At 37.6% G+C, this 72089-nt stretch overlaps 3 protein-coding genes across 7 annotated transcripts; 2 read left to right on the top strand and 1 right to left on the bottom strand.

Moving 5' to 3' along the window:
- Positions 1-26455: 26455 nt before the first annotated feature.
- Positions 26456-29214, bottom strand: LOC138910815 (uncharacterized). Its single transcript, XM_070202065.1, has 5 exons — positions 29070-29214; positions 27540-28255; positions 27280-27471; positions 26685-26961; positions 26456-26505 (listed from the first exon to the last, which is right to left on the bottom strand). Exons 1-5 carry the CDS (start codon positions 29212-29214, stop codon positions 26456-26458), a joined length of 1380 nt encoding a protein of 459 aa, XP_070058166.1.
- A 2224-nt stretch (positions 29215-31438) lies between these two features.
- Positions 31439-34174, top strand: LOC104100185 (polyubiquitin). Its single transcript, XM_070192043.1, has 2 exons — positions 31439-31689; positions 32166-34174. The coding sequence occupies exon 2, from the start codon at positions 32166-32168 to the stop codon at positions 33993-33995; it is 1830 nt and encodes a 609-aa protein (XP_070048144.1). The 5' UTR covers positions 31439-31689; the 3' UTR covers positions 33996-34174.
- Positions 34175-43830: 9656 nt separating this feature from the next.
- LOC104106879 (pentatricopeptide repeat-containing protein At2g36730-like) lies at positions 43831-55923 on the top strand. Of its 5 annotated transcripts, XR_011412953.1 has the most exons (5): positions 43831-44374; positions 45706-47056; positions 54866-55025; positions 55428-55464; positions 55637-55923. XR_011412953.1 is itself a non-coding variant. In XM_009615531.4 (2 exons), the coding sequence occupies exons 1-2, from the start codon at positions 43836-43838 to the stop codon at positions 46535-46537; spliced, it is 1371 nt and encodes a 456-aa protein (XP_009613826.1). In that variant the 5' UTR covers positions 43831-43835; the 3' UTR covers positions 46538-47457. The 5 variants fall into 5 exon arrangements, 1 of the variants encoding a protein (XP_009613826.1); XR_011412955.1 differs by lacking the exon at positions 55428-55464 and having other exon boundaries at positions 54939-55025; XR_011412952.1 differs by lacking the exon at positions 55428-55464.
- Positions 55924-72089: the final 16166 nt, after the last annotated feature.

The following is a 72089-nucleotide window of genomic DNA, read 5'->3' as shown; positions in this document are numbered from 1 at the left end:
AATTTAAGCAAATAACTCAACAATAGAGATGACCTCAGTGAGTCCCAACAGAATAAGCATATAGCCTACACATTATTTCTAACATGATTCACAGCTCAATTTCTCTAACACGTAGAAATTTCATGGATAGAAACAAGATTAGGTAACTACACAGTATCACAGAATCAACCGAGTCATAGTTCACACGGTGCATGCCCACACGCCCGTCACCTAGCATGTGTGTCACCTCAATACCAAACACATAACATGCATTTCAGGGATTCATGCACTCAACACCAAGTTTAGAAGTGTTACGTAACTCGAACAAGCCAAGTCCAATACTAAGCAAGCCAAACAATACTCTAGAAATGCCGTCCCACGCGTATCGACCTCCGAACGGCTCGAAACTAGCCAAAAAACAACTCAAGAATATCAAATAATTCCAAAGGAAACAATCCAATCAATAAAGGTCGAATCTTTAATCAAAAGCCCAAAAGTCAACTAAAAGGTTAAACCCGAGCCCGCACCTCGGAACCCGACAAAACTCATAAAATCCGATAACCCATTATTTTACGAGTCCAACCATACTAGTTTTACTCAAATTTGACTCCGAATCAATGCTCAAAACTCAAAAATTCACTTTATAAAATTTTAGACAAAAACCCCCATTTTCTTTTGAAATCATCAACCAATTGCCAAAAATGAAGATAGATTCATGAAATATAATAAAAACCGAGTATAGAACACTTACCCAAATCCATGTAGTGAAGATCGCCTCAAACATTGCTTCAATATGAGCTCCATAGCTCCAAATATGATAAAATGGCCAAAACCCCCGAAAATAGAGTACTTATAATCACTAAATAAAAATATCCTTCGCGATCGCGGGACATCCTTCGCGATCATGAAGAACAAACTCGACAGCCTCCAAAATACCCTACGCGTTCGTGAAACTTCCCATGCGAACGCGATTACTACATGCACCTGCACTACGCGATCGTGACAAGACAAATGCGAATGCGAAGAAGAAATCTCTAGCTCCTAGTTTCTCAACTCTACGCAAACGCGAGCTGACCAATGCAAATACTATGCTCAAGCCTCCAAAGGTACGCAAACATGGTAGAACAATCGCGAACGCGAAGAAGGAAAAAGTCCAGCTCCCATAATACACTACGCGATCGTGACCCAATCTTCGCGATTGCAAATAAGGCCTGAAACACCAGAAATCAACAGTGACAAAGAACATGGAAATCATCCGAAACTCACTCGAAAACCGAAACTGACGATACAAATACATCATACAGAGCTACTCGTGCCTTCAAACCACCGAGCGAGGTGCAAATGCTCAAAATGACCGATCGAGTCGTTAGAAGTATAACTACACAATGATTGGTACCCAATAAATATCAAGACTAACCTCGATGGAGTAGCGACGAGGTACAAGTCAAGACACCTACTAGTCATAATAACATGTGTAGTATAGAAGTATAAAGCTAATAATGAAAGCAGGAATCAGTAAATAGCAACAAGAATCAACATATGATATAAACAATAAGGTAATACGAACACCGTGAAAGTACCATTGAAACCAAATAAGGAAAACAAATAACAACCAATTAAGTCAAGCCGCTGTAGCATAAGTTTCGCAACAAAATTACTCTGAGATACCCCATCTCATAGTCACAAGTCACGAGTCTCAATCCACAATCATATGCTCACGACACCTTGTGCCCACATTTCAAATCACAACCGCACAGACAACTCATGTGCCAATATCTCAACCTGCCCAGCATGATCACATGCTCACATTCACAATTGGCCCGACATGGGCATATGCTCAATATCACAATCTACCCAGCATGGCCACAGGCTCAATATCACAACCCGCCCGACATGGTCATAGATGCACAATCACAATCCGCCAGGCATGGTCGCAAACTCAATATCAACATGAAAGCTTATAAGACAAGAATACATGGGCATGATCAATTAATGTCAAGTTTCATACTCCTAAACTAGGATAAGTGGCATGCTACGGCTATGACAACTCAAGTCAACAAGTAATATCAAAGACATCGAATAGCCCATCGAAGAAACACAACAAGTCACGTAAGGTGTATGACATACACAAGGAAAAACACACCATCACACGAATATCACCAACAAAATGCCCCCAGGCTATTACACATCATCCCTACATTTGCCACCCTTTTCTCTCTGATGGCCACTTGTATCACTCCATCCTCACAATATCATTAGCCACCCGAATCACTCAGATAGCCACCCATATCACTCCGCATAATAGCCACTGCTCCACCCGGACAATAACACAATAGCCACTCGTATCACTGCGTATAATCAACAACAGTGAGATGCCACCCTTATGTCCCGCATAACAATAGTGAGATGCCACCCTTATGTCCCGCATAACAACAGTGAGATGCCACCCTTACGCTCCACATAACAAAAACCAATCCACACAACAATTCACATGTGCTAACATCACAACAACACGACATATCAACTTGTACTACAAGTGCCCATAGGCCACAACCTTTCCAAAAGAACGAACAATATAAATATTTCCACAACAAATAGCCCATGGCTCAAACATAATGTGTATAGAATCCCAATAACAACAAAATGAACGGGAAAGTAACTTAACAATGAACAACACCCCCTTTAAATACAACTTCAATTAAAATAGATTAATGGCTTTCATTAACTTCAACTTCAATTAATTGCTTAAGGATAAACTCAATAATGAAGGTATTTTCATGAAATGGCAAACTTCAGATTCTAGTTTATGAAATAGGCTAACAATTAAAGAGATGGCACGAACTAGCAACTACGTCTAAATGCATGAGAATAACCCGAAAACAAAAGGACATCATATAACAACAATTTCAATTAAGAGTAACTCAACAATAAAAGAAGTCACATAATGATAAAAGAGGTAACAACTCCAAATAAAGCTTATAAGAGTAATCTTGACAAGTAAAGGATGTGACATATAACGACAACTTCAAATAAAGCATGTGATAGTAAACATGACGAATGAGAGATATAACATGTGCTAACAATTCCAAATAAATACATGAAAGAAGCCTAGGAGTCTAAACCGGTCAATTTCCACATATAAGTCCGAATACGTACTCGTCACCTCGCGTACACGGCTTTCATATAACACAAATAGCGCAAACCACTCAAATCCTAATGGGTAGTTCTCCTACATAAAGTTAGGCAAGATATTTACCTCAAAGAAGCCAAATCAATACTCTAAATGACCTTCTCATGTTAAACAAATCTCAGAACGGCTCAAATCTAGCCAAAATAACTCAATATCATAAACAAAAATCATAGAAAATAATTCTAAATAATAAAGCATCGATCTTTAATGAAAACTAAAACGTAAACCCTAGGCCCGTACCTTGGAACTTGACAAAATTCACAAAATTCGAACACCCATTAAATTACGAGTCTAACAATACTAATTTCATCCAATTCCGACTCTGAATCGATGTTCAAAACCCAATTATTCTCTTTAAAAATATTTTTGATAAAAACCCCAATTCTCCAATCAAAATATGGATTAATTCATAAATGAACTACTGGAATCATGTTAAAATACAAAAATTGAGATTAAATACTGACTCCCGTGTAAATATGAGAAGAACGTCGTGAAAATTACCTCAATCGGAGCTCTAGAACTCAAATATGCTCAAAATACCAAAAGAACGCAATCTGATTTTTTTATACACAGGCATTTCCGCTTTTGCACCTAAAAAGCCGCACCTCCACATTTACAGCTGTCATTTCCACTTTTGCGGACCATTTTTCGCACATGTGGGGTCGCAGATACGGACTCAACTTCGCATCTGCGAAGCACTAGCACCAGCTCTTTTCTAAAATGAGCATAACTCTCTCATACGATGTTCAAATTCGATGATTATTTTGCTATGGCTCCGTAATTATGATACAGATCTAATGCCCCAATCAAAATAGAAATTAGAGCTCATTATTTTAATGTGTTACCATTTATGCTTGAAGAAACGACGTCGAAACATGAAAAACGAGCGCAATATAACTCAAACCTATACGAAACTCACTCGAGCCCCTCGGGACCCTGTTCGAACATACCAATAAGTCCCAAAACTTAATAAGGACCTAATCAAGGCCTTAAATCCCACATAACCACATCAAAACCACAAATTATCGAAAAAGATCATTCTCTAAAGTTCATAAATATCAAACTGAACCAAGCATCCAATTCAAGCCTAACCAATCCGGAATGAACCCAATTTTTGCATACAAGTTTCAAATGATATATCAAACCAATCCCTACTCTCAGAACAATAATCCAAACCCAATAACATCGAATTCAACTCTCGATCAAACCTATTAACTTTCCAAACCTTCAAATTTCCAACTTTCGCTAGAGAGTGACAAAACCCTTTAGAAACATCCAAAGGCAAATCCGGGCATATGTTCAAGTCCAAAATTACTATATGAAGCTATTGAAATCATTAAAATATCTTTCCAGAGTCGCCTACATAAAAGTCAAACTACAGTCAACTCTTTTTATTTAAGCTTCTAAAATAAGAATTGTTCTTCCAAATCAATCCCGAATCATCCGAAAATCAAACTCAACCACACACGCAAGCCATAATACATAATACGAAGCTACTCGAGATCATAAGCCACCAAACAAAATGCTAATTATCAAAACGACCGATCGGATCATTACAATTTGGTCCGAATCTCGCATTTTGACCAAGCGGGCCTATTGTTGACTTTTGTTGACATTTTCAATTTAGCTAAAGATTGAATCTTTTTCATCCGTGGGTAGTTTCTAAAGATTATTTTGAATTTTTTGAATGGTAATTGGCTAGATTCGGTTGATTTGGAGACTTCTTCAAACGGAAAAGCCGTGGTTGATTATTAATTTAGTTGCGAAAAGAGGTAAATATCATGTTTAACCTTAACTTGAGGAATTAAGACTTGTTTGGTCAATTTACTACATGAACTATGTGTGGGGATGACGTATATGCGTGACGAGAAATGTATATATACTGCCATGGGTTGAAGCATGCGGGTTGGGCTATTTACCTTTATATCGTCATTTATTCCATATTATATCTCGCTACATGCTCTGATTGCTACATGTCCTTACTTGTTATTTATGCCTTACTTGTTATCTGTCATTTAGTTGTTAACTGTTTCGATTCATTCATTTCTCGTTCAATATCTGCTTACCTATTATATGTTCCCACTTGTATTAATTGTATATCTTCATTGTCTCATGTCTTTACTTGCCTTTGTTGTCCTTACATTACTTGTTGCACTTTATTATGTTATATATGATTGTGTGAGTCCTTTAGATATTCTTGTATTAATGAACTATCGAAATTTGTGAATATGAGGTGTTGGTTATTCTCTGTTTGTAGTGGTAGTTCCTTGATATTCTATACCATGTAGTTCATTTTTGAGCTGAGATTACGGTACTTGGTTGTGTTTAGTTGTTAATGTTAATGAGTTGATATTGGGAATGGGTTGCACGCCACAACAGTATTGAAATGAATTGTTAATGGGAACGGATTGCACACCGCAACAGATATTGATATGATATTGGGATCGGGTTGCACGCCTCAACAAATATTATGATAATATTGGGATCGGGCTGCACGACACAACGGAGTATGATGTGTTGTAATGTTTGTAGTTGTGGTATTCTTTGTTTGTATTGTGATATGAGGATGTTGAGATGATATTAATCTGCGGCCCTCTATTAGTTGACCTTCAGGTCCCGTTCTTTAGAGTTTAGTTATTTTCTCTATGTTTCTATTGTATTTCATTTATTATTCATATAGGTTTATAGCGAGTGTCTTATCATAGCCTCGTCACTACTTTGTCGAGGTTGTATTTGACACTTACAGAGTACATAGGGTCGGTTGTACTCATACTAATTTCTGCACTTCTTGTGCAGATCCCGGTATTGGTCCCAGCAGCATGTAGAGGAATTTGCTTGGATCCGACTTGCTCAGGAGACTTGAGGTAGATCTTCACGAAATTCGCAACCCCTGAAGTCCCCTTCTATTCTGTTTTTACTGTTTATTTTTGTTTCAAACATATGTGTTTCATTCAGACCATACTTGTAGTATTCTAGTTGCTCATATACTTGTGACTCCGGATTTATGGGATTAGTATAGACTGCATTTTTTATGTATCTATTTCATGTATTTCATAGTTTATCCGTTCAATTTAGATGAGCTAGTTTGACTCGACATGGAGTTTAAGAAAAAAGAAGAAGACATTAGAAACTTGAGGTCTTAAAAGCTTAAGGGATAAAAGCTTTGTGGGGCCATGATATTTGTGTGGTTATAAAAGCTTCTCATTAAGGGTAAAATGGGTAAAATTAAGAGATTAAAGTTGAATTATTTTCAAATTTAGAAATATGTCATTTATTTTGGAACAGACTAAAAAGGAAAGTATCTCATCTAATTTGAAACAAATGGAGTATTACCTATTATGCTTTTAACCTGTTCAAATTTTAGTTAACTCTTTAGCTAACATTGACTTGCCTAGCAGGTAGATGTTACGCACCATCACGGTTTCGTGGTTGAAATTTTGGATCGTGACAGGTGCACATAATAATTTTAAACCCAAAATCGAAAAATAGTCGTCTATATCCCTCTACTTTCTAATATTGTTCACATCTACCATGCCTTTGAGTTTTTGAATACAGAACTCACTAACGTTATTTGAAAACTTTATAATGTTATACATTTGTTTGAGTTTTTGAATACAGAACTCACTAACGTTATTTGAAAACTTTATAATGTTATACATTTGTCCAAATCAGCACTCATCAGATAAGAGACCCGGTCTGAATATAATGTATTTGCATATGCCTTTATATTTTGTTGAGATTTGGGACTTGTACATGTCCATATGACACGCTTAAATATTTACTTTTGAATGATTATTGGATCATGATGTTAATATTTTTTTAAGTTAATTTTTGTGAAACAATTCGAATATTTTGGGGGAGTCCATGCCCAAGTATTGTACTCTCTCCGTTTCAATTTAGATGATATAGTTTGACTTGGAAAAAAGTTTAAGATAAAAAAAAAAAGACTTTTGAAATATGTGATCTTAAAAGCTTAAGGGGCAAAAGTTTTGTAGGACCATGCTATTTGTGTGGTTATAAAAACTTTTCATTAAGGGTAAAGTAGGTAAAATAAAAAGTTTAAAGTTAAATTATTTCTAAATATATAAATGTGTCATTCTTTTAGGAATAAAATAATAAGGATTGTGTCATTTAAATTGAAATGGAGGGAGTAAATTTTAAACTTGACTTGAACCTGAGGATGATTGGAGACTTAACTGTTGTGTATTTGAGAATAGGAATTGAAATTTATGCTCAATATGAGTCTTGAATTGCATTATGTGAAATATTTTTAGGTATTTGATATCATCAATATTGTGATTATTTTAATAGGTGTTGCCTATTTTTTTGTTGTGTACTTGTATGTTTAAGGGATTTTATGATAGTTTATTATGGTAAAATATCGTTTTTTGAACCTTGTTGCGGGTTTTCTTCTCCACCAACAACCAAGACGCATGAAAGCGGTTTCCAGCGCTGCTGGGCAGAAAGACATGATGGCATGAAACTCGATTACGTACGCTGATTGTTCGTCCACGGGCCTATTTCTACTAATAAATTATAATAATTTGCTAAATTGGCTTCATAAATTATTGTTAGAATACTTGAAATGTTAAAAAAGAAAAGTTAGTTTAAAATAATTGCTTGACTTTCTAAGTATTATATTAGTTTTCTCGAGTGGCATCCTCTCTTAGATAGGATGTATAGATAAGTCATGTATTTTAAATGTAAATGTTAGTTCATATATATTAGTTGAGGTATGATAGCTCTTCATCTAGAGTCCTAGTGTAACGACCCGATTGGTCGTTTTGAGCTAGCGTGTCGTTCGACGGTTTGAGGCCTTGAGTAGCTTCACTTCATATTTTATCACTTGTACGCGTGGTCGGAATTGAGTTTTAAGAAGTTCAAAGTTGATTTGGAAGGGAAATTATCAATTCGGAAGCTTTAAGTTGGAAGAGTTAACCAAGGTTTAACTTTTTAGTAAACGGCCCCGAAATCGGGATTTGAAAGTTCCAATAGATTCATATGATGATTTCGGACTTAGACGTATGTTCGAGTTGAGTATCGGGTGCTCCGGCAGCATTTCGTCACTTATTGTGGAAAGTTGGCATTTTGAAGGTTTTAGAATTTTTTAAGTTTTGATTTGAAGTGGACTTTGGCGTTATAAATGTCCGTTTAGGATTCTGAGCCTTGGAATAGGTTTGTATCATGATTTGTGACTTGTACATAAATTTTGGCGTAATTCCGGAATGTTAAAGTTTGATTCGGACGCGTTCGTCGAAGTTTGAATGTTTGAAAGTTGAAAGAAGGATTTTGATCGTCGATTCGTAATTTTGATGTTGTTTATGGTGTTTCGAGCCTTTGGATAAGTTTGGATAAGGCATAGGGACTTGTTGGCATGCTTGTACAGAGTCCCGGGGACCTCGGGTGTGATTCGGGGTGGTTTCAGACCATTTCATCTTTTCTTGAAGTTGTTGGTTTCTGGTGTCAGATTTGTTCATCGCGATCGCGATGATAGGCTCGCGATCGTGTAATGTTGATTGGGATCTGAGTGAAGTTGTTCTTCGTCATCGCGTATGGTCAGTTGGTTCATCGCGTTCGCGTGGAAGGGGCCGCGAACGCAAAGTGTTAGCGAGGTGGCCTGTGTTTCGAAGGCTGTTCTTCGCGATCGTAGGGATTGATTCGATCGCGTAAGGTGTTGGTCTGAGGAGGAAGGTTTGGCCTTCGTGTTCGCAGAGCAAGGCTTGCGTTCGCGTAGGCTATTCGGGCAAAGGTTCGCAATCGCGTGTCATTCGTCGCGTTCACGTAGGAGAAATCTGGGGCAAGGTTGGCTTGGTCTTCGCGATCCCGAGGGTACTTCCGCGATCGCGAAGAGGAAGGACCTGGCCAGACTTGATTTTTATGCGGGATTTGGCTCATTTTTCTCTCATTTTCACTTGGTTGGGAGAATTTTGGAGCTCTTGGAGGGGAGCTTTTCATTATCTATTATGAGGTAAGTTATTCTTACTTGTTGTAAGATAAATGCATGGATTATATATGGATTTAAACATGGAATTTTATAAAAATGTGGGATTTTGGAAAAATACCTATAATTTGGTATTTTTGGATTTTGACCACGAAATTGGACATGGAATTAAGAATAAATGATATATTTGGGTTCGTGGTATTATGGGTAATGTTTATCTTTGAAAATTTTCGGAATCCGGGCATGTGGGCCCGGGGTTGACTTTGTTGAATTTTCAAGCGGAGTTGCAAATTGTTATAAATTGATTAGTTATGAGTGCTGGAGTATATTTTTATTAGTTTGCATGTTGTTTGCCTAGTTTCAGATTGATGGGAATCGGTTTGAGGTGTTAGAGAGGCGTTGGAGCCGGTTATGAAACTTTAGAGCGATGTAAGTCTCATGTCTAACCTTGTGAGGGGAAAACTATCTTTAGATGATATATTTTATATATGCTACTTGTTGTGGAGGCTACGTACGCGGGATAACGAGAGTCTGTACGTAGCTAGATTCATGTTTATGTCCGGATAGACCTAGGACTTTACCATGCAATAAATTGTATAACTTGAATTTAGTTGTCAGCTTAATATTTGAAGACTATAAGTAAATGCTGATAAAGATCATGTTAGATCGAATCTCAATTATGTGAGCTATGTGACAGGATAATCGATTGATGGTAAATATCATGTTTATGTTACGTCTCTGGCCCTGTATAGTAAATATGTGATTCATAAGTTGATAAGTCTCTTCTCTTCATGAGGATCGGGCCGAACGCCTCGGAAATATATGTATATATGAGACGCATCAATTGATCGAGTTGTACGACCTCGATAGTGTATGTACACAACTATGGACCGGGCCGAACGACCTTGGCACAATTCGTGCGTAAAATCGCTAGGAGTCCGAATACCCACGAGATTACCCTCTTGATTGAACTTGAAAATTACGTGATATTCTCTTTATGACCTGAGACCAGATATTTAATTGATAGTTCTTATTTGTCGAGATAGCGTGTGGCACTTGGGGATTTTTAAACTGATGATATTGTATTAATGCATTTCGTTATCTATTGTTCCTTATTCTATTTATCCTGTTGTATTTCATTCTTGCTTATGATTCCTATATTTTATTTATTTGACCACTAGTAAGTGTCGATGTTAACCCCCTCGCTATTACGTCTTGGAGGTTAGGATAGATACTTACTGGGTACGAGTTGATTTATGTATTGACGATACTTCTGCACTGAACGTGCATGATCTGACATGTTTATTTGGTGGTCATTCTGGCGCGTACGCACAACCGCTGAGGGGACTTTATGGTGAGCTGCTTCCTATTCTACGCACCACAGCTCTCAGAGTCTCCATCTTATTTATTTACCTTATCCTGTCTATTTCATTTTCCAGCCATTTATTATATTATTATTGCACTCCTTAACAGACGCTCATGCACTTGTAACACTGGGTTTTGGGATGTTCCATAATTTGTTTATGGTTTGCTTTACATTGACACACTTTTACTTTATATTTTATTTAAATTGTATGTATCTATGATTTTAATGCATTGATTTCATTATCTAATAAGATTCATGACTTCAAAATTTATAGAATGAATAATTAAGTTAGTAGTTCACTGTTGGATTGCCTAACGGTGACGTTGGGTGCCATCACAGCCTATAGCAGGTTTTGGGTCGTGACAACTTGGTATTCGAGATCTAGGTTCACTTGGGTCCCACGAGTCATGAGCAAGTCTAATAAACTCATGTGGATCGGTACAGAGACGTCTGTACGTTTCTTCGAGAGGCTATAGGGTTGTTAGGAGAACTTCCCTTCTTGATCCCTCGTTGTGCGGTTTGATTCCGTTGAATCTTATGCTTTCATTTTCTTCCTACTCATTCTTATACGATGTTGAGCGCTTGTTATCAATTCGACATCGAGGAGTTGTAGTGGTACTGCAGATGTGGTGCAGGATGTTTCTCCATGCGTATTCGAGTGGGCTATTATCGTCGTCTTGTCGAAGGGTTCTCTGTCGTTTTATCCCAGTGCTAGTGTTGCCTATGGTTTTGAGGCTATGCACAGTGTATTATGATGTTCATGTGTTGTTCTCGCGTAGTGTTGGTGTAAATGGTAGGGTGCTTATTTATGTGTCGCGGTAGTGAATGACTCAAAAAGAGGATTTTTCGGTTTATGGTTTAGAGGTTCGGCATTTAGTTCCAGTGAAGGAAAGGCAATTGGACTATGGATAATCAGGCCTGGGTTGATGGGGTAGCGAGACTTGATATTTTCGAACGTGGTGGAATTCTTTTTGTGGTGTGGTGTCGTTGTCCTTGTTGGAACGCATTACATTTCATCGGTGTTATGATCTCCTTTGATTTGTCTTCGAGGCAGGATGTTGTGGAATGGTGCCTAAGCAGCAGTTATCAGAGATAGCAGTGTATGGCAGCTTCAGTGTCGAATTAGTGTTTCAAATATTGATGGCTCGAGGGAGATGATCTTTATGGATGCTCAGAGTTGGTGGCAATTTATCCATTCGGGTGCTACAAAGATGGATTATGGTTTGAGGCAGTATTTTGGCAGCAATGGAGGAGGAAGCACATGGTGGGAGGTGTCTCGCAGTGGTTGAATTGCTAGCAGGTCAAGTTTGAACAATAGAGGTTGAGAAGTTGCTTAAGGAGATGGTTTAACCAAAGTGGGAGTGGCAGAGTAGCGTAGAGATTATGTGGTAGGATATCAACATGCTTTGAGAAAGTTTAGAGCGATTTGGGGACCGTGGTGGAAAATGACTAAGTCTATGAATTTCATTTGGGATGGTGGCTATTGTACCGAGGAAGTTTGAATATGGCGGAAAGGAGTTGCTTAGAATGAAGAAGGGTGTGAAACTTGATTATCGTTTTGGGATGCAACATGACTTCAAGTTGGAACATATTGTTGGACCTTCGGATGATGCTAATAGGGAATGAACGGACTCTTACAACTGGTGGACGAGCATGGGCTCAGGAGGGTTTACTGATTTTATGGTAGTTGTAACCAGGGCAATGTAGTTGGAAGATGTCAATATGGAATTACACAGGCGGGATATCTCCTGTGAGCAAGTTAGCGGTTGTGTGACTTTTATGAAGTTCCTACAAAAAGTTCTACTTTCTACCCAGTGGGAGGCACGTACTACGATGCGAGATTGGATTGCTTGAAGAAGATGGTACGACTGTTAGGAAGTCGAATATGAAATGGTAGATAATAATTCTAAATGTTCATGAAAAGATTAACAAGAGATTGCGAGAAATTTGGCGGGTTAACAGTGTGAGATCATGGTAATTGAGTAGGAGGAGTTATTATGGATTCTGGATTTATGTGATTATAGCTTAAGGCTAAATGAGGGATCCCACCACCAATGATTGGGTCATATGGTTGTGTGTCTTAGCAGTATCAGGTTATCGACACATTTGTATATTAGTAACCAAGGGGAGGAAACATCGAGGGTATTTCGGGCAAGGAATTTGATGTATATGTGCTACATTTCACCTTATCGATCCGTGTGTGGATTTTGGGATGACTCAGAGTGTATGTTTCTTATGGATATGACGTACAAGGAATGGAATTCATCCGGTTGCTTCTTTGGGAGTGTACATATGATAATAGAGCACTAGAGTTTGATTATATATCCGGGACCATGTCAGAGTGGGTGACTCTCAATAATGGTTCTAGTGGGTTCAAGAATTAAAGTGCGGTGTTTAAGAATTTTGGGTTTGTTATATGGTGGAGGATTGGGTTTTATAGCAGAGCGTGACGAATACTTGGAGAATTTCTATGTTATCATTGATTCGGATTCGCAGGAAGTCTTCTAGAACGGGTGTATCAGTTGAAGATACTATTGAGTGCATGAGGAGGGTATGAGATGGCTGATGGGTATTGAGACAATGTGGTCTTGTGATTTAGGGTCACTCGGGGTAAGTGTAGTTTGGGGTCCATTATGTGTTTGAATAGAACTATTATTTCAAAGGCAAGTCAAGAGTAAATTGGAAGAAGTTGAGTCAGTTAGTAATGGTTTGAATCAGCATGGTCGTGAAAATGATCAGTTCCTTCGGCGTGTTAAGTTATACAGGTGATTCGTGGTTGTACACGTGGGCTTGACAACCACCGTACTTTGATTAATTTGGAGGTGTTTGATTCTAATGGCCTTGTTATGTGTAAATTGATCCCAGAAGAGTTATGGAGGTTTAGACTATGACTTGAAGGTTTGCATTTTTGCAGTTATGGGAATTCGGTTGCGTGTTGCAATTGTTCTTCTGAAATGTGTTGAGTGAAATGGATTCTAGATGATGAAGTGTTTATTCTATTAGTGGTTCAAAGTTTACGATGAAATTCTTGTACTCTCACGTAGCGATAGGTGCAGTGAGCGGTATGGAAATTGGAAGTTGAGGATCAAGGTTATAGTTCTGTGTTGATAAGAATATAAAGAGCTTGGAGGAGCGGGGGAGGATTTCAGATGTTCAGAGTATGCTGACACTATTTTCAGGCAGCCTGGTGGTGGTTTGTTTTGTGGTTGAAGTGTTGGGTATTGAATGCGGATGCTTGACTAGTACTATAGAAATAGCATGGTCGATGGCAATTGATGTTCAAATTTTGCTACCTGGTGCGGGAGGTTGTGGGAATATATCCCACGGGAATATTGTATAAGTGTGATGTGTTAGTCATTTGATTGTTGGAGAATGCAATCAGGTATGGAGATGCTGGTACTGTCTCTAATGGGAGAGTTTATGTCGGAGACGATCTCTATTCCTTTAGTTGTGGACTGTGGGAGTTAGTTCCGGATTGGGCGGATGCTCGTGTGTGTCATTAATAGGGTCATTATGGATCCTTGAAAGGTTATTGGCCTAGTATGTGATGAGCGCAATCGACTTGAGGTCCGTTGGTAGGTCTAATATGAATGTGTGCTCTACATCAGGTCGGATGTATTCATTCAGCATAGCATTGCTTATGGAGGAGTCTTATGGCGTTGGATGTTATTCCTGTCATCAACTATTCTATGTAATACTCTATTATGCCTTGTGGATTGTGAGACGGCTGAATTATTCGCACATGTGTTGTGATACCGTGTAGTTTGTGGTGTTATATGAGCTAGATAGCTCTCGAGATGCGGGTCATTTATTGCACCTTAGTCGTGCTTGGCATTTTGTAGTGCATGGCACTATCTGTCTCCCCAGGGTTGTGTTTAGTCGTGCTTGTGGTCGATATTGGGGCATTTTATGAGAATGAGCATTTTGGCGTGCTGGGTATTTCCCTATTGATTGTTATGTGTGGATCGGGTAGCACGCCGCCACATGTATGGTGTTTGGATCGGGTTGCGCGCTGCAACGGTATCATATGTGGATCGGATTGCACGTCGCAATGGTGAGATGTTGAGTACAGTTCTTTATACTTATTTTGTGTGCCTTGTCTCTCATCTCTGAGATAGGTTCATAGCATCTGTTTAGCCATTTTATTCTTGCGCGGGCTGGATAGTTCTTTGCCAGTTCGTTCTTCCTTATGGGTCATATCCGAGTTGTAGCTTCTCGGCATATTGATGGCGTCATATGAGATTTTAGACGGTGTTTGAGGTGGCTTATTGCCTGAGTAACTTGTACTGGGTGAGACAAGGTTATTTGATCTGAGATCAGTGTGATATGATTTATGCAAGGTATATTCAAGAGAAAATGCCACTATTCATTTCAGAATAAGGTAATGGTTCTTGTCAAGCGGAGGTAATCCATGATTTATTGATTTGGCAGGTGATTATGAGCTTCTACGGGTCGCTTTCATCGATTGTAGTATCGCGGCGGTTGGATCAGGGCTTATGCGCGTTATGAGGTATACTACAGGCATCAGGTTAGTAAATTTGCAGCTTCTACGATTGGAGGATATTATTATGGGCATCCGAATTATGTGGTACATTGTGTGATTTTAGCATGGGTGCATGATCATATTTGGTATGGCGAGTTGAGATTGTTACAAAATTTTGTATGTTAGAATCAGGTGACACAGAAAATTCTGGATATTGGAATTCGGTTCTAAGGCTTGTGGGCTAAGGTAGCGTGAAGGATCTTCAGTCTAGCTCGAGCTAATGTTCTCACATGGGTTGTGGTGGCACGGGTAGGTGCACGAGGTGTTGAATAGTGGTTTTGGGAAACTCTTTAGCAGTTCTTTGAACGTTTGAGAACGAACGTATGTTTAAGTGGGGGAGAATGTAACGACCCGATCGGTCATTTTGAGCTCTAGCGCGTCGTTCGGAGATTTGAGTCCTTGAGTAGCTTCACTTCATTTTTTATGACTTGTACGCGTGGTCGGAATTGAATTTCGAGAAGTTCAGAGTTGATTTGGAAGAAAACTTCTCAATTCGGAACCTTATAGTTGGAAGAGTTGATCAAGGTTTGACTTTTGAGTAAACGGCCTCGGAATCAAGATTTGAAGGTTTCAATATATTCGTATGATGATTTTGGACTTTGGCGTATGTTCAGGTTGAGTATTGGGTGGTCCGGCAGTATTTTAGCGCTTATTGTGGAAAGTTGGTATTTTGAAGGTTTTAGAATTTTTTAAATTTGATTTGAAGTGTACTTCAGCATTATAGATGTCCGTTTGGGGTTTCGAGCCTTAGAATAGGTTCGTATCATGATTTGTGACTTATACGTAAAGTTTGGCATCATTCCGAAATGTTTAAGTATGATTCGGATACGTTCGTCGAAGTTTGAATGTTTGAAAGTTGAAAGAAGGATTTTGATCATCGGTTTGTGATTTTGATGTTATTTATGGAATTTCGAGCTTTGTATAAGTTTGGATAAGGTATTGAGACTTGTTGTCGTGACTGGACGGGGTCCCGGGGTCCTCGGGTGTGATTCGGGGTGGTTTCGGACCATTTCATCTTTTCTTGAAGTTGCTGGTTTTTGGTGTCAGATTTGTTCACCGCGATCACGTAGTGTTCATTAGGAGCTGGGTGAAGTTGTTTTCCGCAATCGCGTATGGAGGCTCGCGATTGCGGATTTTGGTCAGTTGGTTCATCGTGTTCGCATGGAAGGGGCCGCAAACGCGAAGTGTTAGTGAGGTGGCCTGGGTTTAAAAGGTTGTTCTTTGCGATCGCAGGGATTGGTTCGCGATCGCGTAAGGTGTTGGTCTAAGGAGGAAGGTTTTGCCTTCACGTTCGCGGAGCTAGGCTCGCGTTCGCGTAGGCTATTCAGGCAAAGGTTCGCGATCACATGTCATTGGTCGCGTTCGCGTAGGAGAAATCCGGGGCAAGGCTGGCATGGTCTTCGCAATCGCGAGGGTACTTCCAAGATCGCGAAGAGGAAGGACCTGGCCAAGCTTGATTTTTTTGCGGGATTTGGCTCATTTTTCTCTCATTTTAACTTGGTTGGGCGATTTTTGGAGCCCTTGGAGGGGAGCTTTTCATCATCTATTATGAGATAAGTTATTCCCACATGTTGTGAGATAAATGCATGGATTATATATGGATTTAAACATGAAATTTTATAGAAATGTGAGATTTTGGAAGAAAACCTAGAATTTGATATTTTTGGATTTTGACCACGAAATTGGACATGGAATTAAGAATAAATGATATATTTGGTTCATGATGTTATGGGTAATGTCTTTGAAAATTTTCGGAATTCGGGCACGTGGGCCCGAGGTTGACTTTGTTGACTTTTCTAGCGAAGTTGGAAATTATTATAAATTGATTAATTCTGAGTGTTGGAGTATATTTGTATTGGTTTGCACATTGTTTGACTAGTTGCGGATTGATGGGCATCGGTTCGAGGTGTTAGAGAGGCATTGGAGCTGGTTATGGAATTTCGGAGTGAGGTAAGTCTCATATCTAACCTTGTGATGGGGAAACTACCCCTAGGTGATAAATTTAATATGTGCTACTTATTGTGGGGGCTATGTACGCACGAGGTGACGAAAGTCCGTACGTAGCTAGATTCATGTTTATGTCCGGATAGACCTAGGACTTTACCATGCAATAATTGTATTACTTGAATTTAGTTGTTAGCTTAATTATTTGAAGACTATAAATAAAAGCTGATAAAGATCATGTTAGATTGAATCTCAATTCCGTGAGCTATTTGGCAGGACAATCGATTGATGGTAAATGTCATGTTTACGTTACGTCTCTGACCCTGTATAGTAAATACGTGATTCGTATGTCGATAAGTTTCTTCTCTTCCTGGGGATCGGGACGAACGCCTCGGCAGTATATATATATATATATGAAATGCATCCATAGATCGGGCCGTACGACCTTAGCAGTGTATCTACACGACTATGGATCAGGCCGAACGACCTCGGCATAATTCGTGCGTAAAATCGCAAGGAGTTCAAATACCCACGAGATTACCCTCTTGATTGAACTTGGAAATTACGTGATATTCTCTTTATGATCTGAGATCGGATATTTAATTGATAGTTCTTATTTGTCGAGATAACGTGTGGCACTTGGGGATTTTTAAACTGATGATATTCTGTTAACGGATTTCGTTATCTACTGTTCCTTATTTTATTCATTCGGTTGTATTTCATTCATGCTTATGATTCCTGCATTTTATTTATTTGACCATTAGTAGGTGTCGATGTCGACCCCTCGTCACAACTTCTCCGAGGTTAGCCTAGATACTTATTGGGTACGCGTTAATTTACGTACTCACGCTACACTTCTGCACTGAACGTGCAGGATCTGACGAGTTCATTTGGTGGTCATCCTAGCGTGTAGGTGAAACTGCTGAGGGGACTTTATGGTGAGCTACTTCCTATGCTACGCACCACAGCCCTCAGATTCTTCATCTTATTTATTTACCTTATCCTGTCTATTTTATTTTTCAGACAGTTATTGTATTATTATTGCACCCCTTAACACACGCTCATGCACTTTTGACATCGGATTTTGGGATATTCCAGAATTTATTTATCGTTTGCTTTACATTGACACACTTTTACTTTATATTTTATTTAAATTGTATGTCTCTACGATTTTAATGCATTAATTTATTTATATAATAAGATTCACGACTTCAAAATTTATAGAATGAATAATTAAGTTGGTAGTTGACCGTTGGTTTGCCTAACGGCGACGTTGGACGCCATCACGACCCATATCAGGTTTTGGGTCGTGACACCTAGTCTAGTAGAACTCCTTCATATTCGATAACCACAATGCCTATTAGAACATGCATTTCTAATGCAAGAGTAGCTGATTTTATCATTTAATACAAATTTTATTACCAAAATAAAATAAAAAAGAAAGCACAAAAAAGAAGATTAAGTAAATAAAATAACCGGTCTCGCATAATTCAAGGAAAATAAATAAATAGAGATAAACTATAGCAAAACAATGATTTCAAAGTAAGTGAAACTATTAATAGTTCATTTGGCTAAGCTGCAAAAAACTGCTTATTTCAAAAAGCACTTTTATCAAAACAGCTTTCATAAAGGTATTTTTGGAGAATAACAGTTTGTATCTAGCTAATTCATTTAAAAAGTATTTTAAAGAGGAAAAAAACTTCCGTTAACCAAAAAAAAAAGAGAAAAGAGAAACCCTCAGTCAAAACAAGGGGCTTCATCTGGAGTTCTAAAAGTTTAAGGAAAGCAATGGGAAAGATAAGAGAACTGATTAGTTTTGTTCGAATTTATTTGAAATAAAATGTCATGTGAGATGCTCGTGACATTCTTCAGGAACTAATAGCTTGTTTGGCCAAAAGTATTTTTTTTTGTCAAAAGTGCTTTTGTCCAAGTCAAGTTGTTTAGTCCAAGCTTTTATAAGGGGAAAAAAAATATTTTTGAGTGAAAGCCGAAGCAATATTTTGAGAAACAAAAAAAATAGCTTCTTCCCAAATGTACTTTTTTTAAAAATACTTTTGAGCAAAATACACTTAGAACCACTTTTTAAAAGTTTGGCAGAACATTCATTGTTGTTCAAAAGTGCTTTTCAAATTAATTAGTCAAACACAAATTTCTTCTTATCAAAAGTAATTTTTTGAAAAGCACTCTTGAGAAAAATACTTTTCAAAATAAGTTAGTTTTAAAAGCCGACCAAATATGCTATAAATGGGTGAATTTTCAATTAGTTTTTTCACTATAAGAGAAATGAGAATAAGAAAAATAAAAAAATAGTGTAAAAAAATAGTATTGTAATGACCCGACCGGTCGTTTTGAGTTCTAGCATCTCGTTCTTTGATTTGAGACTTCGAGCAGCTTCATATGATTCATTTTAAGTACGTGCAGAGTTGATTTTGGTTTTGGAGTGGTTCGGGATTGATTTGATAGACCGATTCTCAATTTGAAAGCTTTAGGTTGGAAGGGTTGATCAATGATTGACTTTTTAGTAAACAACCTCGGATACGTATTTTGATGGCTCCAATAGATTCGCAGGATAATTTTGGACTTAGGTGTATGTTCGAATTTGAATTTGGAGGTTCTTAGGATGATTTGGCTCTTTTTGCCGAAAGTTGACACTTTGAAAGTTTAGAGATTTCATAAGTTTGATCATGAGTTGACATTGAGGTTATCGGGTGCGGATTATTATTTCGGAACTTGGAATAGATCCTTTTTGTCATTGGAACTTGTGTGTAAAGTTTGATTTCATTCCGAGTTGATTTGGTAGGATTCATATGCGTTCGACGAAGTTTAAAGGTTCAAAAGTTAAGAGAATGATCTTCATTTTCGATTCTTGATTTTGATGTCTTTTATGATATTTTGAGCTTTTGGATAAGTTTGAATAATATCTTTCAAATTGTTTGCAAGGTTGGACGGGGTCTTGGGAGCCTTGGGTGTAATTCAGGGTGGTTTAGGACCATTTTATGATGTTTGGAGGAGCTGGTTTTTGATGCCTCATATGTTCTTCGCGATCGCGAAGATGTGACCGCGATAGCATAGTGTATGTTGGGAATTGGGGCTTTTTGAATCACATTTACGACGAAGGATCACGTTCGCGAAGGGCCTGTGCATGAAGTTCTTCGCGTTCGCATATTTTGGGACCGCATTCGCGTAGAGCGATTGGGAGTTGGGAGCTGTGTGTGTCTTGCTCGCTGGGAACATTTGCGTTTGCACTGTGTTGGGCGTGATGTTCATCGCGTTCGTAAGATGGGCTTCACGTCGGCGAAGCAGGATTTTGGTCAGAGGCAGCTTTGTACTTTGCGAGCGCGAGACTTTTTTCGCGTTCACGAAGAGTACTGCTAGGCAATGTATTTAAGAGTTTATTTCAGGATTTTGAGCTCACTTCTCATATTTTGAGCCTTAGACTTCGAGAATAAGAGAATCGGAAGAGCATTTTCATTACTACCTTGGATGTAAATGTTTTCTACTTGATTTTTAACAATATATCTTGTTTTCCCATAGATTTACACATAGATTTTGTGATTAGAAAGAGAAATTTGGGGGTTTTGGCTATGATTTTGGAGAATGAAAATTGGAGATTTGGGAGCCGATTTGAAGTCGGATTTGGATGTAACTTGTATATTTGGACTCGTATTGGAATGGGTATTCGGAATTTTTGGGTTTGTCGAGTTCTGGGATGGGGGACCAGATTGATATTTTGGTTGACTTTGTGTATTTGCATAAAGATCGAAGCGTTCTTCTTTGGGGTTATTTTCTTTGGCTTTGTTTGATGTTATTGATTTATTTTTGGCTAGATTCGAGTCGATTTGGAGGCCGATCCGCCTGTGAAGGCATTTTTAGAGTATTGATTTGGCTTGTTTTAGGTAAGAATCTTGCCTAACTTTGGTTGAGGGAACGTTTCCTAATATTTGATATTATTTGCTACATGTGGGAGGTGATGTATATATATGAGGTGATGAGCGTATATACATGTGCCATGAGTATTTATGCTCAGAATAGATTCTAGCTTATTCTATGACTTGGTTGGTTGTGTGTTCTGCTTGATTCTATGTGTTATTCTATTAAATGACTACGTGATCATAATAAACTAAGATAGAGCTAATGTTAAGACTATTGGTGCCTTAGATTGAATATGATAAACTAATCTTGAGATATTATATTATACTTGCCCCGGACGTAGTCACATGTATGTTATGAACACACACTCGTACTTGTTGCCCTTGTGTTGTGCGTTGAATTGAATGTGTGCTCCTTGTGATATTTGTGTGATCCTTTGTATGAGTACAAAGGTTCATCATTTTCATGCTAGAGATCTTGATTTAGAATTATAATTTTCTAAATTGGCCAAGTTGGGCATTTGTGAATCATTGCTAAATTGATTAAGCCGTAGTCATGCTTTATATGTTGAATCCTCATCCGCATTTATTTATTTTCATATTCTTGTTCACTTTGTTGATAAATTATGCATGTATGATTTTGATGATAATTTGGCTTATTGTATTGTGGGGATAATGGCACATGTGGACATATTGAGCAGATCGTTTGGGTGTTGCCACTAGGTTTTTGTCGTGCGATTGTGATTGATAATATGGATTGTTTTGCTTCGTCCCATTTAGATATAACAACACATCAGCTGAGCTTGGACCCTAGGTTCAGACCGGTAAAGCAAAAGAGAAGACCCTAGTCCGAGGTAAAGTACGCATTCATAAAGGACGAGGTAACCAAACTTCTCAAAATAGGATCTATTCGGGAGGTGAAATATCCTGAATGGTTAGCCAATATAGTTGTAGTGCCTAAAAAAGGGAACAAACTTAGAATGTGTGTAGATTATAAGGATTTGAACAAAGCATGTCCCAAAGATTCTTTTCCGCTTCGCAATATCGATCGCATGATCGATGCCATAGCCGACCACGGGATCCTTACTTTTCTCGATGCCTATTCCGGGTATAATCAAATCCAAATGAACCGGGAAGACCAGGAAAAGACTTCATTCGTTACCAAGTATGGAACATATTGTTATAATACCACGCCCTTCAGGCTAAAAAATGTAGGAGCTACTTACCAACGCCTAGTAAATAAAATGTTCGAGTAACAAATAGGTAAATCAATGGAAGTTTATATTGATGACATGCTAGTTAAGTCCCTGTGCGCAGAGGACCATTTGACCCATTTGCAGGAAACGTTCGAGATTTTAAGAAAATACAACATGAAGCTCAACCCCGAGAAATGTGCTTTCGGGGTCGGTTCGGGCATGTTCCTTGGCTTCATGGTGTCAAATCGGGGGATCGAGATTAACCCTGATAAAATCAAGGCATTCGAAGACATCACCATCATGGATAGCGTGAAAGCCGTGCAGAGGCTAACAGGACGGATTGCAGCCTTAGGCTAATTCATTTCGAGGTCGTTAGATCGAAGTCACAAATTTTTCTCTCTACTCAAAAGGAAGAACGATTTCGCTTGGACCCTGGAATGCCAACAGGCATTAGAGGAATTAAAACGATATCTATCAAGCCCGCTACTGCTTCATACTCCAAAAATAGACGAAAAATTTTACTTGTACTTGGCAGTATCGGAAATCGCGATAAGCGGCATACTAGATCGAGAAGAGCAAGGAATACAATTTTCCGTTTATTATATAAGTCGAACCTTAGGAGAAGCGCAAACTAGATATCCACACCTAAAAAGATTGGCACTTGCACTGATAAGCGCCTCTAGAAAGTTAAGACCGTACTTTCAATGTCACCCCATATGCGTATTAACCACGTACCCGCTTCGTAATATTTTGCACAAGCCCGAACTATCAGGCCGATTAGCCAAATGGTCCGTCGAACTCAGTGGGTATGATATCGAATATCAACCCCGTACGACCATGAAGTCTCAAATATTAGAGGACTTCGTGGTCGATTTCACACCGACCCTCGTACCCAAAGTCGAAAAAGAACTCTTATTGAAATCAGGTACATCATCGGGGGTATGGACCCTTTTTACAGACGGGGCTTCGAACGTGAAGGGGTCCAGGATAGGCATCATTTTAAAGCCACCCACGGGTAACACTATTAGTTAATCTATCAAAACTACCAGGTTGACTAACAATGAGGCTGAGTATGAGGCAATGATTGCAGGTCTCGAGCTAGATAAAATCTTAGAAGAAGAAGTCATCGAAGCCAAGTGTGACTCTTTGCTGGTGGTAAATGAAGTAAACAAAACCTTAGAAGTTCGAGAAGATAGAATACAAAGGTATCTGGACAAACTGCAGGTCACTTTGCACCATTTCAAAGAATGGACTTTACATCATGTTCCACGAGAGCAAAACAGTAAGGCAGATGCACTTGCAAATTTGAGATCATCGGTCGAGGAAGGCGAGATAAGCTTGGGGACTGTCGTTCAACTCTCGAGATCCGTGATCGAAGAAGGTCATGCCGAGATAAATTCTACGAGCTTAACCTGGGATTGGAGGAATAAATATATTGAATACTTAAAGAATGGAAAGCTTCCATTGGACCCTAAATATTCGAGGGCCCTACGAACCAAAGATGCTCAATTCACATTAACTGCAGATGGAACGCTGTACCGAAGGACATTCGATGGACCATTGGCAGTATGCTTAGGTCCAGGAGACACCGATTACATCCTACTAGAGGTGCACGAGGGCACTTGTGGGAATCACTCTGGTGCCGATTCATTAGTCCGAAAAATAATCAGGGCAGGGTATTATTGGATCGATATGGGCAAAGATGCAAAGGCGTTTGTTCGAAAATGTGACAAATGTCAAAGGTTTTCACCAATGATCCATCATCCCGGAGAGCAACTTCACTCAGTCCTATCCCCATGGCCATTCATGAAATGGGGAATGGATATCATCGACCCTCTGCCATCGGCACCAGGTAAAGCTAAGTTCATTTTATTTATGACTGACTATTTCTCTAAATGGGTTGAAGCACAGGCGTTCGCGAAAGTTAGAGAGAAAGAGGTTATAGACTTTATCTGAGATCATATCGTATGTCGATTCGGGATACCCACGAAAATAGTGTGTGACAATGGGAAATAGTTTGTAGCAGCAAAGTGACAAAATTCTTCGAAGATCACAAAATAAAAAGGATATTATCAACACCGTATCACCCCAGCGGGAATGGACAGGCCGAATCGACGAACAAAACCATCATTCAAAACCTAAAGAAGAGGTTGAATGACGCTAAAGGAAAATTGAGAGAAATCCTACCCAAAGTCCTTTGGGCATATCGAACAACATCAAAATCTAGTACGGGGGCAACCCCGTTCTCCTTAGTATATGGCTCCGAAGCCTTGATTCCAGTTGAAATCGGGGAACCCAGTGCCAGGTTTTGATATACAATAGAAGAGTCAAATAACGAGGCTATGAACACTAGCCTCGAGTTATCGGATGAAAAATAAGAAACTGCTCACGTCCAATTGGCCGCCCAAAAGAAGCAAATCAAAAGATACTATAATCGAAGAACCAAGCTTCGCCATTTTAAACTCGGGGACATAGTGCTAAGAAAAGTCACCCTCAGTACCCTAAATCCAAACGAAGGAAAACTAGTACCGAATTAGGAAGGACCGTATCAGGTTCTCAAGAACGTCAGAAAAGGATCATACAAGCTCGGTATTATAAACGGCAAACAACTATCAATCAATTGGAATGTATCGCACCTAAAACGATACTACTGCTAAGGTACGACCGTTTCATATTCGTTTACATTTCGAAACTAACCCCTGCAGGAGTCCGATCAGGAGCTAGGATGGATACTTCAATACAAAGCCCTAGGTCTGAAAGCATGCGTTGCACTCTTTTTTCCTTAGACCGATTTTATCCCAAATGGGTTTTTTGGCAAGGTTTTTAATGAGGCAACCAATGATCGTGCAATACTTAGAAACTAGTCGACAGTATCCGAGGCCTCTTTAGAATCGAGCTCGAATACTGGGGGGCATTAGCCCTCAAATATATCAAGATTCTAATGCAAGAAAGTTATTTCGTAACAACAGGGTTCCAATAGGAAACGTTGAAAGAGCCAAATGGTCAAAACGAACCATGCTCATGTAGTTGGCCCGAGCCCTGATGCAAAACATGAACACATGTATAATGACTTGCAAAGAAAGTTCACTTCTTTACCGATATCTTATATCCAAGAAAACTTCCTTTATTTTGAGATTTATTATGAAAACAGGAACGAGTTCGAGCAAGCACTCACTCGACTATTACGCCTACGGGCCACATTACTTCGAGTTTGAATCATTCACTCGGCTACTAAGCCTACGGGCTACTTTTATTTCGAGTTCGAGCAAGCAGTCACTTGACAATTACGCCTACGGGCTACATTACTTCGAATTCAAATCATTCACTCGACTACTAAGCCTACTGGCTACTTTTATTTCTAGTTCGAGCAAGTACTCACTCGACTATTACGCTTACGGTACATTACTTCGAGTTCGAATCATTCACTCGACTACTAAGCCTATGGGCTACTTTTATTTCGAGTTTGAGCAAGCACTCACTCGACCATTATGCCTACGGGCTACATTACTTCGAGTTCGAATCATTCACTCGACTATTAAGCCTATGAGCTACTTTTATTTCGAGTTCGAGCAAGCACTCACTAGACCATTATGCCTACGGGCTACATTATTTCGAGTTTTAATCATTCACTCGACTACTAATCCTACGGGCTACTTTTATTTCGAGTTTGAGCAGGCACTCACTCGACCATTACGCCTATGGGCTACATTACTTCGAGTTCGAATCATTCACTCGACTGCTAAGCCTATGGGCTACTTTTATTTCGAGTTCGAGCAAGCACTCACTCGACCATTACGCCTACGGGCTACATTACTTCGAGTTCGAATCATTCACTCGACTACTAAGCCTACGGGCTACTTTTATTTTTATTTTGAGCAAGCACTCACTCGACTATTACGCCTACGGGCTACATTACTTCGAGTTCGAATCATTCACTCGACTACTAAGCCTACGGGCTACTTTTATTTCGAGTTCGAGCAAACACTCACTCGACCATTATGCCTACGGGCTACATTACTTCGAGTTCGAATCATTCACTCGACTACTAAGCCTACGGGCTAATTTTATTTCGAGTTCGAGCAAGCACTCACTCGACCATTATGCCTACGGGCTACTTTTATTTCGAGTTCGAGCAAGCACTCACTCGACCATTACGCCTATGGGCTACATTACTTCGAGTTTGAATCATTCACTCGACTACTAAGCCTACGAGCTATTTTTATTTCGAGTTCAAGCAAGCACTCACTCGATCATTATGCCTACGGGCTATATTACTTTGAGTTCGAATCACTCACTCAACTAATAATCCTAAGGGCTACATCACTTCAAATTTAAACAATCACTCGACTAGTAAGCCTATGAGCTACCTTATTTTAAGTTTGAGTAAACGCTCACTCGGTTATAAAGGCTACGAAGTCCAAAATCGATCAAAATTGCCTAAATCCTTGTGAAATTGCTCCAAAGGCATGAATAAAATCTTAACAAGACAGGAAACAAAACAGAAGTAAGTCGGCAAAAGAAAAGGATATTTTTATATATACAAGATTTCTTACATGATTGATTACAACATAGAAACTAAGGGCTAAGCTTCTTGGTTATCCCCGGGAGCGGTCTCTTCTCTATCGGGCTCCCCCTATTTCTCGGACCCGCTCTTACTCCCATCATCATCATCATCATCATCATCATTATCATCATCGTCATCATCGGAAACCAAGGCTTCAGCATTGGTTTCGAGTTCTTTAGCTCTTTTTATCTCTTCAGCAAGATCGAAACCTCGAGCAAGGATCTCCTCGAGGGTCTCCCTCCAAGATCGGCACTTAGCAAGTTCAGCGACCCAATGTGCTCGAGTATCGGCGGTCTCTCTTGCTTGGACCTGGGCAGCTTCAGCGTCGGCCCGATTAACGGCAACGAGTGCATCCATATCAGCCTTTGCCTTTTTGGCATTAGATTCGGCCTTGGCAAGTTATGAGGCCAACCGAGCCTCGAGCTACTCTATTCTTCTTGCTTAAACCAAGCTTTTCTCCTTCATACTATGAAGTTGGTTTTCGGACGATGATAATTGGGCTCGATCTGCTTCTTTCTCTGCAGCAAAGCGATCCATACCTTTTTTCCACTTAAAAGACTCTGCTTTTATCTCATCGACCTCCTCACGGAGTTTCCCGATCATCTCAATTTTTTGCTGCAGCTGTGAGACCGAAAACTTAGCCACCGTTCCGGTATCAAGCCCATAGGATTTTAAAAGTATCATTACCTTCTCGGACAGATCGATATGATCTTGGTAAGCCTTGTCCAACTCAGTTCGGAGGTCCTTTATTTCCTCCCCCCTTTGCCCTAAGAGGAGCTTAAGGGAGTTCTTCTCCTCCGTAACCCGTTGAAGGTAGGCCTCATATCGACGCAGCTTGGTTTGGGACCGAGAAAATGATTCTCGATAAAATGCCGCGGCCTACAAAGAAAGAATAAATGAAGTTAGAAAACAAACTTAAAGGTAATGCTATATAATTTAAGGCTTACCTGATTCAAAGCTTGCTGCACTCCGTGAAAAAGATCTGATGCGTCACTTGTACCGGTAGCATCCTCGACACCGATAAACAGGTCACAAAAAGGATCCTCTCCATCATGAGGCCTATCTAATTCGAGGACCCACAAAGCTTGGGCTTCCCAAATCGCCCCTGCAGAAAAAGCAGGGAAGGTGGGCGAGTCTTCGATTGCTACTGCCCCAAGTGAATCACTTGGGGCATTCTCTTCGATTCGAAAAGATTCTGGAAGATCCCCTTCAGACATATCCCTCATTTGTTGGCTTCGATGGGAAGCATCTTCGATCTCTAACAACTCGGATACTCTGCCCGAATCTTTCTCTGATATATCCTCAGTTCGAGGCGGAGCCTTATGAACCACCATCGATCTAGCTGCCTGTGGAGCGTCGGTGGTCTTCTTCGTTCGGCCTGCCAGTGCAGACCCATCGTTCTCTTCTTCTTTTTCTTCTTCTTCTTCTTCTTCTTCTTCTTCTTCTTCTTCTTCTTCTTCTTCTTCATCCCTTAGATGCATAACTGATTCTACGGTCAAAGGAATGATATTCTTGTTCGACTTACGATCCGTCCTCTTCTTCGATTTTTGATCTTCGAGGACGGGGGCTCTTTTCCTCTTATTATCTTTCACCGGCTTTAGGACAAAGGCCGAAACCTCTTCCTCGACGGATGAGGGCCTCAAAACCGCATCTTTGCCCACACCTACATACGGAAAATTTTATTAAAGTGTGTGAAAAGCATCTTATTCGAACTACCAAAAGATACGAGAAAGGTGTTTACCATGATTTTTGGCCTCCCATCGGCCCTTTAACAAGTCATGCCATGAGCTCTCGGCGTATGAGAAGGTCGAAACCAGATCACGTACCCAGTTCTTGAGATCGGGCACTATGCCGGGCATCCAGGGAACCGCTGCATCAGAAAAGGGGGAATATTGGTAAGAAAGGAAATGAAAGGACAAAATAGTAGGAGATAAAAGCATAATTACACTTACACTTCATGTTCCATTCCTCGGGAAAAGGCATCTTTTCGGTTGGAATAAGGTCTGAAGTCCTTACTCGAACGAACCTGCCCATCCAGCCTCGATCCGTATCCTCGTCTATACTCGAGAACAGAGCCTTGGTAGCTCGACGTTGGAGTTTTATTAACCCTCCTCGAAAAAGGAAAGGACGGTATAATCGGATAAGATGATCGAGGGTGAAAGGCATCCCCTCGATTTTACTCACAAAATATCAGATCAAAATTACGATCTGCCAAAAGGAAGGATGTATCTGGCCTAGGGTTATTCAGTATTTACAACAAAAATCTATGATAACAGGGTTGAGAGGACCTAATGTGAAAGGGTAAGTATACACGCTTAAAACCCCTCTCACGTGAGTAGTAATATCCTATTCGGGAGACGGCATTACCACTTCTTTATTCTCCCAGTTACAATCTTTTTTTATCCGCTCGATATTCTCCCGGGTTATCAAACAAATATATCTCGATACGGGCTCACATCGGCCAGGAACCGGCAAACCTTTATCGAGTTTGAAATCGAAGGTAAGAACACACGCCGCCAGAATGCATTCCTCAGTCCGTGGATCCACCGGTGTTTTGTCGGCGGTAGATTGGGAAGAAGAAGCTTTTTCTTTTTGGGGGATGATTTTTGATGTCTTCACCATTTTGGATTTAAAGAAGGTGACAAAGATTTGGTGGTTTAGAAGAAGAATTTTGCAAAGAGGAATCACAAATTCGCGAATAAACTCTGAGAATACGAAAAAAGAACTTGGGAAATTTGGAAGATTGAAGATATAAAAGTGGAAAATGATAAAAGGAAGGGCTATTTATAGATTAAAGTAATGGCGGTTCAGTATCAGCGGTGGCCGACCACCGTCTGACATGTATTAAATGCCTTGAAAGACTAAATCGACGGGACAACTATCACGTGCATCATGATCGAGTCCAACATAAATGTCAGCTTATAATCCGATCGAGTCGTTGAAAAATCATATCTTTTCACACCACATCCTTCCCGAGAAACGAAGGGACTATATGTATATGATCGAAATAGATTTCGGCCTTCGTACTATTAATTGAGGTCGAAACATAATGGATCGAAGAAAGACTTCGAGATGGGTTCCGAAGATGGTACAAACAAGCTTTGGATTCCAAGTATAGGTCAAACACCGAGTTCGAAGTCATCATCGAGCTCGGGTCTGAATCGAACTGAGATGAGATGATTTCGAGCTTAAGGGTCAGAGGCCAACCGGGACCGAGTCCGAATCATCACCTGATCCCGAGTCCATATCGAGCTCTAGAAGCACTACCAACCAACACCAAGGCCGATCGAGTTTGAACTCACAGACAAGAGCCGTTACAAACACACTAAGGGAGAGAATCTCGACGAAAATTAGAAAAAAATTAATTTATCACGGATTCTCCACTATGTATTTTTAATTATATCTAAAGTAGGATCCTCCACTATAAAGAGGATGGCTACATTTCTGTAGAAGGCGATTTTTGGCTTACATTGTAATTCAAGCACCATATTCTCCTATATTGAAGAGTTGTTCTTTTAAGCTTCATAAATTGATTCAACTTGCTTAGTCCTAAAAATCATCTTCTTTACAACCTTATTTACTTCGCATTCTTTACAATCCATATTTGATATTTATATTTATCCTTACGATTTGTATTAAGCTATACCACATATCCTTAGAACTACGTACAAATTCAACTCTATCCGTTTTTTCGGGTAAACAATTCTATGAATGTTTTCTTGGATTTTTCTATGTGTTATATATGTTTTTGAGTTGTACAGGTTATGTGAGTATCTTTTAGACTTAAAAATCTCGTCACTACTTCACCGACGCTAGTCAAGATATTTATTAATTATACGGGGTCGGTTGTACTCATACTATACTTCTTCACATTGCGCACAGATCTTGGAGCTGAGTAGCTGTGGAAGACGAGGCCTTGCATTGGAGACGTACCAGCGTTCCAGATTCAAGCTACCTCTTGTTCATGATAGTTTAGGACTTCTTTTCTATTTATGTAATAAAACAAATATTGTATTTATTTTTTTATCAATTTCGTAAATCTAAATTATAGTAGTGAATGACTTGTAGTACCAGTCCTTGGGATAATTGTATTGAATTCTTTGCAGTTTTTATTATTAAAATTGATGATTTCTAATTATAGTTGTAACTTATACTATTTAGCTTACCTAGCTGGTTGGGTTAGGTGTCATCGCGACTTGGTGGGGTCCTAGGTCGCGACAAGTATTTAATATATTTAAAAATAAAAAAAAGAATTAAAAAGTTATATAAGCTTATAATTAAATAGTATAATTACTACTAAATCTTACCCATCTCTTGAGAATTAAACACTATAATTGTTCCTCGACAGTTTCACTCAATTTCATGTTGATTAAGTAATTACTTAGCGAAACAACTATCTCAAACTATATACTCCCTCCGTTACAATTTAGATGAGATAGTTTGACTTGGCACGGAGTTTAAGAAAAAAGAAGAAGACTTTTGTGGTCTTAAAAGTTTAACGGGTAAAACTTTTGTGGGGACATGACATTTGTGTGGTTATAAAAACTTCTCATTAAGGGTAAAATGGGCAAAATGAAGAGTTTAAAGTTGAATTATTTTCAAATTTAAAAATATATTATTTATTTTAAAATATACTAAAAAAAAAAAAGTAACTCTATCTAATTTGAAACGGAGGAAGTAATTACATTCAATCACACACAAATTGCTTTCCAAATTGCTTTCCAATCATGCTCTAAAAGTTAAAAGTGATAAGTAGGTTTTTTCCACAAAAGAAAGCATCCAATTTCAAACCCAAAATTCTCCACTGTTCTAGAACCTACTTTTTTCTCCCCTCCCGAATTTTAGAGCCTTCTTTTGTCTGACCAAAACAGGAAAAGAAAAGAAATTCTAGAATCTCCTTTTGACGACTTGCCGTGTGGTTTTTCCTAACTTAGTATGGTATTTGATTTCTTCGCCGTATAGTTCTCCTAATCCGTTGCCACAATTGATTTCCCCCATCTATAAATACGCTGCATTGACCCTTTTTTTCTCCATATACTAGCCATCTAGCTTTGTTATTGATACATTCCTCTGAAAATCAACCAATCCATTCTCAAGGTACCATAACTTTCCTGTTTTTCATATTTCGGTTGCTTTAACTGAATCTAGTTGCATTTGTTTGTTCAATATCTGAATTGCAATGATTTTTGTTAAAATATTTTGTAATGGATTCCGTATGAATAATCAATCAATAGGGATGAACGTTTTTTGAGGGAAAAGGAAAAGTCTTTATAGTAATGTGTGATCTATTGTATTGATTTCCTTTTTACAGTAAATTTTAGTTTAAGATCCATCGAAAAACAGAAGTTTGAAGAATTCACTCTATAACTTAACCTAATCAGCAAAAAATTTAAGATATTTCGTATTATTATAGGGTCAATAGATTCTTATTAACGCATGAAATATAGATTTTGTTGGAGGAAAAACAGATTTTCGAAGAATTGCCTAAAAAGTGACTTATTTGTATAGAAGTATGTGTAGCAGTTGTGATATTTCAAGGGACCTTATATAGGAGTTTGGTTTTATTAATACAGATGCAGATCTTTGTTAAAACCTTAACTGGAAAAACCATTACATTGGAAGTTGAGAGCTCAGACACAATTGATAATGTTAAGGCGAAAATCCAAGATAAGGAAGGTATCCCGCCAGACCAGCAGAGGCTGATTTTCGCTGGGAAGCAATTAGAAGATGGAAGAACGCTGGCTGATTATAACATCCAGAAGGAATCTACCCTTCACCTTGTTCTCAGATTGAGAGGTGGCATGCAGATCTTTGTGAAGACGTTGACGGGGAAGACGATCACGTTGGAGGTGGAGAGTTCTGATACCATTGACAATGTGAAGGCCAAGATACAGGATAAGGAGGGTATCCCACCAGACCAGCAGAGACTGATTTTTGCAGGGAAACAATTGGAAGATGAAAGGACTCTCACAGATTATAATATTCAAAAGGAATCCACCCTTCACCTTGTTCTCAGGCTAAGGGGTGGAATGCAAATCTTTGTTAAGACCTTAACCGGGAAAACAATCACATTGGAAGTTGAGAGCTCGGACACGATTGACAATGTTAAGGCGAAAATACAAGACAAAGAGGGTATCCCACCGGATCAGCAGAGGCTGATATTTGCAGGGAAGCAATTGGAAGATGGGCGTACTCTCGCAGATTATAATATTCAAAAGGAGTCAACTCTCCACCTAGTTCTCAGGCTAAGGGGTGGAATGCAAATTTTTGTTAAAACCTTGACTGGGAAGACAATCACATTGGAAGTCGAAAGCTCGGACACGATTGATAATGTTAAGGCCAAAATCCAAGATAAGGAAGGTATTCCACCAGATCAACAACGTTTGATCTTTGCAGGAAAACAGCTCGAGGATGGACGGACTCTCGCGGATTACAATATTCAAAAGGAGTCAACGCTCCACCTTGTTCTTCGTCTCCGTGGTGGAATGCAAATCTTTGTTAAAACCTTAACCGGGAAAACCATTACATTGGAAGTTGAGAGCTCAGACACAATTGATAATGTTAAGGCGAAAATCCAAGATAAGGAAGGTATCCCGCCAGACCAGCAGAGGCTGATTTTCGCTGGGAAGCAATTAGAAGATGGAAGAACGCTGGCTGATTATAACATCCAGAAGGAATCTACCCTTCACCTTGTTCTCAGATTGAGAGGTGGCATGCAGATCTTTGTGAAGACGTTGACGGGGAAGACGATCACGTTGGAGGTGGAGAGTTCTGATACCATTGACAATGTGAAGGCCAAGATACAGGATAAGGAGGGTATCCCACCAGACCAGCAGAGACTGATTTTTGCAGGGAAACAATTGGAAGATGAAAGGACTCTCGCAGATTATAATATTCAAAAGGAATCCACCCTTCACCTTGTTCTCAGGCTAAGGGGTGGAATGCAAATCTTTGTTAAGACCTTAACCGGGAAAACAATCACATTGGAAGTTGAGAGCTCGGACACGATTGACAATGTTAAGGCAAAAATTCAAGACAAGGAAGGCATCCCACCGGATCAGCAGAGGCTGATATTTGCAGGAAAGCAATTGGAAGATGGGAGGACTCTCGCTGACTATAACATTCAAAAGGAGTCAACACTCCACCTAGTCCTTCGCCTTCGTGGTGGAATGCAAATCTTTGTTAAAACCTTAACGGGAAAAACCATCACATTAGAAGTTGAGAGCTCAGACACGATTGACAATGTGAAGGCGAAGATTCAGGATAAGGAGGGTATTCCACCAGACCAGCAGAGGCTTATCTTTGCTGGGAAGCAGTTGGAGGATGGTAGGACACTTGCAGATTACAATATTCAGAAGGAGTCTACTCTCCATCTTGTGCTGAGGCTGAGGGGTGGATTCTAAGCTTGTTATATGTTTCTCTGACTTATTCTTGATGTATGTTTTAGTTTTATTACTTCTGCTACTGTGCAAAGGCATCTATAAGATGTCAATGCTGTGAAGTGTGAATGGACTATTGTTTCTTTAGTGGAATTTGATGTTGTTTCTTATTAAGTTTATTCCTTTATGACATTAGCCTTTTTGAATTACTGGGGTCTGATTTGCAGCTAAAAAATCATACTATGAACATACAGCCTTCAGACTGATGGAACCATTTGAAATAGCTAAACGTGATACCTAATTCTGTGCTTATATACTGCAGAAGAGGGGCTGAGATAACGAGCCTGGATTTAAGTTTGTGGCTTTTATACTTAACTCTGGTTTCTTCATAGTTTTATTCAAGTTTGTGGCCAACATATCAGTATTTGTGAATTTGAACTTTTGAAATATTTAAAAAGCTTGTCTAACGAGTATTCGAGCCGTGGAAACAACTTCTTGCAGAAATGGAGGGTAAGGTTGCTGTCACGCTCCAACCTCGGGGAGCGCGACCGGCGCTCAACCGAGTGAACCCGGTCGAGCAAGCCTATTAAACCTTTCCTACCCGACTCATTCATAATCCAAAAAGGGATCGCATCACCATTTGTAAAACAGGGGAGAGAGATCAAAATAGGGGGGGTCAGTTATATAAATATATAAACGTTGCTAGTTCATTTTTCCTTATATACATTATGCCATAGTTGAGTTCCCAAAATACAACTCGATCCAACGACCACCCCAACATACATACATGACCCACATAAACGTCTACGGAGACTCTAAGAGTACAAAAGAGCAACATGACAATGCCGGCAACAAGGCCCCGGCTATACCTCAAAATATGAAAACTTATACAAAAGGACTACATGACCCCTCGGAGAAATGGGGCTCACCAAGACTGTTGTGAGGAGAGAATGAGAGCACCACCTCTTTTTAGATTAATAATCTTTAGTGCCAAAGCCACAACTCACAATGCCATCGCGTTTTTACATGGAGTCTGGTCTCGGCCCGACCGGCTAAGCCAACTCAAGTGAGACATATCCATATTCACAATGTAAATCAATAATTCCAACACAAATGCCACTATGTGTACAGCATGGCGTCCGATCTCGGCCCGATCGGCTAAGCCATCTCACTTGAGACATAACCTCTTTCAATTGTTCACTAAATTCACATTTCCTTCCCATCTTTCGTTACATGGCACAAACAACCTCATTTATTAAGTAGTTCTTGGCACTTGGGAACATTTTACAATTCAAGTCTTTCCCTTTTTATTCGTTCAAATAACATCATCATTCATGTAGATAAGTACCATCACATTAGGTATTTCATACATAAGGGAATGAGCTTGGAAAATCATAATTACGTTCTCAAATAGCATGATGACATGATAACCATATAAAACAATTAGGGAACATAAATCTTTCAATCCAACACACTTAGGCAAACAATTCTAGTATGATCAAGTTGGAACTTACACCCATTATTCGGAAACCGGGAGTTCGATTCTAGGAAGAAGAGAGTTAGCCATACATACCTCAATTTTGCTTCTTTGGACTCTACAATTTTTCGGAACCCTTAGCAACCTCAATCTATTTTAGCAATATACAAACAGAACCCAGAATTAGGAAAACATTCATGGTTATAACTCACTTTCTTTTCCCACACTCTTTATCACATATGCATGCAAGATAAACTACCCCCATACTCATGAAGTATCACCCTAGTACCCCATTATAGCTATGTTTGAAATTTAGAGCTGGGGTGATGAAGCCTTACCTTTTAGGGTGAAGAATTTTGGTGCTCTATTTGAATATTTCCAAGGCTTTGAGTGATGTTTGAAGATCAATTTGATGAAAACTTAGGCCCTCCCTCTTGAACCCTCTCTTTGTAAAACAGGGGGGATCAGTTATATAAATATATAAACGTTGCTAGTTCATTTTTTCTTATATACATTATGCCATAGTTGAGTTCCCAAAACACAACTCGATCCAACGACCACCCCAACATACATACATGACCCACATAAACGTCTACGGAGACTCTAAGAGTACAAAAGAGCAACATGACAATGCCGGCAACAAGGCCCCGGCTATACCTCAAAATATGAAAACTCATACAAAAGGACTACATGACCCCTCGAAGAAATGGAGCTCACCAAGACTGCTGTGAGGAGAGAATGAGAGCACCACCTCTTTTTAGATTAATAATCTTTAGTGCCAAAGCCACAACTCACAATGCCATCGCGTTTTTACATGGAGTCTGGTCTCGGCCCGACCGGCTAAGCCAACTCAAGTGAGACATATCCATATCCACAATGTAAATCAATAATTCCAACACAAATGCCACCATGTGTACAGCATGGCGTCCGATCTCGGCCCGATCGGCTAAGCCATCTCACTTGAGACATAACCTCTTTCAATTGTTCACTAAATTCACATTTCCTTCCCATCTTTCGTTACATGGCACAAACAGCCTCATTTATTAAGTAGTTCTTGGCACTTGGGAACATTTTACAATTCAAGTCTTTCCCTTTTTATTCGTTCAAATAACATCATCATTCATGTAGATAAGTACCATCACATAAGGCATTTCATACATAAGGGAATGAGCTTGGAAAATCATAATTACGTTCTCAAATAGCATGATGACATGGTAACCATCTAAAACAATTAGGGAACATGAATCTTTCAATCCAACACACTTAGGCAAACAATTCTAGTATGATCAAGTTGTAACTTACACCCATTATTCGGACACCGGGAGTTCGATTCTAGGAAGAAGAGAGTTAGCCATACATACCTCAATTTCGCTTCTTTGGACTCTACAATTATCCGGAACCCTTAGCAACCTCAATCTATTTTAGCAATATACAAATTGAACCCAGAATTAGGAAAACATCCATGGTTATAACTCACTTTCTTTCCCCACACTCTTTATCACATATGCATGCAAGATAAACTACCCTCATACTCATGAAGTATCATCCTAGTACCCCATTATAGCTATGTTTGAAATTTAGAGCTGGGGTGATGAAACCTTACCTTTTAGGGTGAAGAATTTTGGTGCTCTATTTGAATATTTTCAAGGCTTTGAGTGATGTTTGAAGATCAATTTGATGAAAACTTAGGCCCTCCCTCTTGAACCCTCTCTCTCTCACTCTAGAAGTATCAGAAAATGAGCTCAAAATAGACCTAAGGGGTGTTTTAACGGAATGGGGGTCGGGTTTTAAATTAAGAAAAATGGTGCCCCGACACAGGTCTGCGGTTGCATATGCGACCGCATAATGGTTATGCAGTCCGCAAAGTGACCGCAGAAATGGCACTCAGGGGCCTAAACTTTCGGCTCACGTATGCGACCATTATGCAGTCCGCATACTTGTTCTGCGGTCGCATAATGCATCGCAAAACTCCCTCCGCAGAAATCCAAGAGGAATTATGCGACCGATATGCGGTCTGCATATCGATTATGCGGTCGCATAATCGACCGCAAAATTGACCTCAAATTGGCCAAACTTATTGCTTCACTCTGCGGCCATTATGCGGTCCGCAGAGTGATTAAGCGGCCGCATAATGGGCTGCAGAAACGCGTTCTTCTGCGAAATATTTTCCTCTCAGTCTGTAGGGTACAGTTCAATCCAAAAAGTCCGAACCGCGGCGAGCTAGGTCGCCGCGAAGAATTTCTACTATAGTAATACAGGAATCTATCTTGGCACCACGAAAACCCGAGTATTTTGGTTAAAATTTTTACGGGTCCTTACAGTTGCGTACAATAGATTTTTATGGTTCGTCCCTTCCCCGGACCCCGCACATAGCGAGAGCTTAGTGCACCGGGCTGCCCTTTTTGTATAACGAGTATTGCAAGTGAAATAATGTGTATTCAAATATTATTAGCCGGATAGTTCACCAAAATGTTTGTACAATTGTTCATTATGTGAATTTCAGTTTTAATAAAATTTGAGGTGGAAAATTTTGTTTGAGGAATATTTAAGGGAAATTCATGTTCAAATACATTTTTTCTAAATACTATTTTTCTATTACAATTTCGAGTACTTAACTCTTTTATAACTTCAGAAAATACAACTCCTAATTCCTTGTTTCACAAATCTCTGAAGTACTTTTTTTAATAGGACGTCGTATGCAAGCATTTCGAGAAAACAAATTCTTATTCAAGTATATTTAATAAGGTGTGCGGGTGGGTGGGATAGGTGTGGGAGGTTGGTGGGGATGGGGAATAGGGTGGGAAAGATTGAAGAAGAGTTTTGGAAAATATTTTTCTTTCTCTTGATAGAAAAAATATTTTCCTTCATACCAAACACACCATGAGTTTATGATCTATAACCTCCAAGCATAGGAAAGTTATTTTGTATTAAGTCAATTTGATCCTATTGGTGATCTAATCTACAAGCTGCTAACATTTCAATTTGCTCCCCTTTTTTTAGGACAATGGCTAGCCCAGATATCTGATAGGAAACTCTCCCATTGTAAAGCCAGTTAGTCCTAATAATTGTTCCTTTACTTGGTCTGCCACCTCATTTCTTACACATTGGATGGAACCTAAAATCTGGCAACACACTCATTATTCTCAAGACTCTAGACAAATATTCCATTACTATTATACAAATAATAGTGGTAAAGTAGGATCACCCTGCTTCAATCCTCTCTTTCCTTCAAAGACGCCATAGCTCTCCCCATTTACCTTCATTGAGAATATTGTTGTGGTAACAAATGTGAGCATCCACTTACTGAACTTATAAGGAAAACCAAAGCCTTTCATTACTTCCTCGAGAAATGACCAATTCACCATGTCATAGGCTTTTTTCAAATCTATCTTCATTAAACAGTTATGTGATGTTACTCATATAAAATAATGCATAAATTCTAGTATAAGTTACATAGGAGGTCACTTCGGTTCCTTTTACTTGTCATGTTTGACTTTTGTCACATCTCTTATAAAAATATTAATTAAAAATAATTGAATTAAATTATTCTTATTTATTCTTTGATCTTAATTTATTATTATTCTTACTTTCATTATATTAATCTCTCTCCACATACAGGAGCAGAGCTAGCACACGAGCTACGGGTTCGACCGAACCCAGTAATTTTAGTTCAAATCATATATTTGTCTTAAGAAATCTATTAAATATATAATTTAGAACTCAGTAACTTAAATGAACCGAACTTGCGAACCCATAAGTTTCAAAACGTAGCTCAGCCTCTTTTTACATATAGAGTAAGCATAAATGTGAAAAAATGATAATTACTGCTTTTTTAATTTTCTAAATGACAAGTATTTTCGATCAATTATTTTTGTTAAGCATGAAAACTAAACCTCTACCCTGAGGTAGTGAGGCTGTTTCCAATAGACCCTCGGTATCCTTCCCTCCAAGAACTCCCCACCTTGCTCTTGGGGTGACTCGAACTCACAACCTCTTGGTTGGAAGTGGAGGGTGCTTACCATCAGAGCAACCCACCTTGTCAAACTAAATGTATTGCACTGTTCTATACGAAACTAAATGTTTAATTAGTATTGCACTGTTCTATACGAAAGATCTAACATCGTATTAATAAGGCAGTAGTATTCCATACGGATAATGTTTTCCCCCTTATATAACAAATGGCGGAATACTTAAGAACCACCCTAAACATGACACGGATTATTAGTTACACCCCTAAATTATTCGTGGTCTTAATTATATCCATGAACTTGGCTTTTTGAGAGAAATTACCTCCCTGGACGCTGATATGGCGAAGAGTGTGGGTACACTCTCTTTTAAGCGCGTGAGAATGAAGAAAAATTGAAAAATTAGCTTCCAAGTAGGTTATTTTTTTAACTTTTAATTGTCATATAATTATATATAATGATTTATTTGTTACGACTATGTATTTCTAGCTTCTTGCTTCATCTTAACATATAAGGTGGACTTTACTCTAACTTTTATTCTTTTTAATTTCTTCTATAGATATAATGTCTATTTGTTCCAACTGCATATTTCTTTTTTTTTTTGGGCCAAATTTATAAATGTTTGGTTGGAACTCCATCATTTTAGCCAAATAGAAAACTTTTAGCAAAAATAATGGAGTACTAGTTGTGTATTTTTTGTTATTTTTTTCTTTAGATATAATATCTATTTATTCTTTATTTTCGAGTCAAATCAGTAAAAACTGGCTACAACTCCATTATTTTTTACCAAATAAAAAGGTATAGCCAAAATAATGAACTTGCAATTGTACACTTTTTTTATTTCTTCTTTTGATGCAATGACTATTTATTTCAACTGTGTATTTTTTCTTTTTCCGGTAATATATGTAAAAAGAAATATTTTAGAGCTCCATAATTTAGAGCTATATAAATATTTATAGCCAAAATAATAAAAATTAAACTATGTATTTTTTATATCTTTTTAGATGATTTGACTATTTATTTCAACTATATAAATCCTTATTTTCAGGTCAAATTCAAGAAACAGTAACTAAAACTTTATTATTTTTATCCAAATAAAAATATTAGCCTAAATAATGTAGTTCTAGCCAAGTTTTAATTATAGATATTATTCGAAAAAGATTATCTAAAAAAGTAACACATTTAAAAAGGTATAAAATATATTTTATTTTTCGAAAATGCCACATGGACAGGAAAATTCACGTGGCAGGTGAGTGCATGCCACTTTCCTAGGATGAGATCGTCCAATGAGGTAACAGCTATCGCATAACCAAGTATAGGAGGGTAATTAAGACCATAGATAGTTCAAAGATGTAACCAATAATACGTGCCAAGTTTAGGGGGGATTTTAAGGTATTTTGCCTATAACAAATCAAACAAATCATCTTCCACTGCGGAGGGGAGGTAAATCTTCCTCCCTTTATTAAATAACTAGTAGTCATACCCGTGCAATGCGCGGTCATTATTAAAAAAAAAAATATATATATATATATATATATATATATATATATATATATATATATATATATATATATATATATATATATATTAGCTTTTTTATTATAGCTGATTATAAGATATCTTATTTATTAATTAAAATAAATAAAGTAACCAACCAATTAATACAAAATTTAAAATTCAAAAGGTTTTTTAGTTAGAAAGGTAGTTTGTTTTGTCCTAATGTCACTTGGCTTTTTGGGGTTATGCCACTTGTCTTAATATTGTGCTTTTGCCTCTCCTTTTATTATATATAGATATAGATTTAAAATAATTTTAAAACTTCAACTTGAAACTACTCCCCAATTTGAATGAGATTTGTTTTATATATATATTTTCGTTTTTTATTATAGCTAATTATAAGATATCTTATTTATTAATTCAAATAGAAAGGTAGTTTGTTTTGTCCTAATGCCACTTGACTTTTTGTGGTTATGCCACTTGTCTTAATACTGTGCTTTTGCCTCTCCTTTTATTATATATAAATATATAGATATTATATATATTATATATAGATAGAAGATAGATTTTCATTTTTTTTATTATAGATAATTTTATTTTTTATTTTCTTTTGTTTTTTTTTATTTTAAAATATTTGTAAAACTCCAACTTGCAACTACTCTCCAATTTGAATGGGTAGTTTTAATTTCTTTTTTTATTATAGCTAATTATAAGATATCGTTATTTATTAATTTAAATAGAGTAACCAATTAATTCAAAATTTAAAATTCAAAGGTTTTTTATTTAGAAAGGGAGTAACCAAAACTATTCTCCGACTTGAATAGGTAGTTTTTGTTTTTTTATATTTTATTTTATAATATTTTCATTTTTTACTGTAGCTAATTTAATTTTTTCTTATTTTTTGTTTTTTAATTTTAAAATAATTTTAAAACAACAACTTGAAACTACTCCCTTGTTTGAATACCACTTGATAAATATTTTGTCTTAACAATTCCACTTGACTTTTTGTATTTTTCATTTGAATTGAAAGTTTTTTTATTTCTTTATTTTTGTTTTTTAATTTTAAAACTCCAACTTGAAACTACTCTCCAATTTGAATGGGTATTTCTTTTATTTATATATTTCCGTTTTTATTATAGCTAATTTTACCTTTTCATTTATTTTTTTTATTTTAATATATTTTTAAAACTCCAACTTGAAACTACTCCCCAATTTGGATGGGTGATTGTTTTTCGATTTTTATTATAGCTAATTATAAAATATCTATATTTATTAATTCAAATAGAGTAACCAATTAATCCAAAATCTAAAATTCAAAAGATTTTTTAGTTAGAAAGCTAGTTTATTTTGTCTTAAACCGACACAGGTGGGTAGGTAGAGGGGCGCGAGACAACTCTCTCTAAGGAACTCGACAAAATAGCCCTGTAACTTCGGGAGAAGGGGTGCCTCCTCACAACCTCCAACTTGAAACTACTCCCAAATTTGAATTTGTAATTTTTTATTTTTTTCAATTTTATTTTTTATTTAAAATAATTTTAAAGCACCAACTTTGTTGGAGCTTTATCCTAAATATCTATACTTGGCGTCTCATGGTTATACCACTTGGCATCATATAATTATTTACTTCTCTTTTTTTCTTTTTTTGTTTTTGTGTATATATATAAAGACTACTATATTAGAAAGAAACTACTCCCCAATTTAAATTGGCAATATTTTATTTCTTTATTTTCGTTTTTTATTTTAAAATAATTTTAAAACTCCAAATTGAAACCACAACCCAATTTGAATTGGCAATTTTTTATTTTTTTATTTTCATTTTTATTTTAAAATAATTTACAACTCCAATTTGAAACTATTCTCCAACATAAATAGGTAGTTTTTTTTTATTAATATTTTTATTTTTTTATTGTAGATAATTTAATTTTTTCTTATTTTTTGTTTTTTAATTTTAAAATAACTTTAAAACTCCAACTTGAAACTACTCCCCAAATAACTAATTATTAACTATTTATGCAATGTGAATTTTTTTATGATGCCGCGGTTTTTTATTTTTTGTAATTTTAGTTTTTTATTTTAAAATAATTTATAGTGTCCAACTTGAAACTACTCTCCAATTTGAATGGACAGTTTATTTTTTTATTTTTTATTATAAAATATTTTATTTTATTATTTTATAGATATTTAAATTTAAAAATAATAACCAATAATTAATTATTAACTAAATAACTAATTATTAACTACTTATGTCATGTGGCTTTTTTTAATGATGCCACTTGGCTTTCCTCTCCTTTTAATAATATATATAGAATATAGAATATAGATATAGATATAAATATAGATATAGATATAGATTTATAAATATTTAAATTCAAAAACAATAACCAATAACTAATTATTAACTACTTATGTCATGCTGTTTTATTTTTTTATGATGCTACTTGGCTTAAGGAGAGGGCTTTTTCCTCTCCTTTTAATAAAATAACTAATTATTAACTACTTATGCCATGTAGCTTCTTTTTATGATGCCACTTGGCTTAAGGAGAGGGCTTTTTCCTCTCCTTTAATAATATATAGAATATAGAATATAGATATAGATATAGATATAGATATAGATTTATAGATATTTAAATTCAAAAATAATAACCAATAACTAATTATTAACTACTTATGTCATGTTTTTTTTTATTTTTTATGATGCAACTTGGCTTAAGGAGAGGGTTTTTTTCTCTACTTTTAATAATATATAGATATAGATATAATTTAAATTCAAAAATAATAACCAATAACTAATTATTAACTACTTATGCCATGTGACTTTTTTCTAGGCTGCCACTTGACTTAAGAAATATTTTTTCCTCTCCTTTTAATAATAATAAAGATAACTTGCAATTAGAACACTTCTAGTCATCACTAGAATGCTTAGAAATGATTTCCCACCAAATTGACGCACTTTTCCAACGGTCCAAAACGACTCTCCATCTTCTCCAACTTCATTCTCTGATAATCAAAATAGCTCTTGATCACGACGAATATCGTCTTTCCCAGTTCATATCCTTCTCATCTTCAATATCTCTCCAATTTTCTCGCACAATCTTCGATAATTCTCCAATTACTCCACCAATCTTCGCTTGGAACACACTGATGAGAGCATATTCAAAAAGCTCCACGAAAATTGAGTCAGTGAACCTCTTTAACCAGCTTCAAAAAATGGAATTAAAACCAGATAAATTCACATTACCTGTCGTGCTAAAATCTTGTGGGCATTGTTTGATGATTGGAACTGGTGGGTCGTTGCATTCAATGGCTTTCAAGTCCGGTTTCAGTTCGGACATACATGTGAACAATACCCTTTTGAGAGTGTATGCAGTATTTGGTGCGATCGGGTATGCTCGGCGAGTGTTTGATGAAATGCTTGAGAGGGATATAGTTTCTTGGAGTTCTATGATAGCCGCTTATGTTCATTGGTACGCGATATTCTTTTTCAGTAAGATCTGTTATTGCCTCATTCTTCGTAGACCATCTCAAGAAGATTGAAACCTTTTTGTATTAGGAAATTCTTAATCTTAATAATCTTTAGTTTGTCCTTAATAACCTGCTCCCTAAGGGCGGAGATAGGGTTTAAGATATGGGTGGCACAACCCAGTAGCTTGGGTCCACAACCCTATATATATGTTAAGAAATTCATTAAATATATACAAAAATCAAATTCAGAATCCTACTAGCAGTTCAGGTTGCTGTACTAGATTTCAAAACCCATAAAGTTCAAATCCTTGATCCGCCGCTAATGTTCACATAGGATTGTTATGGCGTGTTGAACACAACTTGATGTTTAGGATATGGGCTTGTGATATATTTAGCTTATTTGTGAAAAGTCTTATTTCTTTCTAATAAACTCTGTTATACTCAAACATTATCATATAAAATGAAGCTTAGAGTGTATGTGTATATTTTATTCTTAGATTTCAGTTTGTTCTTATTCTCTTACTCAAATAGTTCTTCTACATACTGTGGTAAAAATATATTTCTGCATATTGCTTTGGATCGGGCTTTTTATTGTGTTATGTATTTATTTATTTTCAGATCTTTCTTCTTTCTCCTCCTAAATATATTTCATATATCTGTATATTAGTCCGGAATCGGGCTTCTAGTTATGTTTTGTGGATACCCCTGAAAGTGTGTCAAGACGATGTGTCGCTGCTATAGATATTTGTGGAAGGTATTTGGTAGTACTCAAAGAGTTGTGGTGATGTGATAAATCAAAGTGAGATGATCGTTGTAATGTGGGTGAGCACAGAACAAAAATACAAGCTTTGGGCAAATTTTCGAGTGCCTCAAGTTTACTACTTCCCGAAAACAAGTTTAAGTATCATCTTATGAGAAACTTCTAAGGGCTAAACTTGTTTTGCTAGGTCTGACTGCTGATGCATAATAGGTGTCAGTTTCCATGAATAATGTAATTTTATTTCCATCATTCAGAAATTTGGCGCCCAAAGTATTTATGGTTCTCTTAAACAAATGTGGACCAATTCTGCTTTTGTAGAAGTAATAGAAGCTGAAATAGTGGTTTTTGTTTCCAAATCATTTAGTGGACCAAATTAATGGTTTTCTGTATCCGACCCCTTTATTTTGGCACGTGAATGAATATTTGCTACTTTTCCATCTCCTTGATGTTGGATATCTGATAATATGACTGTCTTGCTGCTTTCTTCTCCTGTTTAACTTTTAAACTGAGGTATTTTGCTTTATGTCCTGCTTTTCAAAATCATAATAATCAGCTTTTTCCTGGATGCCTCAGTAACTTGCCTTCAGATGCTCTGCTCCTGTTTCAAAGCATGAAGCTAGCAAATGAACAGCCAAATTCCGTCACTTTGGTCAGCTTGCTTGGAGCATGTACTCATGTCCTGAATATCAGATTAGGGAGATGTATTCACTCGCACATTGTCACCAGTGGTATTGAACTACATGTTGAACTGGAAACAGCCCTCCTGGGAATGTATGCAAAATGCGGGCATATAGAGCAGGCTTTCCACATCTTCAATTCAATGGCTGACAGAAATCTGCAGACCTGGACCATCATGATTTCTGGCCTTGCCGATAATGGCCATGGAGAAGAAGCTGTATCCTTGTTTACCTGCATGGAAGAAGCTGGCTTTAGACCGGACAGCTTGTCATTTTCTGCGATTCTATGTGCTTGTAGTCATAAAGGCCTTGTTGATGTGGGCCGTAAATATTTTCATAAAATGGTAAGTATTTACAACATCAGGCCAACTATGGAACACTATGGATGCATGGTGGATATGTTTGGACGTGCTGGAGAATTAGAAGAAGCTTATGATCTTATAAAGAGCATGCCTATAGAGCCAAATTCTGTGATACTTAGGAGTTTCATTAGTGCTTGCAAGCATCATGGTCGTGTTCCTTGTGCAGACGAAAATATAAGAGATATTCTGCTCAAAATAGAGCCTGAACTCGGATCAAACTATGTACTTGCTTCCAATTTGTCTTTTCTTTTTAATTGCAATGATGGAAACAGCCTAAGATCAGCGATGAAAGCGAAAGGGATAAAGAAACATCCTGGTAGTAGTTGGGTGCAGCTGCTTGGTGGTTCTTCAGAGGACAGCATTTGAAAGATCTGGCGACGGTATTCTGGTTTATGCCAATAAAAGAGGAGTGATTCAGATCCGAGTCACTGCTACATTCCAGTAAATAAGCTATGGTGGAGGAAAATGAGTTCTTTCTTTTTTGATGATGCCATCAGGCTGACACACAACTTTAGAGGAGCTAGTGCTTTGACCATTGGGAATAGAGTTATACTGGTATTCTGGTAATCTAACATTTTTGCGTAATTGGAAACCACTGAAAAAGATGATAATTATATTCATCCTGAGGCTCATGGGAGATAATTTTTGAGAGGAACTCCACATAATTGGTAAATTTGAAAGAGGACAAGTTGTGATCTGGACTAATTATGAAATGGGAGTCCTGGAAGGAAAGAGGCTGTTTATGTCAGGTCAGAGACACAAGTTGTCATCCTCCTCGAATTACATTATGACAATCAACTATACCTCAATCCCAACCTAATTGTGATTGGATGTGAGTCTCCTATATCCATTCTATCCTATTCGAGCTCAAGCTTTTCGATACTGGTAAACAATTTGTTGTCTCCTTAAACTATTGTCTTTTCAAACAAGGTGGTGAAGATACTATATTAGAATGCTATTCAGAAGATGGAGTTAACCTAAATGACACCTTTGCATGGGATGCAACTCTGGTTAAAAACTATGAGGTGTTGCTCTGTCTTGGGCTGACGACACGGGGAAACAAATTGAAAAAGCTTTTTGAGTGTCAAGAGTCATGCAAGCTTAAACTTTCTTTAATGTATGTCGTTACTTTGGTCTAGCCGATTGTCACTGAACTTTAAAACTTTCATGTCATGCTGGAACTACGTCCTCTACTAGAACCTCTGAAATGAAGGACAATCAAGGAGTGAACATGTCATCAAAGGCGGATCCGGGATTAAGCTTAATGGGTTTAACCTTGCACTAAACTCGTTGTACTGTTAAAATTATGGGTTCAGATCTAAACTTGTATTTTAAGGTTTTTACGTATATAATTATACTCCATGTCGAAAGTTTTGAGTTGAGATGAACCCATAACCAAAAGGCTGCATTCTTCTCTGCATGTCATGCTGGTATATTTTTGTTGTATGTAATATTTGGAACGTGAAGCTTGGTAGTTTAATTACTCAAACTAGCAAAATTTATTTCGGTTGATATAACTCCTTTTCACAAGTTATCTACTTTTAAAGTATTTCTCTGAACGCTCTGGAAGTTCCAATATGCAGCACTTAGACAGCCATTTGCATGTGTAGTGTTGTGTAAAGCTTGACTTCAAGCTATCAGGAAAGGGGGATGCTCTGTATACTCACTATATGTTAATCGTCTATGTCATTCACATTCTATGATTTTAGTATGATTAAGCTAATCTTCACATAAATATCTTCTTTATTATCACACTAGCCCATGACAGTTGAATTGATGGTTACAGATTTCTTAAATAGATGATCTTCGTATAGAACAGCTTACTCCCCTGTTTTATAGTTTGTTGAATTCCTTGAACAATTAAAAATGTGCCGAGAAATCTGCAATCTATGTTAACTTTTGTAGATATTTAATATTTGTATTTGAAGAAGTGTCACAAAGCTTGCTTCGGTTTATTGATTTATTTTGATTTTATCCTTGGATTGTTGACTGCATTTTTGTTGACTCCTAAAAACTGATGGATTTTGCTCGCATCATGCAATATTTTAGTCTAATCTTGGTAGAGGATGATTTTTCTTAGATTATAAGACCTTTTATTTTTGATTTATGAAGTCTTGTCTACCCTTGGGGGATATTATGTGTACAATAACTGAATTGACTGATTAAATCTTTGTTTTCTTAACTTCTTTCTAAAGCACCCTTTTATATGCTTTACCTTCTCCGCTTACATGATTATAATCAGGGGTATTCAAAATCGAACCGAAACCGAAAACCGAACCGCAAAAGTGGTTTAATGGCTTATTGGTATCGGGTTAACGGTTTAACGGACGGGGAACATATTGAAATTTTTTTATTAACGGCTTATCGGTTTGGGGGCGGATTATTCAATTTTCTTAACGGATAATCCGTTAACCCGTTAAGAATATATATATATATATATATATATAAAATTTATTTTTATCCATATTACTACTATATTTATTTTTTATCTTTTTAGTTTGAGTGGGACACCTAGCTTTCCCTTTAGCTTTATTTTCTCATTTCCCGTTCTCCTAAATCCTAATCCCTTCCCCACTTGATTAATATTAACATTTACAATAGTCCCCTTTAGAAACCCTAGCATCTAAAGTTCTAAACCTAGCAGCCAGCCCTCTGGCTCCTCTCGCCTCTCCCTCTAGCAAGAAATTCTCAAACAACAACCACGCATAGTTGCACACACGCATAGCCAGCAGAGCAAGGAAGAAGGAAAGAGGAAGTCAAAAAATGTATGGCCATGCTTTGCAAGTTAAAGATTCATAATCAATTCTAATCATTCTTTTCTTCACTTCAATTGAAAATCAGGTCGATATTCAGTTAAAGAATGTTATAACACAAGCCTGGATAATATTTGGTTGATATTCAGTTAAAGAATGAAGTTTTTCTATATGAGTTGATAAATAGCGGAGATGCATATTCTTGCGGAGATGGCTCATGATGTATTAGCTGTTCCGGTTTCAAGTGTGGCATCCGAATGTGCGTTTAGTACGGGAGGACGTCTTCTTGATTCATTTAGGAGTTCATTAACTCCTAAATTGGTGCAAGCTCTAGTGTGTTTTCAAAATTGGCTTCGAAATGAAAAATTAAAACCTGTTAGTGTTGAGAAAGATCTTGATAAAATCGAGCAGTTTGAACAAGGTAATAATATTGTTACTATATTTGTTGTATATAAATGTTGTGGATATATTTATATTTATCGCACGACTCAACAACAACAACAACAACAACAATAACAACAACCCAGTAAAATCTCACTAATGGGGTCTGGGGAGGGTAGTGTATACGCAGACCTTACCCCTACCCCGAAGGAGTAGAGAAACTATTTTCGAAAGACCCTCAGCTCAAAAAAAAAGAAAAAAAAAGAAAATAAAAAGGCAAAAAGGGAGACAATATTAGTATCACAACAACAATCATAGGATAAATAGGAACACCATAAAATCCAGAAGAAAGATGCAAAAAATGGGAGACAATATTAGTAAATATTAGTATCACCATAACAGTCATAAGAAAAATAGGAACACCATAAAATCTAAAAGAAAGATGTAAAGCAAAAGCGATAGCTAGTAAATAGGACCTACACTGAAAAGCAAACTAGTACGCCACAACATTCTCACTAGTTATCTTAGACAAAAACCCTACATGGCTAGTCCCACCATGTTACGAAGTAAGGCACAACTCAACTACCTCCTAACCTACAACCCTAATAGTCGACCTCCATATCTTCCTATCGAGTGTCATGTCCTCGAAAATCTGGAGCCTCGCAATATCCTGCCTGATCACCTCTCCCCAATAATTCTTAGGCCGCCCTCTACCTCTTCTCGTGCCCTCCGTAACCAGCTGCTTACACCTCCGTACCGGAGCATTTGGGCTTCTCCTCTGAACATGTCCGAACTATCTAAGCCTCGCTTCCCGCATCTTGTCATCGATGGGAGCCACATGCACCTTCTCCCGAATATCATCATTCCTAATCTTATCTATCCTAGTGTACCCGCACATCCACCGCAACATCCTCATTTCTGCTACTTTCATCTTCTGGATATGTGAGTTCTTAACGGGCCAACACTCAATCCCATACATCATGGCCGGTCTAACCACCGCTTTATAAAACTTACCTTTGAGTATCGGTGGCACTCTCTTGTCACACAGGACTCCAGATGCTAACCTCCATTTCATCCATCCTACTCCAATACGGTGTGTGACATCCTCGTCGATCTCCCCTCCCCCCTGGATAACTGAACCAAGGTACTTGAAGCTGCCTCTACTCGGGATGACCTGCAAATCAAGTCTCACATCCACGCCCACTTCTCCTGGCTCAGCGCTGAACTTACACTCCAGGTATTCTGTCTTCGTCCTACTCAACTTGAAACCCTTAGACTCAAGAGCCTGTCTCCAAACCTCCAGCCTCTCATTAACACCGGCTCGCGACTCATCAATCAGAACTATGTCATCGGCGAATAGCATGCACCATGGCACATCCCCTTGAATATGGTGTGTTAACGCGTCTATCACCAGGGAGAATAAGAACGGACTGAGCGCAGAACCTTGGTGTAACCCCATTACAACCGGAAAATGCTCAGAGTCGCCTCCTACTATCCTAACCCGAGTCTTAGCCCCATCATACATGTCCTTAATCGCCATAATGTAGGGAACCGACACACCTTTTGCCTCCAGGCATCTCCAGAGAATTTCTCGCACGACTCATTATTTTAATTTGTTTTCTTCAGATTTAGCTAGCGATGGAAAAGACCCTTCCGTAATTGACGTGTAGTGTTAATATATCTGGTAAGAATTTGAATTATGGATGTGCATCAGTCATATTCCTTCCCTATGATTTATAGCTCTGTGAAACATATGTAATGGCTAATATCATGATAAGTGCATGTTTATAGCTTTGTAAAGCATATGTAATAACTTTGTCTATCATGATAAGTACAAGTTTATAGTATCACTAGACACTCATGTTATCTGATTCTAAAGTATTCTAAACTATCCTATCTATGAGTTTGGTGAGAAGATATTCTAAAGTTCATACAATATACTACAGATATGTGATTTGCTTGTTATTTACAATTTGTTTCTTGGTCTGTTTTTTATGGTACTGGGGTAGAACTCATTATGACGTAAATACTTACAATTGAACTAGTTATGTTTGGTTTAAGTCATTGAAGTATTAAATTGGTAGTTGATGCCAGTGTAAAACAGTTCAATTTTAGTCCTTGGATATGTTTGTGCTGGTGGTGTGACAATGTGGTCAGCTGTCTTTTATTTTCTTTCAGTATTTGAGCAATACTTGTTTTTAGGGTCTAAAACATCAACTTTCTTTGTTAATTGTAGGCCTGAATTATGTAGATCCAAAGAAGAAGAGCAATTTTGTCGGTAAAATTTTTATGGCTGCTGTGCTAACAGCACTATGCATTCTTATGCTCAAGCAGTCCCCATCTTCTAATACCCCAAGCAGTCCACATTCTTATGTATGAAACAATAACCATCCACTTGAATGTAGTTGATATATATGTATGAGAAATGTTGATTGCTGAAATATGTTAAGTTTCAATCAACTAAAACTAAACCGATAATAGCTAAATCGATACCAATTCACTCGATATCAGATTAATATATTTAAAAGCCGATAACCGATAAGCTAAACCGTTAAGAGTAAATAACCGTCCTATCCGCCCGATAAGCAGCCCTAATTATAGTCTTAGAGATAATTTCTTTGTTATAGTTTCCTGGACTATTTTTGTAATTTCCTATTTATGGTTCTTTATTATGCATGTCGTTAAATTCACGCCCGTTACCATTATTCGCAATAAATTTGTGCAAAAAAATAAAACTGCAATCACAAACAACTATAAAGAAAAAGATTTTATTGATAAACATTGTATGTTACAACTCTGTTTATCGCTTGATTCTTTCCTCCGATTTGTTATCTGTAATTCAAGGGCCTTAATGGCGTATTTCTAGAACGTAGGATGATATGTATCTCCTTGATATATTTGATGATCAAGAAGCATATAACAACACTCAATTTGGATCTTGAATATTGCTAGAACTTTGAGCAAGACATATTTGACATGTCTTTGATCTCTAATGAATATTCCATGAAAATTTATGGAATTTCGAGATTGTATATGTGATCTCTTTGTGCACTATGGGATTGATGAGATCATCTTTGAAGGATATATGTAGCCTTATTTATAGGCATGAATTAGGGTTTGGGTGGAGTAGCCACCAAGTAACCCTAATAGACTCCTAATATTTCAAGAGTCATCTTGAATTTAGGATTTATCTTGATCTATTAAAATTTCAGTGTCTACAAATGCCCCCTACTTCAAGGTTTGTTAAGGTGTAGGCTTGCTGAAACATGAAGACGAGACTTGAAGTACCCGACCATCACAACAGATAATCTTGAAACTTGAAGTTTTTGATATACAGGAGGAAGAGATGAAGGGCAGAACTGGTCCCACTGGGCGTGCCAATTTGTTCGCAATACAATTGTGCAGAAAAATAAAACTACAATCACAAACAACTATAAAGAAAAAGATTTTATTGATAAACATTGCAGGTTACAACTCTGTTTATCGCTTGATTCTTCCCTCCGATTTGTTATCCGTAATTCGAGGGCCTTAGCGGCGTATTTCTCGAACGTAGGATGATATGCATCTCCTTAATGTATTTGATGATCAAGAAGCATATAACAACACTCTATTTGGATCTTGAATGTTGCTAGAACTTTGAGCAAGACATATTTGACATGTCTTTGATCTCTAATGAATATTTCATGAATTTTTATGGAATTTTGAGATCATATATGTGATCTCTTTGTGCACTATGGGATTGTTGAGATCATCCTTGAAGGACATATGTAGCCTTATTTATAGGCATGAATTAGAGTTTGGGTAAAGTAGCCGCCAAATAACCCTAATAGATTCCTAATATTTCAAGAGTCATCTTGAATTTAGGATTTATCTTGATGTGTTAAAATTTTAGTTTCTACAAATGCCACTACTTCAAAGTTTGTCGAGGTGTAGGCTTGCTGAAATATGAAGACGAGACTTGAAGTACCCGACTATCACAACAGATAATCTTGAAACTTGATATTTTTGATATGCAGGAGGAAGAAATGAAGGGCAGAACTGGTCCCACTGGGCGTGCCAATTTGTTCGCAATACAATTGTGCAGAAAAATAAAACTACAATCACAAACAACTATAAAGAAAAAGATTTTATTGATAAACATTGCAGGTTACAACTCTGTTTATCGCTTGATTCTTCCCTCCGATTTGTTATCCGTAATTCGAGGGCCTTAGCGGCGTATTTCTCGAACGTAGGATGATATGCATCTCCTTAATGTATTTGATGATCAAGAAGCATATAGCAACACTCTATTTGGATCTTGAATGTTGCTAGAACTTTGAGCAAGACATATTTGACATGTCTTTGATCTCTAATGAATATTCCATGAATTTTTATGGAATTTCGAGATCGTATATGTGATCTTTTTGTGTACTATGGGATTGTTGAGATCATCTTTGAAGGACATATGTAGCCTTATTTATAGGCATGAATTAGGGTTTGGGTGAAGTAGCCGCCAAATAACCCTAATAGATTCCTTATATTTCAAGAGTCGTCTTGAATTTAGGACTTATCTTGATGTGTTAAAATTTTAGTTTCTACAAATGCCACTACTTCAAAGTTTGTCGAGGTGTAGACTTGCTGAAACATGAAGACGAGACTTGAAGTACCCGACCATCACAATAGATAATCTTGAAACTTGATATTTTTGATATGCAGGAGGTAGAGATGAAGGGCAGAACTGGTCCCACTGGGCGTGCCAATTTGTTCGCAATACAATTGTACAGAAAAATAAAACTGCAATCACAAAAAACTATAAAGAAAAAGATTTTATTGATAAACATTGCAGGTTAAAACTCTGTTTATCCCTTGATTCTTTTCTCCGATTTGTTATCTGTAATTCGAGGGCCTTAGCAGCGTATTTCTCGAACGTAGGATGATATGCATCTCCTTGATGTATTTGATGATCAAGAAGCATATAGCAAAACTCCATTTGGATCTTGAATGTTGCTAGAACTTTGAGCAAGACATATTTGACATGTCTTTGATCTCTAATGAATATTCCATGAATTTTTATGGAATTTCGAGATCGTATATGTGATCTTTTTGTGTACTATGGGATTGTTGAGATCATCTTTGAAGGACATATGTAGCCTGATTTATAGGCATGAATTAGAGTTTGGGTGGAATAACCATCAAGTAACCCTAATAGACTCCTAATATTTCAAGAGTCCTCTTGAATTTAAGATTTATCTTGATCTGTTAAAATTTTAGTGTCTACAATCATGTTACATTATTGCTAATATTCTCTGCTACTTAGTTGCTTTATCTTCATTGTTCCTTGAGTCGAGAGTCTATCGAAAACATCATCTCTATCTCTATGAGGTATAAAAGTAAGGTCTGCGTACACATTACTCTCCCCAGACCCCATTTATGGGATCAAACTGGGTTTATTGTTGTTGTTATTGTTGTTATAAATTCAGTTCTTTTACTATTTGCTATGCTGGTTCATTTGTTTCCAATCTGTATTAAGTTTTAGCTGTATGAGATACATTACATCGTTGTTTGTCGTTTGTTTTGGCAGAGAGAAGTAGATGTTGGAGATTGATTGATACAGGCGTCTGACGTTCCTAATGGTTCATGAGTTTCTTTTGCAGGAATTAAGGTTCTCTTTTCACCACTGAGTTCCTTATCTGGATGTAGATCACTCACCTAATTGGAGAAATTTTGTCCTACGTTTACCTGTAAGTATTATAACCTTTCTTCTGTATATGGACTGGTTTTTGAAAATGGAACATGGAGTAGCATTTGCTCAAATTTAAACTGAATTCTCAAAGTAATAACGAATAGAAATTCCGATCTTTCCTTGGCATAGACATATTATAAAGCACTAGTATCAACGACCAGCAGTCTCATTGCATTCTAAATTGATATTCCCTCCGTTTCATTTTACGTAACACTATTTTATAGGGCACGGAGTTAGAGATAGAAATAAAGAATTTTGAAACTTATGATTTTAAATATGTCATTACATTTATGTGACTAAAACCACATGTCATAGGGGTAAAAAATTCTTTTACTTGGGTGACTTGCTTGTGCTTTTATCACTGACTTCTGAATTTGCGTCTCTCTCGTTTTCATCATAGAAAACATCAATCTGAGTGTGAAGGTAAAGAAAATGAGGTATTAACTTCTCCACTCACTTCCCAAATATTGTTTATGCCTCTTATGATTATTAAGCTGTTAGTAGGTCCGACTATTGACTGCTCGAAACTATTCTTCGGGGTTAGATTAGATACTTATTGAGTACCGTGTTGTTATACTCATATATTACATTTCTATATATTTTGTGCAGATTATAAAACTGGTTTTGGAGGTATTCACCCAGCAGAGTAGGAGTGCTTTTAGGAAACTTCGTGGTGAGCTGCTTACTTGATACGATCCGCAACACATGGAGTCCATCTTCCCTATTCTTTATATCTATCTTTGTATCTTATTATTTTTGAATAGACCTTGTATTCAATTGGTATCTTGTACTCTTATTAGATGCTTGTGACTAGTTGTGAGTCAGTGGTGTACACAAGAAATTTTATAAGCGATGTCATCATTTAAAAAAGTGAGCAAATGAATAAATAAATATAACGATAAGCGATGCCATTTTTATATTTTTACCGCATATTTTTATTTTTCTTATTATCTAACATATATATATTTGGTAAAATAAATTGGCGAAGCGGTGTCATGTGACACCGCTTGGAGTAAGTGTGACACCCGTATTTTGGGAGAGTTTATGAGACATTTTTGGTCTTGTGCGGATCCTGTTTGAGCTTTATGCACATTTGATATTTGAGTTATGACTTATTCCGCTTTGCTTTTATATTATGAATCAGTTAATGGCTTAACAATTGAATTCTGTTATTATGTGAGTGCTGACTTGCCTAGCAAGCGAGTTAAATATTATAGTTAAATATTATCACAACCTTTAGTGGGATTTGGGATCGTGATACAACCAAACACAAGAGACACCAATGTGGAATGTCTCTTGAAGAGTATGTCTATAGGTTTAGGAAAGAGCATGAGATATATGGTTTACAATAAATAAGGTCCACTTCAACAAGCGAATGTGACGTAAATAAACTAAGGAAATTTCCGCAAATAATAAAATAACATATCATGTAGAGTAACCAAAACAAAGATGACATTTTCTTGCAAGCTGCAACTTCTATTTGTCTAAATCTCTAATAACAAAGGCAGAGACGGATCCATGATTTAAATTCTATGGGTTCAACCTTTAAGAATTTTAGCATTTAATCCATTATCTTTTTAAAGTTATGGATTCACATCTACTATTCGTGCAATTGTAACGAATTTTACACATAAATTTATACTCTGTGACAAAAGTACTGGATTCATCTGAATCCGATACCGAAGGGCTGGATCCGCCCCTGATTACAAAGGCATCTCTTGTCACTCTAAAAGTATGACAGCGTTCGTTGATATAAAAGTTATGAGACTATTTCTTCTGTAGTACTATCTTAAGGATCTATTTTATTCCTGGCTTATTAATTACATGTGTATGAGAGGGTCTTTTCTTCTTATTTTATTTTATTTATTTTTTAAATTTTTTACTATACATATGGCAGTGGGGAAAGGGAAATAGGGAGGGGATTATAAGGTGAAAAATCAAATCCTCGTCGATAAGATAAAAGTTTAGATAGCCGACCAATTGAATTACTAAGGTTCCTGATAGTCTAGGTACCAATATAGCACAAAAGATTCTAACATTTCATGGCAAAATATTTTCGGAGGTTGGATAGAATAGGGGAAAAGAAGGGAACATCTATTTAAAATATGAGGTACAAATTGCTGAAGAATTAAAAAGATAAAAAGTTAATTAAATGTGTTTGACATATAAAGGAAAATAAACGACTTATTTTTCGAATGACACTTCCATAGAAAAAGTTTTCCGGTGTTTACGTTGTGGAGAGAAAAAGTATATTTCAGAAAAGCCCTTTTATTAAAGATTAATAATAGTATTAACAAATTATATAGTGTTTTTTATGCAATATTTTTAGCAATTTTTCTTGAATATCGTAAGTCGTAACTTGAATAAAATATGTCATTAATTATTTGTATTATAGATAATACTAAAGTTGAGAAAACAAATTAAAACATTATAATTTTAAAAAATCACATAAATTGGAAATTGGTAAATAAAAGGCAAATTAAACATTGCTTTAGACAGTAAGGGGAAAAGGAATTTCACTCCTTTCACCAATATAACGTACACGTCCAGCTCAAGTACTTAGCTTAATTAGCTCTGCAATATTATATCAATGACAATTCTTTCTTTAATTACTTTTCATGGTTGTTTTGTAGTACATAATTAATGCTTCGATAATTGCATCAAACTATAAATTCAAGTAAAAATAATGAACTGTTGTTTGATAGTAACACTATTATTACTTTTATATTAAAACTATATACTCATCTAACTCATATATATTGAATGCATGTATTAAATTCTCGTGGATTTGATTGTGCATGAACTTAACGTGCAAGTTTGAGCTTAATGAGGTGGAAAGAACAGCTTTTTGGAGGCTTACAATGTGCTTTAGATCTGATTTCAGTGATTTTTCAAGAACAAACTTTTGAGAAACAATTGTATATGTGTTTCAGAAATATTTTACTCTCAAACAAATAGAAGAAAAAACAAAAGTTCGCACGTAACATTTTCCTAGGATTTCTATTGTCACACTTGTTTTTAAAATTTTTAATTTTTGTTATAACCGTATCACTGGCAAAACTAATACGAATGCACATCCTATGTGACTCAATAAAAGAAATGTATTCTTTATCAGGAATTTCTTTATTCTTACAACTCAAACTCGATACCTCTAATTAACAATAGAGCTATGTCATCCATTGATATCTGTCACCCGCCACATCCATGGTTCTTTGTCATGTTTGTACTAATAAAAAACTTTTAAAATAAAATAAATGGAAATAAAGTACTTCATGATTCTTAGTGTTAAGAGCTCAAATGCTCTGTTAATGGAGAGGAACGCAGAAGAGAGATTAATAAAACAGAGAGAAACTTCTAGAAAATTGGGAAATGTTTTCACTAACTTCACAATACACTGTACATTCTTTTATACAAAAATAACTAACTTCTTAATTATTGTTCCTAACGCAAACCAACTAACTAACTCATCAGCTCGTCAACAACTCAACTCCCCTCAACACTCACCCTCAAGCTATGTGGTGTGAACAAGTTGAATACCCCTAGCTTGGACAACAAAAATTCAAGATGTGTTCGACCAAGGCCTTAAGTTAGAAAGACTGCCAACTGCAACTCTGACTTCACATGTGCTATTTCTATCAACCCCTTTAGTATCTTCTCTCTAATGAAATGACAGTTAATCTCTATGTGCATTGTTCGTTCATGATAAATTGGATTGGTTGCAATCTGAAGGGCTGTTTTACTATCATAAAACAACTTTACTGACAGTTGAACTTGCAAATTCAATTCTCCAAACAGTCCCACTAGCCAAACTACTTTTGCAATTGTTGTTCCCATGCTTCTGTACTCAGCTTCTGCTGAACTTCTTGATATAGTACTATGTTTCTTTGATTTCCATGAAAGTAAAGAGTCTCCAATCTTAACAGCAAAACTACTTATTGATTCCTTGTCATGGGACAATTAGCCCAATCAACATCATAGAACACTATCAGCTCATTAGACATTCTAGAGGACAGTAAAATCCCTAAGCCAAGTGCATTTTTAAGGGACTTGACCAACCTTAGGACTGCCTCCATGTGTGACTTCTTGGGTGAGTGCATGAATTGGCTCAAGTTTTGTACTGCATAGGCTATGCCAGGCCTAGTCATTGTGAGATATAAAAGCTTTCCCACCAATTTGTGATAGCTTATGGCATCTTCCAGTGCCTCATCTATCTCGGTAGCATCAACTGCAAGCCCTTTGTCATATGCCACACTTGTGAGTCTCTGATTGATATTCAATGGTGTGCTTACAAGTTTGGATCCTGTTAATCCTAGTTCTGAAATTAAATCCAAAGCAATCTTCCTTTGACAAAAAGAAATCCCAGCCTTACTTCTAGCTATTTCAAGACCAAGGAAATACTTCATTTCCCTCAGGTCCTTGATCTTGAAATGATGATGAAGTAAGGCCCTAGTGTCCTGAATAAGAGAATCAGAAGAACCAGTGATCAAAAGATCATCTACATACACAAGGATAATCACAGTATGTCCATCAACTTTCTTAATAAAAACATAGTAGTCGTAGTGACTCTGGGAGAAGCCAGAACTCAGAAGAGCCTTAGACAACCTCAAATTCCAGTGTCTGGATGCCTGCTTCAGTCCATACAAGGACTTTTATAATTTACACACCTTAGACAACTCCCCCTGGATAGCAAAACCCGGAGGCTGCACCATGTATACATCCTCCATCAAATCCCTTTGCAAAAAGGCATTGAAAACGTCCATCTGGTACAAGTTCTAACCATACATGGCTGTCATGGACAGAATAGCTCTAATTGTGACCATCTTCACCACAGGAGAAAAAGTCTCCTGGTAGTCCAACCCCTCATGTTGTGTATACCCATTTACCACCAAACAAGTCTTATATCTCTCTACCTCCCCCTTGGCATTATACTTTACCTTGTATACCCATTTACAACCTATGGCCCTCTTACCAGCAGGTAAGTCCACCAAGGACCAAGTTTGATTGTCAAGTAAGGCTTGAATCTCCTACTTCATCAATGTTCATCCTGTAGAGCCTCTGAATAAGAGTCAGGTTCTTTGATGACAGAATAAATGCAGATGGAGTCAAGGTAAAAAACTGAAAGAGATATGTAGGACATGTAGTGAGACAAAGGATATATGCATAAGGATGATGTGTGTTCACTAGGCAGGGGACCATGCACAAAATCATTCAACCATCCAGGAGGTCTGAAAGTTCTAGCAGTCCTTTTGGGCTGTGAAGAAGGAACAACATGAGAGCTAGTAAGTGAAGAATGTCCTGCTGCAGAGCCTCTGGACTGTGAGAGAGGTCCAGTTGATGGGAGCACATGACTGGTGGCTTCAATAGTGGCATGCATACCAGTACGAGGTCCATGGACAAGTGAACCTGGTTGATCAAGGAATGGTCCTTGATCAAAGCTGGGCACCTAAGCAGGGGAACCATCCTGAGTAGATGGTGGAATTGGATATAGGTCTGCATATGTCATATGTGCAGAACAAGAAGGAATCCTGTATGCATATGATGTCTGAGATGATTTGAAAGGAAAAACATCCTCCTTAAAAACGATCTCTTTGCATATGAAGAAGACCTTGTGTGAGAGGCTATAGATTTTGTATCCCTTTATGTGCTAAAATATCTCATGTGCACTGCTGCTTCAGCTCTGGGTCCAAATTTATCTCCACTAGCACCAGTAATAGTAGCATAGCACATGCTGCCTATGACTCCCAGGTGATTCAAGTTCCTATAGAAAACTTCAAAAGGTGACTTGTTGTCCAAAACTGGAGATGGTGTCCTATTAATGAGGCACACAACATTGATAGCACAGATACCCCAAAATCTCAAAGGCAATCTTGCCTGAAGGATATGCATGTGATTCCTCTCAACGACCCTATTTTGTTGGGGTGTGTGAACACATGAAATCTGATGTATGATCCCTGCATTACTAAATAAAGCTATGCAGAAAGAATTAAAAAACTTTGTGCCATTATTACATCTAAAAACCTTTATTGATACATTAAACTGAGTTTGTACAAGCGGTAAGAATTTCTTAAGGACAGTACTAACATTACTCTTCAAATGCAGAAGAAACACCCATACCATTCTACTACGATCATCCACCAAAGTAAGAAAATATCTTTAGCTATCAAAAGTGGGGACCCTATAAGGACCCCAAACATCTGCATGTACTAAGTTAAAAGGCTTTGTAGCTCTACTATGACTTATAGAAACAGGAAATCTTGCCCTCTTAGACCTATTATCATGTTACTTTTAACTAAAGAAAGCCGTCTTAATATCCTCCCAGATATATGTTCAAGCCTCTTGTGCCATAGCTCTTCCTCATCATATACTGTCAGGGCTACTGAAGAAATAAGTGATGGTGGCTCTTTATTCTTTGAGTGCCAATGATACAGATCTTCGTCCATTCCACCAAACCCCTTCACCTTCTGAGTGTAAAGGTCCTGCATTAGGTAAAAGTCAAGATAGAATGCCATAAAGCATCTCAGCTCTCTTTTCAACTTTGCTACTAATGACAAATTGAACTTGGGTAATCAGGATTTGGTCCTACGTAGAGCAACTCACCTAATTGGAGAAATTTTGTCCGACATTAACCTGTAAGTATTGTTGACACTCAATTTTGTCCATCCTTACTCCATATTATGCTAATGGGCTACTATTTTATTTAAGAGTCATAATAATAATTATAAGTATTTTTTTATATATTATAACAAGTACTACAACTTTATAAGGCACTAGCATATTCTCAAATATAAACTGAATTCTCAAAGTAATAACGAATTAACGAAGAGAAATTCCGATCCTTCCTTGGCATAAACATATTATAAGGCACTAGTATCAACGACCAATTATAGTCTCATTGCATTCTAAATTGATATTCCTTCCGTTTCATTTTTACGTAACACTAATTGATAGGGCACGGAGTTAAAGATAAAAATAGAAGATTTTGAAACTTATGGTCTTAAATATGCTATTACATTTCTATGACTTAAAAAAACATGTCATAAGGGTAAAAGAAATGTCGAACAACAATACCAAAATGGTCCTCGTTGTTGCCATATTGTTATATTTGTGTTTCATCTAGAAAGTACTGTTTGATATGCGATGTCTTACCATAGTGATCAGATACAAGATCCTGTTACATGGGTGACTTGCTTGTGCTTTTATCACTGCCTTCTGAATTTGCTTCTCTAGTTTTCATCATAGAAAACATCAATCTGAGTGTGAAGGTAAAGAAAATGAGGTATAACTTCTCCGCTCACTTCCCATATGTTGTTTATGCCTCTTATAATTACTGGTTTCTCCGCACATGCGTTGCACGTGTATACCGAGTCATAGGATACAAAAATTAGTAATTAACATATATGCCAAATAAAGTTAATAATATACATGCATATTCGAAAAAAATATTTAAGTTAGTTATAAATTAAAATTTTAAATATACCAAACACCCGCATTATCGCCTAACCTTAGACATTTGATGAACAAAGTCAAAAGGCATATTCTCCAATCAGCTTTGTCTCTATTGCACACTTTCAATTAAACTTTGGTATATCCCTGTTTTGAGGTTTGATTGCTCCAATAGGCAATGCAGGAAGCAATATTCTTTGATCAATTTTATCTTCTCTATAACCTTCAGCGATCACAATATTATTTCTGCCTCAACATAATTATCTTCTCAAGACCAATCTCTTTTCTAAATGTCAAACCTCCTTTTTATAGTTAGATGTACATTCAATGACAAAATCTTAACTTCACCATATACACATATATTTATACGTAGATAAGTGTTGGCTAGAGTTCAAATTTTATTACTGATTATGAAAGGTTGAATTGTGTAATGAGTCATTCTTTATCTAGTAAATAAAATGTAAGTAATCAAGTAAGATATAATTATGACAAAAAGTCCAAGTATGCCTATGTACTATTAAAAATTACTTGATATCATATTTTATCAATAAGATTCGAGAGTTTGATATCTTCGTCAAATGATCATGGTCCTTTTTTCTCAATATAGTTATCATATCAAGGAGCTCTTCTTTCTCCCCCAGTTTATTTGTTTAACTAAATGGAACTCAGATAAAGACAACTTAAATTCAACAAGGAAATATTTATAGGATGCAGATTGTTGCAGTAACAGAAACTAAACTTGATCTTGTATTTACTATGTAAATTCAAAGAATATTTTCTTGATATTTAATGATTAATGAGTCTATATCTTCAATCCTGATTCCCGACTCATGTATTCTCTCTTATGAGATTTGTTTTCATGCGAAATTAATCCACATATCGAAGAAAAAAAGATTGAATAACTCGTGGGAGAATGTATTTCCACAAAACAAAAAGTAATTATTTTTCGATATGAAAATATGACCAGCAATGTTCACCCAATTTATCTTATGGCACAGAAGTGTCATGACCCAATTTCACATATAAGTCGTGATGGCGCCCAACACTACAGTTAGGCAAGCCAACTAATCAATTAAGCATACATTGATAAAATTTAAAACCAAGAAAATATAATAAAACACCAAATTCTACCAATATGTGTACCAAGACCTAGTGTCACAAGTACATGAGCATCTAGTAGATTATATAAAACTCCAAATACTTTCTGAAATGAAATAGACAGAATGTAAATATAGGAAGAGACACTGGTAGATGCAGAACGGCTCAGAAAGGCAGCTCACCACTATGCCTCAGGATGACGTGGATATGTGATGATATGTCCTCCACTAGTACCTGTCTCAGATCCTACACAAAAAGTGCAGCAAATGTAGTATGAGTACGTAAACAACGTGTACCCAGTAAGTATCAAATCTAATCTCGAAGTGGTAGAGACGAGATGACCGACTTTGACACTCACTATGGGTCAATAATAATAATTGAAATACAACTAGGATATTTAAATCAGCATGGTTTACAGAATTTAAAATAATTTATTTAATCAGCGGAAATAATCAAATTTCTTCAAATGCAACAATTCTCAAAATATTAATTAAATTTCTTCAATTCAAATAATTTCTAATTTATTAATTAAATATCATTTACAGGAATAACAATAAATTCTTTAACATGCAAGAATAATAATTCATTAAATTTCAAGGATTTTTCAATTTGTCAATTAGCTTCGCAAGATGAAATAAACTATTAAAGTATCGTGTAATTATTATTATTAAGCACGATTTCTACCGAGGACGTACGACCCGATCCAGAGTATCGTGTATACAGTTGAAGGACGTGCGACGTGATCCATAGATGCATCTATCCTGCCGAGGTGTTCGGCCCGCTCCACAAGAAAGGAGAACATTTTCTTATGTACCTCCGGAAGAAGAGTATTTTTATTATAAGATAAATTCGGGTGGAGAACAATTTCTTTTTAGCAATTAATTGATTTAAACAGAAATCAAGCATATGAGATTTCCATCCTTTAATATCTTTATCTAACAATTCACAATATATTCATATATATCAATTAATATTAATTAATCAAGGAATATAGTTTACACAAGTATTTCATGCTTTGAATCCTAAACTATCCGTACTTCAGCATTTATAGTAGCAACGCACAGACTCTCGTCACCTCGTGCGTACGTAGCCCCCGCAATTAGCAACAATTATTCAATCTAACCCCTATGGGATAATTTTCCCCTCACAACATTAGACAAGAGACTTACCTCGTCTTGCTCCAATTCAATCCTCTAGAAGGCCCTTTCCACGATTATCCAACTCTGTCGGACTCGAATCTATCCAAAATAATTCGATACAATCACTAAATATTATAGGAATTAGTTCTATAAGAAAATACTACATTTTCAATAAAAATTCCGAAATTAATTAAAAATTCGTATGTGGGGCCCACGTCTCGGAATTCGACAAAAGTTACGAAATATGAACATTCGTTCAACCACAAGTCTACCCATACCAAAATCACTAAATTCCGATAACAATTCGTCCCTTAAATCTATCCAGGAGGGTTTTCAAATTTTTACAACTCAATTCACCAATTAAATGATAAAAATAGTGATAGATTCGGGTAATTTAACCAATATTGAGTTAAGAACACTTACCCCGTTGTTTTCTCTGAAAATCTCCCAACAATCGCCTAATTCCGAGCTCCAAATCGTTAAAAATGGAAAATGGGACGAAGTCCCATTTTCAGAACTTAAACTCTCTGCCCAGTGATTTCTTCTACACGATCGCGTAGCACAAAATTTTCTGCCCAAACATTAACCCTAGCCAGCTTCAGCTCCGTTTACTCTTCGCGAACGCAGCCTTAGCCACCCATTCACATAGCACAACTGAATCCAACCTACGGGATTGCGGACTTGCCCACGCGATCGCATAGAACAAATTCTCAACTGCCAAATTAAGCCTACGCGATCGCAACCCCATTCACGCGATCGCGTAGAACAAATCCACTTGTGCCTAACTTACTCTACGCGATCGCAAACCAACTTACGCGATCGCGTATAAGGATATGAGAAGAAAACTACCAGCAGTTATCAACAGTGTTCCAAAGGCCAAAAGTGATCCTTTAGTCATTCGAAACTCATCCGAGCCCTTCGGGACCTCAACCTATTAGACCAGCAAGTCCTAAAACATCATACGAACTTAGTCGAAACCTCAAATTATATCAAACAATGCTAAAATCATGAATCATCCTCCAATTCAAGCTTAATGAAACTTAATATTTTCAACTTCTTCATTCGGTACCGAAACCTATCAAATCAAGTCCGATTGACCTCAAATGTTTGCACATAAGTCATAAATGACATAACGGAGCTATGAAAATTTTTCAGAACTAGATTCTGACTCCGATATCAAAACGTCAACTCCCCGGTTAAACTTCCAAACTTAAATTCCTATTTTAGCCATTTCAAGACTAATTTAACTACGGACTTCCAAATAAAATTCCGAACACGCTCCTAAGTTCAAACTCATCATACGGAGCTATTTGAATCCTCAAAATTCTATTCCGGGGTCGTTTTCTCAAAATGTTGACAGAAGTTAAAGTTAGCACTTTAAGGCCAACTTAAGGAACCATGTGTTCCGGTTTCAACCCAAATACTTCCAAATCCCGAACTAACCGTCCCCACAAGTCATAAATCATTAAAAGTACATACGGGAAGTTTTATTTTAGGGGATGGGGTTCTAAAAGTAAAAATGACCAGTTGAGTCATTACATTCTCCACCTCTTAAACAAACGTTCGTCCTCGAACGGGTTTAGAATTGTACCTGGGGTGCTGAATAAGTGTTGATATCTGCTCCGCATGTCTTCTTCGGCCTCCCAAGTCACTTCTTTGACTGGTTGGCCCCTCCACTGAACCTTTATTGCTGAAATCCTCTTGGACCTCAACTGGCAAACTTATTTATCAACAATGGAAAATGGCTCTTCTTCATAACCCAAACTCTGATCTAGCTGAACTGTGCTGAAGTCCAACGCATATGATAAGTCAGCATGATACTTCTGGAGTATAGATACATGGAAAATCGGATGAACTCTCGATAGACTGGGAGGCAATGCAAGCTCATAAGCAACCTCCCCAACTCGTCTCAACACCTCAAATGGGCCTATAAACCTTGGGCTCAACTTGCCCTTCTTCCCGAATCTCATAATTCCCTTCATCGGCGAAACCTTCAAGAGAGACTTTTCATCTACCATAAATGATATATCACGCACTTTCTGATCCGTGTAACTCTTTTGTCTGGACTGTGCTGTACGAAGTCTCTCCTGAATCAACTTTACCTTTTCCAAATCACCCCTTACCAAATCAGTACCATATAACTTAGCCTCACCGGGCTCAAATCATCCGATAGGTGAACGACATCGACGGCCATATAAAGCCTCAAATGGAGCCATCTCAATGCTGGATTGGTAACTGTTATTATAAGTAAACTTGGACAAAGGCAGGAAACGATCCCACTGACCTCCAAAGTCAATCACACATTCCCTGAGCATATCCTCCAAAATCTGAACTGTCCGCTCTGATTGCCCTTCAGTCTGCGGATGAAAGGTTGTGCTGAGCTATACACGGGTCCCTAATTCACTCTGTACTGCTCTCTAGAAATGTGAAGTAAACTGAGGGCCTCTATCTGATATGATGGAAATTGGCACACCGTGCAACCGAACTATATCCTGAATATAAATCTGGGCCATCCTCTCTGAAGTATACGTAGTCACAACAGGAATAAAATGTGCCGACTTGGTCAACGTGTCAACAATCACCCAAACTGCATCAAACTTCCTCAAGGTCTGCGGCAACCCAACTACAAAGTCCATAGTGATGTGTTCCCATTTCCATTCTGGTATAGTCATCTGCTGAAGTAGGCCACCTGGCCTCTGGTGCTCATATTTAACTTGCTAGAAATTTAAACACCTAGCTACATACTCAACTATGTCCTTTTTCATTCGTCGCCACCAATAATGCTTCCTCAAGTCATGATACATCTTCATAGTACCTGGATGAATAGAGTACCGAGAACTGTGTGCCTCCTCCGGCATCTTTTTCCTCAGTTCATCCACATTAGGAAACACAGACGATCCTGGAGTCGTAAAACACTATCTGCACCAATAGTAACTTCCTTGGCACCACCTCGTAGTACCGTTTCTCGAAGAACCATTAAGTGTGGGTCATCATATTGGCGAGCCTTGATCTGCTCAAGTAGTGAAGACTGAGCTACGACACATGCAAGAACTCGACTAGGCTCTGAAATATCTACCCGCACAAGTCTGTTGGCCAAGTACTGGATATCCAAAGCGAATGGCCTCTCTTCTGCTGAAATGAAAGCCAAACTACCCATACTTTCCGCCTTTCTACTCAAGGCATCTGCAACTATATTTGCTTTACCCGGATGATATATGATAGTAATATCATAATCTTTTAGTAATTCCAGCCATCTGTGCTGCCTCAAGTTTAGGTCCCTCTACTTGAACAAATGCTGCAAACTGTGATGATCAGTATAAACTTCACAGGATACCCCATAAAGATAATGCCTCCAAATATTAAGGGTGTGAACAATCGCAGCTAACTCCAAATCATGTACCGAATAATTCTGCTTGTGGGGTTTCAATTGACGTGAAACATATGCAATAACTCGCCCTTCCTGCATCAATACATAACCCAAACCACCACGTGAAGCATTACAGTACACTGTGTACATCCCCGAACCCGAAGACAACACTAACACTGGTGTTGTAGTCTATGTTGTCTTGAGCTTCTGAAAGATCACCTCACAATCATCACACTATCGGAACAGAGCACCCTTCTGGGTTAATTTGGCCAAAGGTGCTGCAATAGATGAAAAGCCCTCCAAGAACCAACGATAATAACCTGCTAAACCCAGGAAACTCCTGATCTCAGTCGCCGAAGTGGGACGATGCCAATTCTGAACTGCCTCAATCTTTTTGGGATCAACTTTAATACCCTCGCCCGATACATGTGTCCCAAAAATGCTACAGACTCTAGCCAGAACTCACATTTGGAGAACTTAACATATAGCTTTTGTTCCCGCAATATCTGAAGCACTCCTCTCATATGTTGCTCGTGTTCCTCCTTACTGCGCGAGTAAATAAAAATATCATCAATGAAGACAATTACAAATGAAACCATATATGGCTTGAATACCCTATTCATCAAATCCATAAATGCTGCATGGACATTAGTTAAAAACTAAGACATTACTAGAAACTCATAATGACCATATCTACTACGGAAAGCAGTTTTCGGAATATCAGAATCTCGAATCTTCAACTGTTGATACCCCGACCTCAAGTCGATCTTAGAGAATACCCTAGCACCCTGCAACTGGTCAAATAGATCATCAATACGCGGCAATAGGTACTTGTTCTTAATAGTGACTTTGTTCAATTGGCGATAATCAATACACATCCGCATTGTTCCATCCTTCTTTTTCACAAATAATACCGGTGCACCCCAAGGCGATACACTCGGTCTGACGAACCCTTTGGCTAGTAACTCTTCAAGTTGTTCTTTCAATTCTTTAGGAGCCATGCGATATGGTGGGATAGATATAAGTTGGGTATCTGGAGCCAAGTCAATACAAAAATCAATATCACGATCAGGTGGCATACCTGGAAGATCTGAAGGAAATACATCGGAGAACTCCCGAACTACTGGCACTGAATCAATAGCCGGAGTCTCTGCAGTAGTATCCCGAACATAGGCTAGATAAGCCAAACAACCATTCTCAACCATGTGTTGAGCCTTTATAAAAGAAATAACCCGATTAAATGAAATAACTGACGAACCTTTCCACTCCAGCCTTGGCAAAGATGGAATAGTCAAGGTAACAGTTTTGGCATGACAATCTAGAATAGCATGATATGGAGATAACCAGTCCATGCCCAGAATAATTTCAAAATCGATCATCTTGAGCAATAAGAAATCTGCTCTAGTTTCATAACCACAGAATGTAATAATACAAGACCGGTATATCCGATTCACAATAACAGAATCACCTACATGAGTGGACACATAAACAGGAGTACTCAAGGACTCACGAGAAACACCTAGTAATGGAGCAAATAGAGATGACACATATGAATACGTGGATCTTGGATCAAATAATACCGAGGCATCTTTGCCGCAAACAGAAATAATATCTGTAATCACAGCATCTAAGGCCTTTGCATATGGTCTAGCCAAAAAAATATAGAACTGAGCTGGAGTGCCAACTGGCTGGCCTTCGCCTGGCTGACCTCCACCTCTAGGACGACCCCTACCCACCTGTCCTCCACCTCTTGGTGGTCGGACTATTGGTGGAGCAACTGGTCCGGTAAGCATAGGCTGCTGACCCTGCTGTACTGGTCTACCCCAAAGCCTGGGGCAAAACCTCCGCATGTGACTGGGATCCCCGCACTCATAACAACTCTTCGATGTGATGGGCTAAGGACTAAGAGTCTGGCCCTGGGGACTTGAATACCCATTGGGAGGACCTTGAATAGCTGGTGGGCGATAGGAACTCTCAAGTATAACACTGAGATAAGGTCACACTGGAGCACCTCGAGGTGGTGGTGTTGCTAAAAATGGGGGTCTGCTGGACTGCCCCCTCACGAACTGACCTCTGCCCCCAGACGGAGCACCTCTGAACTCTCTAGAGTACCTGAACTGCTTATCTCTCATAATCTGCTCTCGGCTCCGCTGACACATACCCTAAATCCTCCGAGCTATCTCCACAACTCACTCATAAGAAGTACCCATCTCAACCTCTCGAGCCATAGTGGCCTGAATGCCAGTATGTAAACTGGCTACAAACCTCTGCACTCTCTCCGCCTCAGTAGGGAGTATCATAAGTGCATGGCGAGATAATTCAGAAAACCTCGCCTCATAATCAGTCACGGACATCTGACCCTGTTGGAGCTGCTCAATACTGAAACCACAACTTTTCCCTCTGGGAGGGTGGAATATACATGTCCAGGAAGATATGGGTGAACCTGTCCCAAGTCATGGGAGGAGAATCTATTGGTCTGCCAAGAACATAAGACTCCCACCATCTACGGGCTCTGCCCTCTAGCTGAAAAGTAGCAAAGTCTACTCCATGAGACTCCAATATCCTCATGTTGTACAGTCTATCCTTGCACCGATCAATGAAGTCATGTGGATCCTCATGTCGCTCACCCCCAAAGACAGGAGGATGTAGTCTAGTCCATATGTCCAATAATTTTTTAGGATCGACGGCTACAGCTGGCCTGGGCTCAGGTGTAGCTGCTGTAACTGACTGGGCTCCACCCATGGGTAGTGCACCTTAGGTCTGATATACAGTAGCTTCCTGTCCATGAGCCTGCGTGGTAGGGGTCTGTGCTCCCCCCGCCCGCCTGAGATGTGGCTGGATCTGCCGGAAATAAACCGGTCTGAGTCATATTGTCTATGAATCGCAGCATACGACCCATGACATCCTGAAATCCCGGTGCATATGTGAAATCCACCGGAGCTAGCTCTGCCACATGCACCTCATCCTGTTCCTCAACAATGGGGTTCTCTGTTGGACCCACTGGCGGTATAACTGGAACAGTCCTAGGACGTCCCCGCCCTCTACCACGGGCTGGAGCCCTCCCTCGGCCTCTGCCTCGACCTCTAGCAACTGGGGGAATAGATCTTCCCTGGTCTGGAACTTCATTCGAGCGTGTTCTCACCATCTATGAGAGAATAAGAGAAGGATATTTAGTACTACATTAATTGCACGATGGAATATGAAGAAAAGTAATTTCCTAGCCTCTCGAAGATAAGTACAGACGTCTCGGTACCGATCCGCAAGACTCTAATAGGCTTGCTCATAACTTGTGAGACTTACGTGAACCTAGTGCTCTGATACCATGTTGTCACGAACCATTTTCACCTATAGGTTGTGATGGCGCCTAACGCTACAGCTAGACAAGCCAACTAATCAATTAAGCATACATTGATAAAATTTAAAACCAAGAAAATATAATAAAAAACTAAATTCTACCAATGTGTGTTCCAAGACTCAGTGTCACAAGTACATGAGCATCTATTAGATTATACAAAACTTCAAATACTGTCTGAAATGAAATAGACAGAATGTAAATATAGGAAGAGACACTGGTAGCTGCAGAACGGCTCAGATTGGCAGCTCACCACTATGCTTCGGGATGGCGTGGATATGTGATGATATGTCCTCCACTAGTAACTGTCTTATATCCTGCACAAAAAGTGCAGCAAGTGTAGTATGAGTATGTAAACAACGTGTACCCAGTAAGTATCAAGCCTAATATCGAAGTGGTAGAGACGAGATGACTGACTTTGACACTCACTATGGGTCAATAATAATAATTGAAATACAACTAGGATATTTAAATCAGCATGGTTTACAAAATTTAAAATAATTTATTTAATCAGCGCAAATAATCAAATTCCTTCAAATGCAACAATTCTCAATATATTAATTAAATTCCTTCAATTCAAATAATTTCTAATTTATTAATTAAATATCATTTACAGGAATAACAATTAATTCTTTAACATGCAAGAATAATAATTCATTAAAT

Source organism: Nicotiana tomentosiformis, chromosome 1, assembly GCF_000390325.3.
Source record: "Nicotiana tomentosiformis chromosome 1, ASM39032v3, whole genome shotgun sequence".
Lineage (NCBI taxonomy): Eukaryota > Viridiplantae > Streptophyta > Magnoliopsida > Solanales > Solanaceae > Nicotiana > Nicotiana tomentosiformis.
This window is presented reverse-complemented; position numbering and strand designations above follow the sequence as displayed.

Excerpts from the sequence above, each read along its gene's own strand:
- LOC138910815 (XM_070202065.1), bottom strand. The coding sequence starts at position 29,214 with ATGGTGAAGACATCAAAAATCATCCCCCAAAAAGAAAAAGCTTCTTCT. Across the intron at positions 28,256-29,069 it reads CGATTTCAAACTCGATAAAG|GTGTGGGCAAAGATGCGGTT; the intron begins GTTTGCCGGTTC and ends TTCCGTATGTAG. Across the intron at positions 26,962-27,279 it reads ATATCGATCTGTCCGAGAAG|GCAAAGGCTGATATGGATGC; the intron begins GTAATGATACTT and ends AATGCCAAAAAG.
- LOC104100185 (XM_070192043.1), top strand. The coding sequence starts at position 32,166 with ATGCAGATCTTTGTTAAAACCTTAACTGGAAAAACCATTACATTGGAA.
- LOC104106879 (XM_009615531.4), top strand. The coding sequence starts at position 43,836 with ATGATTTCCCACCAAATTGACGCACTTTTCCAACGGTCCAAAACGACT. Across the intron at positions 44,375-45,705 it reads ATAGCCGCTTATGTTCATTG|TAACTTGCCTTCAGATGCTC; the intron begins GTACGCGATATT and ends TGGATGCCTCAG.